At 38.9% G+C, this 70686-nt stretch overlaps 8 protein-coding genes across 11 annotated transcripts; 5 read left to right on the plus strand and 3 right to left on the minus strand.

Annotated features, from left to right (window-relative positions):
- The first annotated feature begins 5436 nt into the window (after positions 1 to 5436).
- On the plus strand, positions 5437 to 15197 carry LOC107185675. The gene is made up of 17 exons (XM_015573412.1): positions 5437 to 5706; positions 5768 to 7347; positions 8299 to 9583; positions 9877 to 9897; positions 9991 to 10215; positions 10389 to 10575; positions 10661 to 10924; positions 11008 to 11372; positions 11593 to 11845; positions 12359 to 12412; positions 12618 to 12923; positions 13013 to 13399; positions 13470 to 13731; positions 13810 to 14022; positions 14097 to 14237; positions 14388 to 14494; positions 14787 to 15197. The coding sequence occupies exons 1-17, from the start codon at positions 5444 to 5446 to the stop codon at positions 15036 to 15038; spliced, it is 6165 nt and encodes a 2054-aa protein (XP_015428898.1). The 5' UTR covers positions 5437 to 5443; the 3' UTR covers positions 15039 to 15197.
- Positions 15198 to 19869: 4672 nt separating this feature from the next.
- Positions 19870 to 20367, minus strand: LOC107185711 (vascular endothelial growth factor A-A-like). Its single transcript, XM_015573460.1, has 2 exons — positions 20300 to 20367; positions 19870 to 20206 (listed from the first exon to the last, which is right to left on the minus strand). Exons 1-2 carry the CDS (start codon positions 20365 to 20367, stop codon positions 19870 to 19872), a joined length of 405 nt encoding a protein of 134 aa, XP_015428946.1.
- Positions 20368 to 24509: 4142 nt separating this feature from the next.
- LOC107185710 lies at positions 24510 to 25016 on the plus strand. The gene has a single exon (XM_015573459.1). It carries the CDS (start codon positions 24510 to 24512, stop codon positions 25014 to 25016), a length of 507 nt encoding a protein of 168 aa, XP_015428945.1.
- Positions 25017 to 25453: 437 nt separating this feature from the next.
- LOC107185717 (nucleoprotein TPR-like) lies at positions 25454 to 35856 on the minus strand. 4 transcript variants are annotated; one of them, XR_001516169.1, is made up of 15 exons: positions 35265 to 35856; positions 34483 to 34645; positions 34196 to 34417; positions 32909 to 34126; positions 32306 to 32832; positions 31694 to 32218; positions 31134 to 31606; positions 30605 to 31051; positions 28523 to 30526; positions 28024 to 28434; positions 27573 to 27938; positions 27299 to 27482; positions 26803 to 27132; positions 26555 to 26731; positions 25455 to 26195 (listed from the first exon to the last, which is right to left on the minus strand). XR_001516169.1 is itself a non-coding variant. In XM_015573468.1 (14 exons), the coding sequence occupies exons 1-14, from the start codon at positions 35434 to 35436 to the stop codon at positions 26613 to 26615; spliced, it is 7155 nt and encodes a 2384-aa protein (XP_015428954.1). In that variant the 5' UTR covers positions 35437 to 35856; the 3' UTR covers positions 25454 to 26612. The 4 variants fall into 4 exon arrangements, 3 of the variants coding, with proteins under 3 accessions (XP_015428954.1, XP_015428956.1, XP_015428953.1); XM_015573468.1 differs by having other exon boundaries at positions 25454 to 26731; positions 26809 to 27132; XM_015573470.1 differs by having other exon boundaries at positions 25454 to 26719.
- A 381-nt stretch (positions 35857 to 36237) lies between these two features.
- LOC107185661 (pentatricopeptide repeat-containing protein 1, mitochondrial) lies at positions 36238 to 38709 on the plus strand. The gene is made up of 4 exons (XM_015573397.1): positions 36238 to 37713; positions 37791 to 38096; positions 38176 to 38313; positions 38629 to 38709. The coding sequence occupies exons 1-3, from the start codon at positions 36238 to 36240 to the stop codon at positions 38296 to 38298; spliced, it is 1905 nt and encodes a 634-aa protein (XP_015428883.1). The 3' UTR covers positions 38299 to 38313; positions 38629 to 38709.
- On the minus strand, positions 38459 to 43652 carry LOC107185687 (protein virilizer). The gene is made up of 5 exons (XM_015573429.1): positions 43475 to 43652; positions 43092 to 43204; positions 42661 to 43024; positions 38934 to 42579; positions 38459 to 38808 (listed from the first exon to the last, which is right to left on the minus strand). The coding sequence occupies exons 1-5, from the start codon at positions 43526 to 43528 to the stop codon at positions 38513 to 38515; spliced, it is 4473 nt and encodes a 1490-aa protein (XP_015428915.1). The 5' UTR covers positions 43529 to 43652; the 3' UTR covers positions 38459 to 38512.
- A 1396-nt stretch (positions 43653 to 45048) lies between these two features.
- LOC107185662 (kinetochore protein NDC80 homolog) lies at positions 45049 to 47230 on the plus strand. Its single transcript, XM_015573398.1, has 2 exons — positions 45049 to 45375; positions 45480 to 47230. The coding sequence occupies exons 1-2, from the start codon at positions 45150 to 45152 to the stop codon at positions 47228 to 47230; spliced, it is 1977 nt and encodes a 658-aa protein (XP_015428884.1). The 5' UTR covers positions 45049 to 45149.
- Positions 47231 to 48000: 770 nt separating this feature from the next.
- On the plus strand, positions 48001 to 50797 carry LOC107185663. The gene is made up of 8 exons (XM_015573399.1): positions 48001 to 48126; positions 48275 to 48359; positions 48438 to 48770; positions 48847 to 49187; positions 49291 to 49371; positions 49464 to 49796; positions 49875 to 50302; positions 50379 to 50797. Exons 1-8 carry the CDS (start codon positions 48074 to 48076, stop codon positions 50795 to 50797), a joined length of 2073 nt encoding a protein of 690 aa, XP_015428885.1. The 5' UTR covers positions 48001 to 48073.
- Positions 50798 to 70686: the final 19889 nt, after the last annotated feature.

Below are 70686 nucleotides of genomic sequence, written 5' to 3' on the forward strand. Positions count from 1 at the left end.
AGTGGTCGCTTATGCAGTTTCTGGAAAAATCTGAAAAAAAAAGGAACAGAATTCGTTATAACCTCTTCTGAAAATTCTAGCTGTTTCAGTTGAACAGTGTAAATAATAAAATATAAAGATACTTACAATCTCTCTTTGTAGAGCTTCGCCCAAAAACATCCTCTTCCGTGATGCACTGACTCTACTTTTCCGAACGAGTACTTTCAAATAGAAAAAAAATTAAAATAAAAGACTATCGCGACCGAACATCCAAGCCGGCGAACAAATGACTTTATTTTCGCGACTAAAGAAGCAAAGAGTGTCCCGAAACTCTGAAAGTAATCGATTGTACGCAAAAAACACTGACTCGACTTTCGCGAGGACCTAACGACATCTCCGGTGAGATTGTAATCTGAGACAGTTCGCTGCGCGCAAACATAAACAACTTGTACGATTGTAAACACTGACTCGACTCGACCGCCTTGCGCGCGGCCACCAAACTCTGAAAAAAAAAAGGAGGGGAAAGAAACACAATACGGCGCACGTGCACCGGCTTATCCTTTTTATTTTTATATCGACCAAGTGTTTACGTTGAAAAAATTGTCATTCAATGATAAATATGCGTTAAAATGCAAATGTGAATTTAACTACGCAAAATATTTCAAAGTAATTCTCATCTCTCTGTATTCATTACTCATATATATTTGTTATTAGTATATTGTATTGAAGACATTCGTTATTAGAATTTAAGAATACGTTTACTCGTACTTTTTGTCTAAATCGCGTACCGAATTTTATAAATATTCGGAAATTATTGCAAATATCAAAATTTCGTAATTTAGTCAAGCTTCGATGAGCATGATAAATTACGCAGCTTCGATATAATTACACTTACATCCGAAACTGTATATAAATGCAAATACGATAACATCATAAAGATAAACCGGTGAAGTTATTAAAATTGAAATAATTTCGCGACCGAGATGCAGTACGGTACGAGTATTTCTAACTGAAAATTCTGGAAGCATCTCGTTTAAAATTTTCTAACGGTTTCTAACGGTTTCTAACAAGGAAGCCATGTTGAATGCTTCAATTACGCGTTTGAATGTGCAATAATTCTCCAAAGTCTTCTTATTTGATTTTAACAGAACTAATTATGAAGTCACGATTATGTTTAATGTAAAAACAACGAAAATGCAATAAAATAGAAATATGTTTCACCTATTTTGTTCTAATACGTTACCAAAAGTCACCAGTTTCCCGCCGAATTGCTTCTAATGGGAGTCCACAGTCATCTCATCGGCGACGCGTTCCTTCTAGCCGGCATTCTGAAACAGAAAATACACATTAATACGAAGTAGTTATACTAAATTCACAATGATTGAATAAAAAGGAAACAATTATTGACTCGAGGAATGTTGCCAAAGATTGCAAATTGATCAAAAACTGCGTAAATACTAAGTGGTATCGGGGGGAGAACAGAAATCGTGAAGCCGGTTCACTTTATCCAGCAATACCGAGTTAATTTACGATTATTTACGCTGAATTGAATAGATACTAAACGAAAGTAACGATAGAGTGCTAATGTGGATATTAATAACATAAATAATTTAACATGAAAAGTAATAATACTTACTTCGCCACGAGCGAGATCACTTCACGTCTGATCAGTTCAGCTTCCCTGGGACCACTGAGACGAATGACCGTTAGGCTTCCCATGACTGGCTATGATTGGCGGATCGGTGTGTGAAATGCGCGGATTGGTCCCTGCCCTCCTCGCGGCATTTGTTACTTCTACGAAATAGAATGTTTACCACCAAATTATATTTCAATACATTTTTCATATACGCATCCGAGATTATTTCAGAAGGGAATGAGTACCATAAACGGGAAATAAAGAAGCACACACTATCCCCGAAAATGTGATATTCCACTTCGTAATAGATCGAAAGTATTAATTTTGCTCTCGTCTTCTCGAAGTTTTCAATCCTCCAATGGTTCCCTAACGCCATCTATGATAAATATATCCTGTCAATTTGACAATGGTGCCTAAGTTTATGAAATACAATATGACAGATATTACCAGTTAATTAATAAATAAAAACGATTTTTTATGACGAAAGCTTGACTAACTGAGCTCTAGTTGGGTCGAAGTTCATTATTTAATTACTCTCTAGCAGAGATGGGCAAGCTCATTATCTAGATAAAAAGTTTCGAACAACGATTAAAAGATAAAAAAAGTATTTCGTCATTTTTAATTGTTTAAACGTGGAAATTTCAATTTTTATAATAAAATAGTACTTCTTTATGAATGAATCAACATTTGTCGAACAATTACTTAATTTCATTAACTGTTTAAAGTTCAGGACGACATCCTTAGATACTGCTGCTTTTCACTGTGTATTATTTGAAAAAAGTTCTGCCCATCTCTGCTCCCTAGCCAATTGCCAAAAGGTAATTGATTGTGCATATGTACATTAAGATTCTTATATCAAGTTATCAGATAAAAAAAATATAAAAACTAATAAAAAGGGAACGTGGAAAAAGTAACATTACTAAAATGTCCATTAATGATGCGTTTAGAATAAGTTATCTTATAGATAAGTGAAAAAATATATACTTTCGCGTGTCACATTTCATCAGTATTATATTCATCCTTTAAACCGAACCATCGGATATTTTTATTCTCACCAAATCATATTGGATACACGTATTATGAATGGAATATATAATGCTCCATTTGTGCTAATAATACTCAGAATTCATGCTGTATCGGTAACGTCGGGTATTGACATCGAAATGATAAGAGGGTTACATAGCCCTCCGAACGTAGAACAGAAAAAAGCATTGGATTATAGGTCTATTCTATATCTCGTCTGTGCCAAGTATGGAAAATGAAATATTAATTAGAAAGGGCACATTCAATAATTGTCAATGCAAAATAACGATTCAAGAGATTTTTAAAAATAATCTGAGACCACAGAAAAATTACAAAGGACATTTATAGAACATCGCAAAGAAGCCAGGAAGTGCAAGAAAGATCTCATATTTCAATTAGTAATTTTCGTATTATCGAAGTAGAAAAGCAGTATGTATTTTTGTGTACAGCATATTAAAATATGAATTAATAATCATGAATACCATGAAAATTAAGTCTTTTTTTTCCACTCAGATTTTGTTGGGAATAAAGTCCCTAGCGGCGTACAAGGGTCGCCATCTTTAAAAAGGGTGACAACCATCTTGGACCATTTTTCACGGGTTGTTGACACGGGCAGATCACAGCCGGTTGTGAAAGTGTTTCGCGATGTAAAATCGTCTCGTAATTAAGTCGGAAATAAGTAGCGGTCGTTTAGAAACTAGAATTAAAAAGCGATACCGGTTCATTCGTGCGAGATTAGCCTAGCAAGTACTATTTTAGAGGAGTGTGTAGAAAAAAATTCGCGGTAACTAGCGTCTGTCACGAATATAAGTGATCTTGACAGAGAACAGTGCGAGAATCTTATCGTATATTTATCCGAAATTTTTTAAAGGAAGTATCTTTTTATCGGTTGTGTTCTTTAATGGAAGGAAAACATTGAGTTGCCTCAAGAGGGAAGATACGAATGTATTGAAAATACATCTCATAAAAGGAAAATGGTTTCGTGCACATGGTGACACCTCTGGTTAGTTTATGAATCCTATAAACAATTTGACGTATTTCGTTCAAAAGTAAGTAATTTCGTTTGATCGTGTCCGTAATTATCGCTGTGGATTGAACGTTGATCATGAAATTACGTATTGAAAGCGAGGTCCTTCGAAACTAAGTATTGCGAATATTCTACGAGGTTCAAATTCGCTGGTCAGCACCTTACAATGGCGAAACACAACGTACGTTTACTTGAATTTTTGTAAACATTATAAATCGTAGCGAATAAAATTAGCGTATTCTAGTATTATGTATTTTTATTTTAATTTCAATGCAATGCATGGTGTTTACCTTTATCTTGATTGCACGTTTTTTCGTAAATAACGTCTGTAATTTCATTTATCTATTACTGTTTATCTTCAGACCTAAGATAAACGTATTGTCATAGTAAATATCGTAAATGGAACTCGCGACAGTATGGGGACATTTTTTTTCAGCGGAAGTGATTTTTATCAGAGAGCATGAAAAAGAAACTCAGCTTTAAACATTATATATTTGTTTGCTAGAACAATGGTGAAATAGAATTTTTATTTTTTTCTTATTATATACACATTTTGAAGATAATTGGAAAGTTTTAGGAATTTTAAAATTGGTAATTTAATATAATTAGAATATTACTGATATTACTATTTATTTAATCAATAAAAATATTCACATAATTAATGTATTACAAGTTTAAAATATTGTGTTTTATTAAAAAAGATATGAAAAATATATCAGTATGTTATACTTTTAATGCAGCATGTTTATGGAAGATTTGCATGGTTATTCTATATAAAATACATTCCCTTTAATGGTGAGAGTAAAGATATATTTTCTGAAAATTAATATTTTTTATTATAATAGCATATATATTTTTATTCTGGATGCAAAATATTGAAAACAGTTACTCAATAAGAAAATGTGAAGTTTGCACATTATACATTATATATTAGCAATGTATTACTTAGTTAAATCATACTCTTAATATTTCTTCTTAAGTTTTATGCATGGAATAAATTTCATGCATAATTGTTTACATTTTGAATAACAGACTTAATGTGTAATAAAAAAATTAATGAGTGAAAGTTTGCTACATTAGCTTCATTATTTATTTTAAGCTACAGATAACTTTAACCTACTATTACAAAGGCTTGCACATTATGTATAGTGAGCACATAATATAAGATCATAACATGTGCATGCTTCCACTTTTCATACTTCAACTACAGAGAAAGGATTCAAGTATTGATTGCAGGAGCATGGTGTGCTATGGCAATGGGAGGAGGGTGAAACCCAGACAAGACCCCACCTCTATATACTATGCCTTCCATTTAAGTCTAACTTAAATCATTTCAGACAATCACAGACAGACAGACAATACCTAATGTAATCTTATAATAAAATGCTTCACTAATGCTATCAAAGAATAAGCTTAGTATATCAAAGAAGTATTATAAGTGTTGTCAGATCAATGACCTGCATATAAATGTTCAATGACTATACATTAATTTTATATTAAATGAAAAATAATGTAATAACATTTAAAATAATTTATGAAAATTAATTTCTGTTTCTACTATCTTATTTTTTCAGATTATCAAAAAGATGATTAATATACAAAATACATGAATGACAATGGGCTGAAATATATTAGACTTTAAAACTCTTATTACTTTTATACAAGTGGGGTCCAGGTATTGATACTGTTTTTTATTTATTATAATGTGGTTTTTATACTGCATATAATTGATGTAACAGTTTATGTTTTCTTTGTTATATAAAGGAGAAAAAAAAGTCATGGCAACAGTTGAAGAAAAGAAACGAGTTGGTGGCTCAAAAGTATCAGCCATTGCAAACATCTTCCAATCAAAACCACAACTGGACAATTTAAGTCATAGATCCAATAGTATTCTGTCAGATGGTTTCAAAGAACCAGCTGTACCTTTGAAAGAATCTCCTACACAAGTCACAGTTGTTAGGACTGAAAGTCATGTGGCACGTTTCAACAATGCAAGGGCACTTTTTGAGAAACTTGGCGAAGAAAATAAACCAAATAAACCGTGAGTATATACAAAAATAATATACAAGTCACTAATTACTTATATTTAAAATTTTCTATAGGGTCGACAGAATTGCAAAACCCAGCAATTTACATGGTTTAAGGTCACGTTCTAGTTCAGCAAATTCTGGATCAGGATGTACATCTCCAGCCAGGTCACCTCGTCCACGATCTCCATCACCACCAGGAACTAGAGATCATTTGAGTAATTGGAGTGCTAGTGTGCCAGCCTTGAATGCGGAAAGACATTTCGAAAATGGACATAATCATGGTTTCGATAATGTGCCAGATAAACATAAATCACGATCAGGGTTTGGGAAATTCGACAAAAATTACGGCAAAGAAAATCGACTAGATGACCGTCCAGAGAAACCAGAAAAACCTGAAAGGAGACTCAACTCAAAAGAATTAATTGAAAAGCAAAAGAATTGGACTAGTCATTTCTCGAAAACTAGGCCAAGCAGATACAATTCAGATCCAAATAGATCCCTGGTTCAAAGTTCTTTGAATCAGAGTGCAAATAAAGTGAACGTTGAAACTACTTCCGCGGGGCACGCACAAAATGCAACAAATACCGATAATGAAGCGAAAAGGCCCATAGATATCGCAGCTAATCCAGCTACAAGATCTGCAAGCTTTTGCTCCATTAGATCTTCAGCCATATCACCCCCTCCGCCACCACCGCCAACAAGGAACTCTTCAGTTTCCAATGCAAAGAAAGAAAGACCGGCTAGTATCGCGGCTGTGTCTCCTTCGGATCTTCCAAGTAGTCCAGAGTATGCTACTATAAATAAATATTTTGATACTTCACCAACTATTCCAGAATATGCGATCGTACAAAAGAATACAAATGTACAAAATAAACATTTCCAAAGAAACCAAGAACAACGGGACGTTTCGAAGAATGTTGTTACATCTGCGTCCGAAAGGACGCAAGATGTGTTTATACCGGAGTATGCGGTTGTACAGAAGAACACTGCGGCCAAAGCACATTCACGAAGCGCAGACATATCAAAAAATACTTCTGCTCAACACTCAAAAGGATTCAGTAATTCAGAAAGTAATCTGAGTTCCAAAAGCGCTTTTGCAAGCTCAAGTATTGATATTTATTCACAATCGAAATCGCATGTTTCCTCTTACGAAAGAAACTCTGATATATCTAGTCCGACGCGGAGTATGTCGATAGAGAATATTACTAGTATTGCCTATGAAAGTAAGGGAAAAAAAGATAGTGACCTGCTTGACACACCTGAATATTTAAATTATCCTTCGAATTCAATACGTTCACCGCCAAAAACTTCTGAATGGAGGAACGAATGGTTAGCTAAAAACGATGAAATTTTGAAAAAAGCGGCGGACCTGAAAAACTCTAGAGAGATGTTAGATGTAGAGGCTAAGAATGAAATCGTAAGACCTGATCCAAGACCGGACTGGGCCAGATCTTGTATAAATACCGTGAAGAAAAAGGATAGTCTGATGGATGAAAGGAAAACAGAACCTTCGAAATCTCCGGATCCGGAATTAAGACCACCTTCTGGAGGTACGGATAGTGCTTCTTCTAGTATGAGCTCCCCTAGCTCCCCTTCCAAGGATAGTAAAGAAGAGAAGGCAGAGAAGGAAATGTCTGAAAAAATTCAAGCGGGTATAGTATATAATATGTGAACCACTCTCAGTAACATAGCTTAAATCTACATCTATACAAACATACGTAATACATTCTATACACGTTTGGATACTCAATTTATTGCAAAACAAAAAACACAAATTTAACGCAAATTCATTATTTGGTAATTACACTGTCTATTTTTTTTTTCTTTTTTCTCTCAATTACCGGAAAATAATTCTTTAATAATATATTTAAATTTTGTTATTTTACCGTGGCATTCTGCCAAAATGCGAAAAAGTAAAAGCCCAGGAGGAAACTCTCCTCCTTCCCCTTTTCCTCCTCTTCTTAATCTTAGTTCCTCCTACTGGTTTCAACAGTATTATTTATAGAAATCTCTGTGTATTCTGTTCTGCTTCTGTCTGGTGGTACTTTGCAGCATTTTCGTCAGAAAAGTATTTTCCGAATTCGAATAATTTTTTTACCAGTGTTTAGAAAAGAACATTTGTTATAAATTAATAGTTATTATCGACACATACATTTATTGTGTGAAATGTGCTTTTGCAGAAATACCGAATATTTCGTAATGTGGTTTTAAAAATTTGTCACTTAAATAAAGATAATGTTAGCAATGTGTAACGATAAAGCATAAAAATTTTGTGCAAAATATGTGCATTGTTTTACGTGTTGTATCAAATACATTTTCGCCAAAGTTTGTCTATATTGCTCATGCAACAGACTCTTCTAAATCATTTACTTATACAGTCCTTATAAAAAAATATATTTAATTTCTTTATTGTGCTATTATACGACTAGTTTAACTTTCTAAACTCTATTATTCTGTACATAACAGAGATACAATTATCATGTGTCTACGACTACTTTGTATTGATTGTCGAGGTATCTTATAATGATCGATTTTAAGCATTTATATTTCCTTATAAGTGCATCTTATATCATTATTATATCATTGTAATATTTTTCTTCAAGGTCGAAACAGTTATGATTTGGAACCTGAAGAGCAAGAAAAGCCTGCAACGTATACAGAAACTATTCCTGAGAAGGATAATTCAGATAAAAATTCAAGATTTAGTGAAACAGATACAACCACAGTTATTCGACGTTCTCATGTACGTGTTGATTTTCAAGCAGCTGGTCTGGGACAGCGGCCACCGTCCGTTGTTAGTTCAGATCAAGAATATCCACCATTAGAACATAAAGATATACCAATACCTTCGCCATATGCAAAGAAAATGCAACAGAATCAAGAATTGTCTACACAAAACAATGAGGTTAAACCTCAAACAAAAGTAAACATAGAAGAAAATGCAGTAACAAAAACTGATTCAACAAAAATTTGCCATAATAAGATATCTCAAGATAGTAATCATGATCATGCACGAGCTAATTCAGTGATCACAGAAGTAAATCAAAATACAGTCTTAGATAATAAGTCGAAATCAAATATTACTAATGAAAGGTATACGTTTTCCGAGAGTGTTTGCCAGAAGACAGTGTCCAATGCCAAAAACGATCAGATAAAGATTTCTATGCGGGAAAAGATAGCGAAAAATAAGGAAGAAGTATCTGGGAAACGTTCAAGTTTTGCTGAAGTTGATAATAAAGATCAAACAGATAAAGCCATTTTAAATACAAGTCTAAGTTCAACAATCTCGAATGTCCATAGTAATGAAAACTTGTTAGAGAAACCTGTTAGTAAAGAAACAGAATCAGATGAACCTACACATCACACAAACGCATCTAACTTTCTTTCAAAACTTGGTAGCCAAAAGGAATATGTAACACTAGCAGGAAGTACAGTAGCATCGCCCAAACCAAGTTCCCAAACAATAAACAATATTTTAAATAGGAGCATAGAAGAGTCAGATCAACCTCAGACAACTTGGGAACAGGAAAAACACAAAGCTGATCAGTTAGCTAAATTACGATTACAAGAAAGTAGTTCTACAAATTCAGTCCAACAAACGAATATACCTCAAAGTGTGTCACCGGTTCTTGTATCTCAACATGCAGATAAACAGCAAATCAACGAACATGTTGTATCTGAAAGCAGTCTACATGAAGATAGTGATTCTAGTGACACTAAAACAATAACAAATTTGGAATATGCTCCAGTGGACATGCAACATGTTACTGATCACAATGATGCTAAGACTACAGTGGAAACTCCTTCTAAAAGTAATCTTATTCAAACAGTTCCTGTAACACCAGATACTATGACTGCTGATGAAGCAGAAAATCTACTGAGTTCTCGGTAAGTGCCTAATCTAAATAACCGTAAAATATACATAATTTTAAAATTAGATTATGTTTCGTATAATGTAAACTAAGGTCAAATGCACCTAATTCAACATAGACCTTTATTTTTACATACAACTGTACTTTATTCATATAATAATTCTAGTTGCGTAGCAAATGATTTTATGGCAACATGCAAGAAGCTTAATAATTTTTATTTCCTTGCTTTAAATTCTAATATTTTTCACTGTTCATGTTCATTTCAATGTGACTTCAAACAAACACGTTACATTCTGGGACAAAATACAGCATCCTAGAGAAAAAGATAAGGTAGGTTATTGTATTGTACAATGAAATGTTTAGTTCATTGACATGATATTTAATTACGAAAGAACAAACTGAATCATATGAATAATCGATTAGACAAGGATCAGCTTTATTGTCGGATGAGGAGGCGCAAGAAATAGCAAGGTTATTGTCTCCTACTGTGAATGCTGAGGCTGTAAGTGATGGAAATTCTATTGATAAGAATAAAGAAATGGACAAAGAGAGGGAAAGGGAGGATCAAGATAATACACCAGATTGGCTATCCGATGTTCTGTCCGCTCCTGATACCAGTCTTATTAATAGCACCACAAATGATTATAGGTGAATCGTTTGGTCTTTTGTTTCATTCATTTCATAAAAATATTTTGCGGCTTGCGCTATGACCTTATTTCCATTAGTTTCATTACGCGCACATAAAGTGGTCTAGCACAGGTCACAGGTACATAGACGATGTGAATCTATTTTTAACAAATTTAAATCTTTGTACTTTTTAGTTTATCCCATAGATCACGTAGCGATTTAACGATAGATTCGTTAACGGAGAGTCAAGTGGGTTCTGTAACCGGAAGTGAAAGTGGTCTTCTTGGGTCAGTTAGTAGTTTGAACGATACTCATGAAACTAATGATGATACAGAGACTGAGCATCAAGATGAATACATTCCTCCCACACCAGGAACAGTAGTAAGCTCTACAAATATGATAATAAAAATTTTCTCTTGTTAAATTAAACTTTTAATGTATGATATACATGATAACATTCATTCAGGTACTGGTAGAAAATGGGGTGCATTATTTTGAAGATGGACACTTTTGGATGGAAGTTGCTGGAATACCGGAATCGGACGACGAGAAGGAAGACTACCCAGTAAATATACCCGTTAAAAAAATGACTAAAGTTACATTTGACACAGGACCAATGAGAGTTTATTCCACGCACTCGGTAAACGAGTATGATCGTCGCAACGAGGACGTGGATCCCGTTGCTGCAAGCGCAGAATATGAACTAGAAAAGCGGGTGGAAAAGATGGAGGTACTTACATCCAATATATACCCACTTCGTAGCATAGTATTTTATTTGAAATTCGTATGTAACAACAACAAAACGTTTATTAGGTATTCCCGGTAGAGCTGATGAAAGGACCAGAGGGTCTGGGTTTAAGTATTATTGGAATGGGAGTCGGCGCCGATGCGGGACTTGAGAAGTTGGGTATATTCGTAAAAACCATCACAGAGAAGGGGGCAGCCGCGCGAGAAGGCAGAATACAAGTAAACGATCAAATCGTTGAAGTGGATGGAAAATCTTTAGTTGGGGTTACGCAAGCTTACGCAGCCAGTGTTCTTCGTAATACTTCAGGTCTTGTACGTTTTGTGATCGGCAGGGAACGTGATCCAAACTCGGAAGTAGCTATGTTAATTCGACAAAGTCTTCAGGCGGATAAGGAAAGAGAACAGCAACAGCAACAAGCTAATTCTGCTAGGTATAAGTCAATAAATATGAACATGATTCTTTTAAAATAATTTCCCAATGATGGTTTATCCTTGCTCGCTAATGTCCATGACGACAATTTATGGCCACCCTAATGATGGCACGAGGCCTCTTGGGGTACTGAGGGAAATTAAATACCTTTATTTATTCATAAACTTCTCACCGAAAACATTTAAATCATAGTAATGTAAATGTGTTTGCTGTTTCTGCAGGAAACTTAATTTTTCGGATGCTTCGCCCGACGGTCAACGGTCTGGTGAAGACATTTCTGTTGGAGGCATGGGTGCAATACCAGGTTCTCCAGCTATGTCCTCGTGTTCGGAAGGGGAACCGCCGCATAGTCCTATTGAAAATTATTTTTCTGCTTCCGGTCGAAGTAGATCTCCTATTATCAGTTCGTCGATGCCACCGCATACCCCTACTACACAAAGTGACGTTGACAGCTTGAGACTGCTTTTGGAAGAGGTAGTGTACTTTTCTCGATAAGAAGGAAAAATATATTGATAAAAATCGTGTGGTATACGTAGTGTTTTATATGCTTAGTTGAAGATTTTGATTGATACTTTTTCGTTCCTAAGATATTTTAGGCCTCTCGAGTTAATGACTAATGAGAAATACATCCTGTGGTCTCATTACTTATCACGGAATAGTTTCCCTTGTAATATTAAAGAAAGACCGACGTTACTTTAAATTTGTAGTATTATAGTTTGTATTATAGTGCACTTTTGATTACGTTATTATTGCACCAAGTATATCCAGTATTATACATATATATTCTTCCTACCTCCATAGTAGTGTATAGAATGTAAATTCCTATGAAATTATGCATTATAGGATATTGTATATAGATGTATATATGTTTTCACTTACATTATACTGCTTATTTTATGTATACATCGGCACATCTTCATAGGTTCATAGACGTGAATATGTTTTTGGTTTTGCTTATGCACTGTGTTTGTTGTTCGCTGCTTGCAGAGTCAGTATAAACTAGCATTAGCAGATGGAGAGGTGGAAAAGCTCAAAGCTAAGGTAATCACATCAGACTTTTCATAAAGCAATTTGTGTTTATATATCACATGCTTTTGTCCATGAAATCATAACCTGACCCTTTATTTTGCTGTTCTGTTATATATTTCATTGTATGTTTATAAGTATTTTTGATTCGCTCGTGTATGTATTGTAGTACATATATGTTGCAATGAGTTGAGTATCATTGCATACTTTTCCTTTGTAGCTTGTAGACTTGGAAAACAGTGGAGCAGGAAGCGAGGAATACGCAAAAAAATTGCGTGAATCTGGCTTACGACTTCATGAATCTGAAAGAGCGTTAGGCGCTGCCAGACAGGACTTAGGAACGGTACGGGAAATGCTTTCTCAGGCGACAGCACAGAATGCTGCTTTACAACAAAAGTATGCACGAGCAAGAAGAGCAGCACGTGAACTACGCGCGGATATTGCTGCCCGAGACGAATTCTATGAACAGTTGTTACAAGAAAAAGATACAGAATACAATGCTCTTGTGAAAAGTTTAAAGGATCGGGTACGTTGATGGATATGATTGAAAAGATACAAATTAATAGACTTCATAAACATGAATCGTACTAAAACATGAATTATTTATAATATTAGGTAATCACGTTAGAAGTGGAATTAACAGAGACACAAAGAAGGTTTGGATTGCCAGTGAGATTGCCATATGATGGTACAACAGCTAGGATAGTTACTCCCCAATTATCGCGCCGACAGTTACCGCCTCCTCCTTCGTCAAGTAGTTGCCAGCTTTCAGACACAGAGACATCAGATCTTAGTAGCCCTGACGACGGAGACAAAACTGCAACGGTAGAGAGAAAACTGCCGCTACCAATACCAGTCAAAGAGGAATTAGATAGAGCCGTACCTGCCCACCGACTTCTCGATAACTCTGCGGGGAAAAGTAAGGCTGAACTTGCTAGCAGAGGAGGTCTGGCAAACCGACAACTTCCTAAACGATCGGGAGGCCTTAGTAATAGCAGTTCCGTAAGTATATATGATCTATAATGTATAATGGGGAAAAAATAGCTGTTTTCTTAATGTAATCATTGTTTAGGATTACGGTTTAGACGAATCAGGTGATAATACTGACGAGGATTCTTCTTCAAAGCTTCTTTCTCAAGATGCTAGTAGTAGATCGCCAAACGATTTGACGTCGAAACAATCAAATTTGAGTTCCTATTCCAGTAGTTCTTCGATTAGTTCATTGAAGAGTAAGCACATGGAATCGACGCATCCAACAGCAATTCGGCAACACAGTACTATTAGTTCGCAAGTCCGAGCTTTGACGGAACAGAGCTGGCCACAGTCTCAGAAAAGTACCTTCTTTTTCATTTCTCTTAAATAAGCTATGAAGCATGAAACTCTGGATGTTAAGTCGTGTTAATTCTTCGTAGATTTGACTGGACCACCAGCATCATTAGCAGAACAGTTAAAGCAGGTTCTAGCAGAAAGAGAAAGACGACTTGGTGGCAATGACATGTCTTCTTCAAGAGAGAGTTCTGGAGACTTTAGTGATTTAAACAATCCGCACAATAATGATCCAACTTTGGTTACTCATCATTTAGTGGAAGAAATAAGACAGGCTGTGAACGAGGCCAATCAAAGAGGTAGCGTAGTTCATGATTTAAGTTGACGGAGTAAATGATACAGTTTCTTTGCAATATATTGTTTATCCGTACAGCAAAAAAAGTCGCCGTTCCTTCATCGAATTTAATTGGAAGCAGTGCTACACCTTGGCATCATCCAGGTAGTTCACCCTCCAGTTTATCTTCTGGTGGGTCAGTAAGCCCACCTGCTGTTGATCCTAGTCCATCTAAAGCAGGTAATATAAATATATGTACCATACAGCCTAATCATGAAATGTTTGTCGATTCTTCATGTTGTTGATACTTTCACTTTTCTGTTTTTTTTTTGTATGTTTCATTTCTTATAATTGAATCCCTTCCTTGTATAAACAACGTTACAAATCTAGATACGACTGAAGTTTGGTTGCCTCCTCATCCAAGCGACTTTGGTTTAGGTGACAAGAAGTCTCACTTTTGGCAAAATGCTCCAGTTACGGATTGGTCCAAGGAACAAGTGAGTTTCATACCACCTTAAGAGATACTCATCTCATAAATCAGCGTTTCCCAAACTTTTCTTACTACAACGGAACACTTCACAAAATCCTGAAATTTTAACTGAACACCTAGGTTATTTTGTAGGGTAGTAGATAATAAATAAAATAGACGAATAAATCTATGCGTTGAGAAAACAAAAACAAAACTAATTTTTTACGGAACACTTATTCACTTTCCGCGGCACATAGTTTGGGTAACGCTGTCATAAGTGATAGTTTCATTACACTTATAACTTGAAACACGGCACATAGGTTTGTCAATGGTTAACCGGGATCGGCTTGGAGCGTTACGCACCACGTTTTCTCGAAACTGGTATCAACGGTGGGAATCTTTTACGACTAGAGTCTCGCGACCTCAAAGCTTTTGGCATTTATGCAGAAGAGAAGTCTCATTTGAAGCGGAAATTGAAAGAACTAAGAGCACAGGCAGATCGTGAACGCAAAGAAAGGAAAGAAATTGAACGGATTCGACGAAAAGCAGAAAAGGCTGCAAGAAAGAAATAGTTTGTGCGTACATTTATGTACCTATGCCCTTTATAAAATGCAATAATATTGCACAAAGAGTCGGTGACATATGGAAATCTTGTGTATGATATTCCAGTGATGTTCGTAATGTATGTATTTTTCAACTCTTCCGTCTTGTATTTAATTCTTTAGCGCGTCTAAGCAGTCACAATTAAGTAAATATTCTTATTCGGATTCTTAGTTATCCGAAAATCTTAAACTTTCATTATTTATACTCTATTTAAAGGAAATAAAGCATGTATGATTGTGCAAGTATGCCTATTACGCCAGGCGTATGCACGTGATATGTATGTATAAAACTCAAGCCATTTAGGTAATGTGTAATAAACTTTCGATTGTCTAGTGTTTTTTTTTTTTAAATAATTGTAAGTAGTTCGTTGTCGTAAGTTTCGTTGTGACATAAGTTTCATGTTACTAAACTACATTGTTTCTGTATTTATTTTTACTATCGATTTGATCGTATAATAACAATTTTTCATAATGGACCTTACAAAATGTTAGTAAATTATAAGTCTAGTGTAACTATTCTTGGGAAAAAGTGACTGTTTGTTATCATGTACGTCATTAAACTATCAACGAATTTGTAATTGGTCCATACGATACATATTATAAATTTCATTTGTAGATCAATCGAATTACAAAATGATTCTATTCTTCACTATTTATTCTATACAAATTCAATCGATCTATACGTTTCAGAACATCGGTGAATTAATTGTATTTTTTTAAAACGATATCAAAATGAAGTATTACCGAGATCATGTTGCCACTGTTTTTAATGTTCGTACTAAATGTTTGTTCTTCTTTTAATCTTTCGAAATTTATGTTATGCGAATGAAGTACCAGAAATCCGCACAACGTCGATTTTATTACGACGATAATTTTTAAGTTATGTGATGATGACCTTGTTTAGCGTTTTTGTACACTTTAAACATTCCATGCGACTCTGTAGTTTTATCTTTATTAACACACAATTAGAAGTATTGCGGAAGCTTCAATGTTTCAAGTGAAGTCCCTATATATGCGTGGATACTGTACGAGTACATTGTGTATTAAATAATGTATGTTATTATAAAAATTAATAACCAAACGAGAATAAGTACTGAATGTTTATTCGAAAATAATAATTGCGGGACTCGCTTGGATGTAATCTAGGACGAACGTACCTTATTGTACGTACACTTATTTATGATAATGTTAAAGGTTTTGTACAATGTTAAGTACTTTGTTTCCTCTTTATACTGTTCTTAGCGTACACGTTCTTCTCACGAACAAGTTTCTTTCACACAGAACAATTATACGAGCAAAGTATTTGGCATTGATACACATTGTACATAGTACATAATGAACGATCACTAATATTTGTAATCTATAAAAAAAAAACGGAGTATGTCGTAAGGCGTGTAAGAGGCATAACTATAGTGTCATAATATCTTTCTAGAAAATAGTTTTTCATTTCCTAACTTAAGCGTTTATCAAAGGTCCTCCATTTTTTAATAGTACCTTCTATTACGGTAACTTAAAAGCAATTAATACTTGTTGTTTCTGTTGTTATGTACAACGAAATGTAGGAACTGAACTCAAAAGTATCGTCAAAAGAAAAAACAACATTACGTCTCAGGGTACTAAAAAGAGCCCTTTCGAAACACATGTATGTTCAACGAATGAATAGATCCTTAGGGGTCAAAACGTCCTGCAATTCGTTTTTAAATAGTATTGCAATTTTCTAGGAGCAGACATTGATAAAAACCGACTGATTTACAATAAGTTTTTGTAGTTGATTTTCAACGAATGGCTTAGGTATCGCGAGTTAAAGAAGTAACACTTGTCCAAAAGTAATAGTCTAGCCCAAGAACCAAAACTTATGGATCTCCTTGCGGAGCTGCATAGTATCTAAATGTTTTTCATACGTTTTTCGATAATAATTTTTAATTATTGCTCATGAGAAAAAAGAAATTATGGTTCCATGCATAAAGACGGAATTCCGGAGTTGCGTGAACGGCAGCTTTTTAATATTGTCTATGGAAAAGTATTGTCAACAAATACTCTTAAACGTTTTAATTAAAAGTAATTCATACAGTATGTTCATAGTCTGTTTTTTTACCTACTAAATTAAATACTGAGGTAAAAATTGTAATGTACATTACATACATATGTATCTGAAATACAAAAGTGAATACAAAAGTATAATCTTACATACAAATCTATTTTTTAACCAAACAACATGCTACGCTACAATATTTTATTATCCGACATCCGACACCATACCGGAGAAGTATTAAAAGCTGATCAATAGCTCCCATTACACTGTTACGGTAGTCGTGGAAACTAAGACGTAATTCTGATAACAGTCGTACAAATCATTGCCAAAAAAAATGCCAGCTATATTTATTAAAGATTATACTTGGAGGCAAACATCAGAATTTGTAATTCTAAACGTACCTTTGAGAGGTAATCCAAAAAGGGTGGACATCTTCGTGATCGGTAATTATTTGAAGGTACTACGTAGTTTTACTAAAGACAAACTATGTTAATAAAATTCAATAAACGACCAATATACTCTAACATACATCAACAGGTCAGCTTTCCGCCTTTTATATTGGAGTTATTTCTTTGGACTGATGTTGTCGAAAATGGAAGTAAATGTTCCGTTGCCGATCGAGAGGCAATACTTTCTTTACAGAAGCTGGAAATTAGCCAAGAATGGCCAAGTCTCGAAGTACAAAATATCGACAATGACATTAAAAGAGAATATCGAAACCGAGCTCTGGAACGTGCACAAGCCAACGCTGAAGAACTTGCAAAAACTAAAAAGGGTACTTAATTAAGTTGTTGCAATAACGTTAGATACTTAGATTAGCTTGTAACATATTTATAAATCATTTACTTCTGTAGAAAAACGTCTGTACTTACAAAGAGAAGCTGTTAAAGAACAAATCAACATCAATACAGTTACTTTGAATAAAATAGACGAAATAAGAAATGCTCACCGGAAAGAAGCCATGCTGGAGTTCGAAGATTGGAGATCGAAAGCTGAGTTACCATTTCTTTCGGAAGTTCAGGGTGTAGTGCAAGAGAATAGGCAGGCTTATAAGTAATGGTCCAAGAAACATTAATTCTCAGTTCTTTTATACTTTGAATAACGATATTCTCATACGTATTTTTGAAAGGGCACCGTTGAAATGGTTCAGAGATGGCAATAACGAGTTAACATCTCGATCAAAGACCGACAACGAAATACTCTGTTCTTCTACACTCAAGAAAGGATTTGAAGACAGAGCACTGGAAATAGAAGAACCTTTAAATAATTCGGATAAAGATGATGGCGATAAAAAGATCATCGAACTGCAAATGAAAGATAAAAGTATCGAACAGATAACGACGGACAATGAGAAAAGTTTCTGCGATACCACGGATGATTCCAGTTGTTCAGCAGAGTCTGACTCTGAACACCAATTTATAGTGCATGGTCTTGTTAAAGAAATGAGCGAAAAGAAATTACGTAAATTTTACGAAAAGAAGAAAAAATCGAGACCCGGTCTGGAGTCCGTGATAGCTGCGATAAATGGAAAGCTCTTGAAAAAAGACAACATATTCGAAGCGCCTTCGAAATCGATTCCATTACCGAGAAAGAAAGGTACCATCAACGTCACGTTCTCGGACCGGAAGTTCCCCACTCCTGCTAGGGAAAGCTCTCATTTCGAGGAAGAAGAAGTATTCCTTTTTAACTACATATTCATACCGACCGTTCTGTACAATAGTGTAGAGAACACTTTCAATAAAATAATCTTAATTATAGTGGCTGGAAAAACAAGCGGAGGCTAGGCGAAAAATTGGATTCGACTCTACGGACCTACGACCGGAAGAACGCGATCCTCAGTGGTTAAAGGACAAAGGAGAGTACGTTTAATATGTCATACAATTATTAGTTACTATAATTCCTTATCGTTAACTCATAACTTAGCGAATCAATTATATGTTTATTTCAGTGAATTCTTCAAAGACGGAAACTACTTGGCAGCAATCAGCGCTTACACCTACGGTATTAAAATCAGCGACAAACTGGCGTCACTTTACGTGAATCGATCGGCAGCCCAATATGCATTGAAGAATTATTACAGATGTCTAGAGGATTGTTCGAAGGTGAAGGGATTATCGAAGCATCGACGTCAGAATTACACGAAAGATTTTGTATTCGTTTCGACAAAAAAATCGTGCTGCCATTCGAAAGAATAAATACACAGTCGTATATTTTGTTCTCAGGCACTGGAACTAATGGAACCGAAATGCGAAAGCAATCGAGAGTCACGAGCCAGGTGTCACGCTCGACGAGGCGCGGCTCTCTGTAAATTGTCCTCGCCTCAGCATGGCATTCCAGAACTGGAAGCTGCCCTGAAATTGACACCGGACAATGAAAGTATAAAACGCGACGTGCTGGCCGCGAGACAATACTTTGACATAAAAGATTAAGAGGTAGGCCGATCGAGAAACCTGATAATACTTCTGTCTGCTCTTGTTTATTATCTGAATGGAGCATAGAATAAAACACGACGTTGCCCAAAAACATTGCTCATTTATTAAGTTTACCTATAAAAATAGTTACGTTAGCAAAATATCACAGTCAATAATCCTGAAGGGTGTTAATACGAGGAACAAGGTGTCTTACGTTTAAGCTCAGCATCTTATTACTAACTATAAATGTTATCTAGTCGCGCGTTTACGAACATCCTTTTGGTACACGTTAATCTTTACAAGAAACTAATCACGAGTAAATTACGTTATGATATCGAAATTATACTAATATAGAGAATCAGTCGAATTTGATCAGTTTCTTGTCAACGCATCCGCACTTGGTGTGCTCCAACGCGTGTATCACTTCGTGGTGTCTGTCCCTTTGTCGGTCGATCGTGTGCTTCACAGTGAACACGAGGCTCACGTTCCTGGTCTCGATCGGCGCGCAAATCTGTTTCGGATCGGGGCAACATCCGGCTCCGTTGCAACGTGTCAGAACAGTGGAGGCTGGATAGAAAACCTCATCGGGGCTGGGACCGACGGTTAAAAGCTCTTCCACTGGCACTGCTCTTGGTTGAGGCGCGGAACACCGAAATTCGTGGACCAATTGTACATGATTCAAAAATCCGCTATCCCTGAGAGCACCCGAAACGACCGTTAGACTTATCTGTCAAAATCACGTCACTAATGTTGCCCAATTAAAGTTTGCCCCGTCCAATCGGAATTACCTGTGATGTCGGCCGACCATGGCAAAGACAAGATGAATGGAGAACACCAACAGAATAATGCTTCGCATTTTTAGTTTTGTTTTTGGTCTTCGTCGCCGAAGTTCTCCTATTTAACGACGCACGCAAAACCGGGGAGGACCTACTTCCGTCGACGGTTGTTCCGTTCACTCCGATAGATCGTTCGCGATTGTTCAACGTTCAACGGGGCCGGGCCTTTCCGACTCTACTCTCTTCTGCGATCTGAATTCTTTCTCCCTCTATATATATGTAACTTTCATCCTCGGCCCGGTGCCCTCTGCCTCCCCCCTTTCTCCGATTTCTCTTTGTCTCTCCTCTTCCGTACTATCTCCCGCTGAATCGTCTTGTCCCGTCCTCCGGCGATTCGCACCGTCTCCCTCCTGGTTCCCGGTAAGCCTCGAAGGAGGGGTCGAAGCAAAGCGTTCCGAGAACATCGCGGAGATAACTATAATTACAACTAGTGGGTCCTGCCTCCCGTTCGAGTCGGGACCGCGTTACGTCGCGTGACTAGTCATCCTTTCCTTCTCGGTCTACCCATCTTTCTCTCGGTTTCTCCTTTCGCCTGGCAAGCTTCCCTTCGTTTTTTTTCTTTTTCTTTTTTATACTCCGTCCACGCCAAATTTCGACCAGTCATCAGTCAAATGATCAGTCCCCGCATGATTTTCGTTTTTGATGCAACGGTCGCTGCATCCCGAACCACTCTTTCTCTGTGTGCGTGTACCGATATGGGTACACATCGAACTACCGTCCAGGTAATTTTCTGGTAGCAGTGTCACTGATCCTACCTCCGATCGAACCGACTGTTCTGTTGTATCGTAATATTCCAAAAATAATAAGATCATCTAGATCGATTATTTATACTTAATGGACTCCTGAGGAAGTAAGGAAATTACAGTTCGATGACCTTTAAATGAATGTTATTGTTACCGATCAGATCCGTTGAGAACACGATTCATGGCGAGACACTGTACTCTCGATCCAACAGCGAGGCATCGAGTGCACTATCCCACGATCAGCAGCGTTACCTATATGTGTATGTATGATGCGACAGGTTGCAGTGAGTCACCGCGACGCGGTCGTCTGCCAAGTGTCTGCTTGCGACAGGGTTCATTCACGACGCAATTCCGTGAGTCACACGCATCACGTATACATATTTTATGTACTAAGGATACATATGTATACGCAGTGGGACAGGTGAGAGTAGTCATCATCGGTTTCTCAAATCACGGTCCCCGGGGTTACACGAATATCCGTTAACGGAGAATTCGTGGAACTGACTCAGCGGTATGCGATGTCGCGAATCTATGAACCGTGTGTGGAATTTCGAAGGTGGGTGTACACGACACTGGCCGGCGACCTTGGAATTCTCCTCATCTTGGGCATCATCGTTGCCTGTGTTCGATTTCATGAATGTCCATTATCCTCTTGTAATAAAATCACAGCCAAGGATTCGATAGATTTCTGCCTGAAATAGTCACATAAAAAGTTCTATTAGACCAAAGTAAATTCCACTGTAATCTATTATGTAGTAGACGGTGGCTAGGGTTGGCGATCTACCGGTTGCGTGACTTTCGCCACGTATGAAACACACCTAATTCCTAAACATATGTATAGGTGTTAATCGATTCATCCTGGTGTTTAAAGGAGTAATCGTTGGGCGTTTAAATGAATTAACTAGTATTTATAGCATTTCTATTTATAATGGAGCGATGAATCAGCGATTTATGGGAATACACACGACAGCATAATATCATTCGATCTGAACGAAATCGGAATTGCAAATATGTTGGTATGGTCAATGATTTTGCCGCGAGGGATATCCCCGTTCTACTACATATTAATCACGCACCGTTTGTAACACCGATTAAAGGTGTCGTAACATTACGCTGGGAATCCCCGAAGAAGGGTTTAAGCTTACCTTTTGATACTTTTCGAAAGCCAATCATGATATGTACAAATTTCAGGGAGGAACAGGAACACTCGACTTGCTGAGAGAGAAACAGAATATGGCACAGAAGAAGGAGAAGAATTAAACGTTCTCGGTGCATACGGATGAAAGGATCTTATCAATTTCTTATCATTATGCTTTCGTTATATAAGAATTCTTATCGGTTCGACAGAAGCTTCTTCGGATGTGAGGCACAGAGTTACACAGACTTTTCTGTTTCTCTAAGCTGTCCAAGAAAATTATTAGACAGAACTGTTCTCACAATCAGGTGGCGGACCGCCAAAATGAGATGACGAATGAACTTCTGGTCACGCACGGGAGACCGCAAACGATCTTGAGACAGAACTGGTCAGCCGATGATTCACGTGAATCGGCAATCGAGGATGAATGTACCCCGCCCGGGTAAATTTTTATGATACTATAAATTCTTTATCATTCCTGATTTTAATCGATACTTTTACGTTCACGGAATCATCCCGATTCTGTTTCACGGTATCGTAGAAGACACCCTTCTGTTAACGAAGCAGATGATCCAGATGCGTGTTTATTAATAATTATAGGAGTCGGCACACTCGTTCAGCTCCCACGTGTACGAGTAGAATGCACTTGATCATATCTATTCGGCTACCTACCAGATCGACTACGTGACCTATATTCCTCTATACTCTATAATAATCACACGACAGGAAGATAGATTGAAAGATGAAGGAGGTTTTGGTTAGATGTAAATACCGTGAACTGGAGTTATCCGGATAACTATGAAGAAATTGCTTTTCTTGATTTTAATCTTCGTTCTGTTTTCTTGACACGAATAAAGTTCTGCAAATAGATCACACAAACATTCAAGAAACTTTTGCGATAAAAAGCAAATCGAACTGAAATCGATCGACAACTATAAAATTGGAGGCGTATGCGCACCTATTCGTACGTTTATAGCCTTCTATAAGAACGAGAATTGAACAGAATTTTGTCTTTAGAAATCTCTCGCCAGTGCATATTGTAATTCTACACAGAATCAAGTTCCGTGCAAAAGCGTTCGAAACGTCAAATAGAAACGATGAAAGTAACCGAACTGTTTATACAGTCGGTGACGTTGCACCTCGAGTATAATTTAACGACTGAAAAGTATACTTCGTCGGTGTCTTTGCTCTTGTCCCTTTTACTACATACAAACACTCATTTCAACATAGTCGTTCATCCTTCGAGGAATAGTAACTTGCTCTGGAGTCACAGACTCGTGATTTAAATATCTTTTATTAATCGTGGACCATGAATCAACGATATTTCTATTAAAATAAGTGTATCAATAATTGTAAGCGAATTCATTGAACCCGATTTTCCCAATGAATCACGGCGGTATGGTATGAGTCAGTTATAATTCCGATCAAACAGGAAGGAAGCGATATAGGTACGTTCAGGTAGAAGCATCCGAAAATCTGGAAAATAATCACGGAGAAATTCGGGTAGACTTCAGAGAAACAGAAGTTCCGTTTCTGCGATCAGCATCATTTCAACGGATCGTTATCGATGCTTCGTACGAATCGTAATTTCACATACAAGTAAGTGAGAATGTTCGTGTGTCGTATCAATAGACGAGAAGTCGAAGTTCGAGCTTGATATAAACACATTCCTCCGCTTCTTATCAGTATGTTGGTCGATCTCGACCACGAAAGTCGACGGATAGCGAGAATAAATTGTGTGTAAAAGTTTAAACACCATTGGAAAATCAAACCACTTTGTGTCACTTACGTGATGCTTACTTGAACCAGCAGAAACGGTTACTTATTCCGTCTGTTTTGCGATTCATGGAACTGAACGAGACCGTTGACGTGTACCGCGGGAACCATGGCAATCCCTATGCATCAGGACACCCCCGCGTCAGCGGAAATTTCACAAGGAAGTTTTACCGCGGGAACCGTAGGGCTTCGGACAATTTTCAATGTGCATGATTCTTGATCGATACGTGTATACATCATCCGCGTGGAGCATGTGTGGCAGCCTGTTCGACGTATAAATACTCTTCTGGCAACCGGAAAGTCTCAGTCGGTCGCCTCTTGATACCACTGCGTGTCGGTGGTTTCGTGTGTGACAGTTGTCTTTTCGAACACAACCTTCCGTTTTATAATACGAGATCACACCGATCACGCTGGAAGAAATTCATGCGCGATCTCCACGGACAGCGACCAAACGCATAGATACGCCGAGTTTAATCCGGATCCGGTCGCGATACACCAAACACGAGGCATGAGAAATCGGTTATCGAAGAGCTCCCTGTTGAAGCTATTAATAATCGTCCCGTTGACACTGGACAACATCGTCCTATCGATGGCGAATCCCGACGGTCACCATCATCATCGTCGGACGGCCCGGAAGATTCATTTGCCGCGCGCGATAGATGCGTCCCGGAAGTTCGTCTGCAGAGAACCACAGACACGGGCGTACAATCTGAGGGACCTGATGCAAAACGTACAGCAGAATCCCGGGGAGAGCGCGATTCAGCCTGTCTACATAATATTGAAACGTTGCGACGGACACTCGGGATGCTGCATGAGTCCGGACAAGAGTTGTTCGCCGGTCGACACGTCGATCTATTACGAGGAGATGGAGATCGAGATCTGGAGCCTGGAAACAAACGGGACCAGAAGACAGTGGATCAAGGTAGAGCAACACGGGAAATGTGCGTGTGAAGTTAACACGAGCGACGATCGGAATCTGCTGGACTATCAACAGCCTAACGTGACTCTTATTTGATGGCACTGTGTCAAAGGAGAATCGAGACAATTCGATGCTGGTACAAGAGACTGGGAACCATTTAAAAGAATTTAGAACAACGCTGACATCATTTCCCCGGTTTTAACGATTATATGGCGATCCGATGTACCAGTTTAGTTTTCAACGCGTGCGTTTAGACGTTAGAGTGTAACACGGAAAGAGTATTATTGGCTTGATGCCCAACAACGCGGATAACGACTGTTCGCCCGACGCCAAATGTCGAGGACCCGCGCGCACTACTGGACACCTGTTTTTATGAGGAAAGCATACGCGAATATTGTTATTCCCAATGAAGAGTCGAAGCCTAAGTTTCGGAAAAGATGAAGATTTTTAATATGACATGTGTGTTCAGAGCGTACGATCCAGAAGTGTCCCATTCGTTAACCGGGGGAATTGTATAAAATTTAATAATATTTCATATGTAAATAATCCATTTAGCTAGTCATATTTATTGCTATTAACTGAGTAGTTCATCGAAATGAAAAGGGGACCAGAACGTATTAATATATGTTAGAAGTTACGGTAAAATCTCTAGCAAAGAGCTTATTTATTTGCCGTTGTGATATTATTTTAATGACATGACAACATCGGAACTATCATATTATTGAAACGTGTGTGAGTTATTAGATACATTTACGCGTCTCAGTATTTATATATTCTTGCCGGTAATTTAAAATACTTTCACGGAATAACGCGGTACATGTTAAGTATTCGAAAAGTATTAATTAAATATCGTTGGCAATATGTTAAATCAGACAAGAGACTGATGTAGAGAATATAAAATATACATTGTATTATATTTGTACCGGGCCTCGGTACCTCGTATTTATGATAATTTCGTAATCGATATCGAACTCTATTCGAGTAGGCGTTTTGTAAATCATAGGTATTTATTAATATTTATCACCGACACGTGGAAGCTACGTAGGATTCAATTAAATCTGTAAAACGTATAGAAAGAAAACGTACCTTTAAAAACTAAGACACTCCTTGTACATTCTGACAAAATATTTTCATTAAAAATGTTTATGATATGGCTCTGCCTAAAAGCGTGAAAGTCGACTAATGTTTGAAAAATGTCTCACGTACGAATGCGTCACATAAAAGTCCCTCCAATGGTCGATGACAGTCGAACAACAACCACATAAAAATGACATTCTACAAGTAAATAAATAAGACAACTTAAATGCTATGTACTTTCGATCAGTGTTTTTAACTTTGAACGAAATGAAAATACTCAACGAAAGGAATGTCTCTTTTGATTACCAAGAATAATGTAACAGAAAATAGTGTATCGTTGCTGTTAACCCCAAATATTTTCCTCTTTTGAAAGATGCACACAGTCATCGTTGCAAGAACGATGTTATAGTCTCATCCTAGGCGTATAGAAATAACAAATGTCCTAACGACAAATCTATCTGTACAACATAATTACCCGTTTAACATTAAACAAAAATATTTTCATTTCGAACGTTGATATATATTAACAGCCAACCAGTCTGTTACATCGTGCGTACACGAAGACAGTGATCCGTAGTTTTCAGATGGCATCGTATACAAAATCAACTTCTACTCTTAGAATCGCGCGTACGACGGATATTTGGAGCGCATTCGACGTCCTCGGGTTGCACGTCCTCTTCCGGTTTCATTGTTTGACCCCCTTGCCGCATGTCCTCCGCGTACTACAGGTTGTCCTTGATAAATATTAATATTACTCGCCATCTTTTGCACACATAAATAGTACTGCTATTGAATAATTACTTACCCCTACCAGATTGGCTCTCCCAAACAATAGGTGTAGGTCGAGAACCACGTTGAGCTCTAAACGGCGATCGCGAAGACCGTCTTGCAGTTGCACTTCTGGTGCCATTTGCAGCGGTTCCAACCCCAGCAGCTGCAGCTGCAGCTGCCATTGCTCTCTGACGTGTATTACTAGAGGGGGATGCTTCTGCCTCGCGGTTCTCCTCCTCCACTTCATCCTCCACCACCTCACTTCCAGGTTCTTCAGTTCCTTCACCAGTGTCTACCGTATCATCTTCCCCAGATACTGCAGGACCAGCTTCTTCTGTATGTTTTTCACTCTCGGAACTCATACCTGCACGTACGAGTGAATTATCTATTATTTGATGTATCATGTTATTAACTCTATTCAATTGATAGTGTTAACGAACGATATTAATATACCGAGTATCACAGATTCTGATTGTTTTTCGTTTCAACCTATAAATGAACTCGTAATATTAGTTGTTAGTGATCGCTACCTTCAGTAGGTGTCATAGATTCTGTGATTATTTCAGTTTGACTATGTTGTTGATCATCGACACCGACTACACGAATACTAGGTATCGCAGGTTCTTCACTAGTGTCACCAACTGTGGTACCTGTTACAGACACGGGTGTCACTGAAACCGGTGTTTCCTGCTCTTCGGATGGTCCACTGCTTGTCTGTAAATAACATATAGGCCGTTGACGTAACATATTGATATGCTCCAATATCATGTAAGTTTTTACTGGTCGTTTGACCAGCTTTCGTACCGAAGGCGGTAAATCAGCTGCTGGCGAAACTTGTAAAGGTGTAGTGGGTACACTACGACCAGTACCGCCGTCTTCTAATTGAAGCAGATCCATTCTACTATCGTCCATACTCTCTTGAACCACCTGTGCCACACTGGAACTCGATGAACCGAATATTGTTCGAGCTGCTGATCCCGAAGGAGTAGACAAGGATGGCGTTGGCGACGCCGTCGTCGGTGCAGATGAATCTCCAAATGTAAAACGGCCTTGTGGAACTTGGGGTGAACTAACAGCTTCTCCAAATCCGTCTCCACGACGTGGAACGAACAGAGTCGGTGTACTTGGTACTATACTGTCGTCACCCCCGTCTTCGTATCCTTGTTGAGGCTAAAAATTACGAGATTTCATAGATATATATTCTATAACTAGACGACGATTACTGGTTCTTTCTACTTGTTTCAAAGGAACGAACCAAAAGCAGATGTTGCTGTTGCTGTTGCCTAGGCATGGGTGCAATTCCACGCGACGATCGTGTTGTAAATGACGTGGGCGGTTCTCCAGTTGGTCCCGCACTACTTATCGCTTCAGACTGTTGTTGTTGCTGATTTGTAGGTACCGTTACTTGTGCTTGTCTAGGAACTTCTACACTTGTAGAATCTTCGCCCATGATAATTTCAACTTCGTTGTTATCCCTTTCTACTTCTACCTCAACCTCATATGGCATCTCTTCTTCCTCTTCCATCTCTTCATACGGATCATTATCAAATTCTTCCTCTTCTTGTGCTTGATGATTACCTCCTCCCTCGCCTTCATCACAGTCTACTACAACTACACACCCTTCTTCTACTTCTTCATCTTGATCCCGTTGGCTCGACGTTGGTACCTAATAATTCAATTAACATTATTCACGTACATAATTGCAATACAAATAATAGCGTATTAGATTGCACATCCATGTAATATAAATTCACCTGGTACTCGACCTCTGAAGCACTAGCACTGGCAGTGGACGCGATTTCTTGCCTGGTCCGTTTGGCCTTGGGACTAAGCGCCTGTTCTTGCCTGCTATGATCTATACCCTCGATTCCAGATCCTGATGCCGTCGAATCCAGAGTCCTGGGGCGTTTGTGTCCTGTAGACGCTTGGGACGTGCTCACCGACTGGGTTGAACTACTGGCTACAGTCTGTTGTTGATCGCTGGCTGCAGGTTGCTGTTGTTGTTGCTGCTGCTGTTGTTGTTCGACCCTTGGACTGACCAACGCAACAGTTTGCTGTTGTTGCTGTTGCTGTTGCTGCTGACACTGTTGTTGCTGTACATTCAGGGTTTCGGCACTTTCTGGGTCCTCTCTTTGCGTTGATTCTGCTGATTCGCTTAACTGCGGCTGCACAACGAGTTGACGTAATGTGCTGGGTGCTGTCTGTGACGAGCTACTGGTGCTAGCTGGTTGAAAATCTGGCAGACTACTGGTTGGGGAGCTAGTTTCGGTAGTATGCACTACCTGTTGCTGCGGCTGCTGTTGCTGATGAGGCGCTACCATTACCGGTGCACTAGCAGTTGTGGGTAAAACTGCAGCTGTTCTAGACTGCACAACTACGCTCATCGGGCGAATACTTGCTAATGGAGTTTCAGCTCGCGCGGACATAGGCTTGATGTTGGCTGTAGGCGGTTCGGTAGTAGCACTAACTCCACTGACGCCAGCCAATTGCCGTTGCAACTGAGTAACCCTTTGTAAAAGAGTTTCCTTCTCTGCCTGAATTTCTGCTCTTTCATGTTCGAGACGGGAGATTCTACCTTCCATCTGAGACTTAAGTGCTACCAGCCTAGCGTCATGTTCAGCGGTATCTGATTCAGTAGCACCTGTCTCAAGTTTCGACTTTAGGTCAAGCAATTCTTTCTCACATATCTTCTTTGATTCTGTCAACTGCATGATTTTCGTTCTAGCACCTTTCAGTACTTGTTTCGCACGCTCTTCTTTCTCCACGCTAGTCTTATTCATCGTATCGATTTCCTTTTTAAATGCTTCAGCTTCATTTTGCACGGCAGCCATTTGCCGAGATAATTCGTCAATTTTTGTTGTCAGCTCGATGTTCGCTTGGCGTAATTCCGTCCGACCCTCCTCTCGCAGTTGATCGTCGCGTTCTTGGGACACTTGCAAAGTCTCTTCGTTACCGGATGTACCAGCCGCAATTCGAGACTCTTCAGATCTGCTCTTCTCTTCTTCCACTGACTTTGCTAGTTCCTCAAACTGGGTCTTATATTTCTTCGCTATTTTTCGAATCTGTATCTCCTTATTCTTAATATCATTCAAAACGGCTTCTTTATCTGCAAGTTCCTTTCTCAACGTTGTCAGATCTTTAGCCTTAGTGTTAGAATCGGCAAGTGCTTCGTTCAAGTCTTGACCCAGTTTGCGCACTTCCTCAGAGCCTTTCTGAATTTGTTCTCCTTGGGCTTGTAGTTGTTTCTGAATCTGTATCAATTGCTCGTCCAGTTTGGACTTCTCTGTTCTCAGTTGATTCAATTCTTCTGCTCGTTTAGTGTGCGTTTCGCGTTCAGACGCGAGTAATTTGCTGAGATTTTCACGTTCGGTCTGCAATCTACGCCAGTCTTCTGGACTTGCTTTGTTAGCTCTTTCTACCAATGTGTTAGCCCTCTGTCTCCATCTGGTTGCTTCCGCTTTAAGACTTGTGTTCTCTTGTGTTAAAGCTTCCGTTTTCACTTGTAAGTCTCGCGTCGAGTCCCGAAGCGGGCCCACTTCTTCAGAAAGCGCCGCAACTTTCGCGGTAAGCTCTACTACCTTTCCACCCAGACTGTCTCTTTCCTCCCTGAGAATTCTATTGGAATCTGTGATCGCATTCAAGGTTTCAACTTTCCGTAGCAGCTCTGCGTGTTTAGATGTTGTTACTACATCGATTTCGGATTTCTCCCTTACGGAGCTGAGAAGTGATACTGTTTCTTTTAATCTTTTTTCCAATACCTATATGAATAGATACATGTTCTATATTAGTAACACGTTGCAGAATTAAATACACGAGCAAATCAATATAATACTGACCTCCACTTGTGATTTCAATCGAAGATTTTCTGCTCTGAGAACATCAAACTTCGTTACAGCCAAATCTTTCTCACGTCTCAGATACTTCATAACTTTCAGCAATTGTTCCGGAGATTTAGAGTCATCCTCCAGTTTGCTGAAACTACGATTCAGTGTTTCGAAGCTAGTGTCCGGACTTTCCCGACCGCTGATCTTAGTTTTCTGACTGTGCATAATCGCAGTTTTATCACTTAATTCTTGAATTTGTGTATGTAAAATGGCATTTTGTGTATCTAGATCGTCTATCCTTTGTTGCATTTCCTGCATCTCATTTTGGAATTTTTTCTCTCTTTCTTGACAAGCTGATCTCTCCATTTCCAAAGCTTCTACAGCGCCATTTCTTTCTTGAGTTAATGTTGTAATTTTCTGCTCTACCACTTGAGCTTCTTCTTTAAGCTTAGCTAATGTCTAATAGTAAAGGAGAAATTTATATCCACGTGAAACGTTTTATCTTCGATAGAATTTAAAAAAAAAAACTAATTGTACCTACCTGAAGATCTGCTGAATGTAAAACCATTTCTCTAGCATATTTTTCTTCAGCTTCTTTCGCAGTTGTTGAAGCGCTTTGCAAATCACTCTTAAAGAGCTCTAATTCTCCTTTAACTTCGTCTAATTCTTCAAGCTTTCTTTCTGCATCATCTAATTTTGCTCTTAACTCTGAATCCGTTTCTTGTTTACCACTGGAAACTTTTGCTAATTCTTCTACCAACTCCTGCACCCTTTTCTGCAAGGACATTACTTCTACACGCGCTTCTTTCAAAGCGGTTTCTAATTCTTCTTTACATTTGTTATGCTGCGCGGTTAGTTCTCTTAATTGCGTCTCTGCACTCTCAGCTATATTACAATATTGTTCGCTTTGTTGTCGCGCGGCTTTTAATTGTTCCGACAACGATTTCGATTCTGCCTGTGTGGTCGCAAGCTGCATTTCAACTTCTTTTAATCTCTTCACGAGATTTTCGTCACCTGTAAGTTCAAGTAGCCACAGAAATTTATATATAATCATCAACTAACAAATTCTACAAAAAATATAGCTCCATATTGTATACATACCAGTGAAGGGCTTTGATATTGAATGAGTAACGGCTTGTCTAAGTTTAGTATTCAGTTCTTCTATGCGCTGAGTGTTCTGAGAATCAGACTGACGAGCCTGCTCCAATTCAGCTCTAATTTGTTCCGTTACATTGCGTTCCTCTGCAAGTCTTTCTTGTGCTGTGGCAAGTTGCCTCTCCAAATGTGTTGACAATTCTCTAAATCGGTCCTGTTCTTCCTGTAATCGGCGTCTCAACGCTGCACACTCCCTTATGGCATCATCCAAACGTTGTTCTGCACGCAGATTACCTTCGGCCTGAACTCGCTCCAGACTAGCTTTAATGGACTCGACATCTGCACGTAATAGAGATTGCGTTTGACGTTCTCTCTGGTATATTTCGCGTTCCTTGAGAAGGCGACTTTCTGAATCACGCAGAAGCTGTCGCTCTTGTCGCATGTTTTCTAACTGTACTTCAGCACGAGACAAACGCGTTTGAGCCGCTAAGGTTTCATCTCTTAAAATCATTAAGCTTTGTTCATGTTTACCTGTGAAACGAGTAATTTCAGTAATTATTTCACCCTACACATTTATTTTACTTCAACACTTTTTTAACAATAGTAAATAAGTAGTACCAATTGTTACGTTGTAATTACAGCATTTCTCTTCAAGCACCTTTATTTGAGATCTGTAAGAAGTAACGTTTGCCTGCAGAAGATTAAACCTATCGTTTGCAGAATCTAACTGTGCTTTCAATCTACAGCAACGAGTTGAATTTGCTTCCGCTTCTTTTCTAAGCCTTTCAACTTCTTCCCCTAACATTCGTTCATGAGCCGATCTTTCCTGTCTGTACGTTTCAAATTCGTCTGTAGATTGTTTTAATTTAGCTTCACATTCGGCTAATTGCTTTTTCAATTCTTTTTCTGTATTGGCGTTATTCTGAGTGGCTCTTGACGATTCGTTGATGACAGATTTCTCTCCATCTACATCCTTTGCTTCATCTTCCTGTGCTACAGAAAGCTCCTTTTTATCCAACATACTTGTTTGCTTCAAACATTGTTGGTACATATTTTTATACATGTCACGTTGTCTTAGAAGGCCTTCCAACATTTTTGCTTGCCTATCTTGGGCAGTTTGCATGTCTTCTAACTGTTCTAGATATCTGAAACAATTTTAAGAAAAGAAAATTAATGAAACAATTTATAAAGATGTGAATTATTTATGGTAAACATACAAACCTGTCCAATTTTTCTTTCATTTCACCAGAATTTATTTCATCGGTTGCTCTTTCAATTTCTTCCTGCCTTGATGATAATGTACGGACTATCGATAACAATTTCTGGTTATTTTCTTGCAATTCTTCAATATCTTTGAATGTGACAAGCTTTTTACTGATAATTTCTGATGAAGCAAGGTTGTCTATCTCCATTGCGTTCGAAAAATCATTTGAGTGCATAGTTATACCACTTCTACTCTCCTGAACTTCTTTCAGTAAGAAGCACACTTGTCGTGCCAAGTCTGATAACTCTGTCTTCAGCCTTTGATTTTCCTTAGTATGGTGTTTAGCAATACGATTTGCTTCGTCTGTCGTTTCTTGCAATTTATGATTCTCTGCCAAAAGTTCGTCCAACCTCGATGTAAGCGTCGTGATATTGGCCATTGCAGTATCATAATCTTCACGTTGTTGCTGTAAAATGGGCGCTTTTTCTTCCAATTCTCGTAAGATAACGTCCATCTGAGATTTCAAGCTTTCTTTTTCATTACGTTCTGACGTTAATTCATTTGTCACTTCAACCAACTGTGTATAGATTTGAGTAAGGCTTAAACCTTTCCTAAGCACACGACTGGCTATGGCTGCTGTTGGTGCAAGTTGTTCAACAGCTTGATCCAATCTCTCTTGTTTAATATTTTTAAGTAATTCATTGGCATGAATCAATTCTTTTGAGAGCTCATCTATCTTTTGTTCCTTTTCTTCTAACTCTTCTTTGTGCTGTAACTGAAGTTGATTGTGTGTAGTTTCTAGTGCTCCATATTGTTCAGTTGCATGTTCCAATAGTTCTTGAAGTTCTTTAACTGCACTGCTATACTCTTCTGCCTTTGCATTTGCTTCATCGGCCATACCTTTGTAAAGATCAGCCAATCTGGTTTGGGCACCAATTTCTTCTCTATAAGAAGCATGCATAGAAATTTCTTGAGTACGCTGTTCTTCTAGTTTCTGAGCGAGCTCGTCGCAGCGTCTTTGGATAGATGTATAAGACTCTCGCAACTGTGATGCTGCTTCATTAGCGATACGTAATTCTTCGTCGCGTTGTGACAAGCGAGTGTCAGTTAAAAGAGCTCGCGCAGATGCTTCTGCTCTTGTTGCCTGCAATTCTGACATTCTTTTTGCTAATTCCTCCTCAAGTCCTGCCATTTGTTGCTGAATCAAAGCTCTTTCTTGCTCTAATCGTTTTTCTCTAAAAAATTTAATTTATTGTAATGAATGAGGAAAATTGTACTTCACATTTAAATAATTATAATCCTACTTAAAGTCAAGAGTCATGTCACGACTCCGAATTTCCTCTGTTTCTGATAAAGCTTGACATTTAGCAGCAATAGCATTTTGAAGCTGTGTTCCCAGGGAAGATAATTCTGTATGCATTCGTTCAATTTCTGTATCTCGTCTTTCAACCTGCAATTGCAATGCATCTCTCTCATCCACAACTGTATCTCTATGTCTACGTAAGTCTGCATTTTCTTTTTCCAATCTACAACATTACACATTGCATTAGATATTACGATCATTTATACCATATGCATCCTTTAAAAGTACCTTTTAACAGTGTCTTGTAATTTCTGTATTTCACCTTTGGCTTCATCCAAACTAGACTGTAATTCATCAGTATATTTCTCTGATAATGTCAGTTTTCCTTTGCATTCCTCAAAATTTGACTTTTCTTCTGTTAACTCTTTTTGTAATTTTTCTGAAGTGTGGTCTAAAAGAGGTATTATATTTATATATAGAGACAATGATAATTAATGTATCTTGAACATAAAATTGAACATAAACTACTCCAAAAAAGCACCATTAAATTTGGACACCATAATCTTTGAATAATATGTAAAATAAGAAGAAACAAAAAGCTCTGATGTTTAAACAATTCGTCTAATTGAAGAATTATTCTGATACAATGTATTCTCACTTAGAAAAACATTATGTCATTTTTAGATTGATTATTAATTAATTTCGTTAGTTTTTACTCATTATTCAAAACTCTTTATCTGGATAATGAATTTGCTCATCTTTGCGGGATATATATATATATATATAAAAGAGTTGAATAATGAGTAAAAACTAACGAATTTAATTAATAATCAATCTAAAAATGACATAATGTTTTTCTAAGTGAGATTACATTGTATCAGAATAATTCTTCAATTAGACGAATTGTTTAAACATCAGAGCTTTTTGTTTCTATATATATATGTATATATATGTATATGTATGTATGTATGTACATAACATATATTCCTAGAAAGAGGTTAATCCCTGCATGTAAATAAACCGGATGAACGTTAATATAGCAAAAACTGGAAAATTCAATCGTAGCTCACCAAAGTTCTTCCTGTTGGTTTCAAAAACCGCCTTAGCTGTAATGTACTGTTCGAATTTTTCGTTGAAAAACGCATTTAATTTCTTAACGAATCCTTCCGGGATTTGCGTCAATTCTTCGTCACTTAAAACTTCTCGCAACGCATTATGTTCGTTCTCGTCTGTCTTTTCCATTTCTCTTCGTCCGCTGATAATTCGCTAATCGAGCAAATCTTTTTTCAGTAATAAACTTGTGCTTCAGTGATAACTGTGCTCAATCGAAGGCACATTTGATAATTACATTCGATGTCTATTGCCTTCCTCTCCGTAAATCACTGTGGTCCACTGTGGTCTTTATCGAACTGACGCGGCTCACTGAAAAGCGTACGATCAGACAGACGTTATTCGCGTTTTCAGCGCTAGTGTGTCCAGTACTGTGGTTAAGTTGCAACGGTGATTAAATTAGCAGCTTCTCTTTTATTCTTTTATATTTATCGTTATACAAACGATATACAATTTCTGAAGTACTGGATTTCTTTTAATTCAAATTCGTTCTACTCTCACCTTTTTTAAATTTGTCATCTTTATTTTGTCTTTTTGCTGAGACAATATGTACCCGCCGGTATATTCCCGCTTTTTTTTTATAAAAATAATCTTGAAGTAGTTTCTTGTAAACTAAACAAGTATGTATTCCCGTTTTCACATAATTTTATTTTTAATAAAATATTTATATTCTAGTAATTGTGCGTTTCGAAAGTAACGACTGTTATGAAAATTGGAACTATTAAATAGAGATGCAGTCCTTACTATGTGACGATGTGACACATGGATACATATATATATGTACATACATGTATACTGATGGATTAACGATTGCTCTTAGCACGTGGAAAACTAAATAAATAGTGTCCTGCATGAACGCTACTTGATATACTTAATAAAGAAGCATCGCATTTCTTTGAATTAATTTGTTAAAATTTAATTCACGCAATTAGTATGTTCTTATCCAAGACGAATTCTCTTCTAAGATCAAACATATCCACAGGTTATATTGAGGACTGTATTCATTGTATCAAACAAAGAAAGCAATGTTTATGCGTACTAAATTTGCATAAATACAGCAATTATATACATACCAAATGGAGTCCTACATGTACCATTATATGTACAAATGAAGAAAGATCAAATAGAAATAATGGACCTAATGTACAATTTACAAAGAACCTTTGGTACTGGTCAAGTTTGAACAGAAAATTCTGTTCAAAGAATGTACCAAAGGATGCCAATGTCTTTGGAGATCTTGCATATGAAAGATTTGAAAGAGTTGAAATGGATAAAGCAGAAGAAGAAGAAGAAAGGTACATAGAAAATGATGCAAGAGTGCCAAGGTGGCAAAAATTAAGTCACGGTCAATATTGCAAGCTTATTAAATCTCATATAGCGAAAGGAGATTTGGATCTAGCATTAAGTGTATTAGATTTAGTGAAGAAAAATCGTGACCAACCCACTGTATATATGTATAGTTTGTTAATTTATGGATTTGCTCACCAAGGAATGGTGGATCAATGTTTCAAGCTCTACAACAAATTGTTGAAACGTGGTTTAATTCCTAATTCAGCAATATATAATAGTTTAATTAATGCTTGTGCTACATCAGAAAATACAACTAAAGCATTGGAATATTTGCAGACCTTGAGAGAAAAATTTTATGAGAAAAACATTGTTTTAAATGAGACACATTTTATAACTCTTATAAAAGCTTATAGTTGGCATAAACAACTTATGACTGCTTTTGAACTAGCAGATGAAGCAAGGGATAAACATTTTTTCTCAAACAGAATATATTCTGTTCTATTTCATGCAGCAATCAGTGATAAAAAGAATGGATTAAAATATGCTTTAATTTTGTGGCATCAAATGAAGAAACATAAACTAAAACCAAGCATATTTCATTATAATCTGCTTCTTAGAGCAATCAGAGATACAGAGTTTGGAGAGTTAAATTTGAATGATTGCCTAATACCTAACTCATCGAGTACTCAAATTCTGCTTAATGAAACAGGAAATTCAGACTTATTAGATTCTCCACCAGTATTAAATATTTCAGTTCTCAACTTAATCAGGGATGAACTACAAGATAAATATAACAACCATAGTGTAGAAAATAATGATTCCAAAGCAGTTGTAGCTGAAAACAATGTAATATTATCTGAAAATTTGAACAAGATATTAGAAAAGAATCGATTAATTTTCTTTGGTGGAATAGAGTTGTTATTAAAAAGAATGGAAAGTGACAATGTAACACCTGATATCAGAACAATGACATTGCTTGTAGAATTACTTCCACCTTCTTTAGAAGCAGAAAGGCAGTTGCTTAAGTATATTGCTAAAGAAAAAATTGAAGTAGATATATGTTTCTTTAATATCCTTATGAAAAGAAGAAATTATAGAAAACAGTATAAAGAGGCAAAGGTATGTTGGTATTGAATAGCACTTAACAAACTGTAATGTATTTCTTTAACATTTCCTTAATGTCTATTTTAATACAGGAGATTCTTGCTGACGTACAGAGGCATCATCTTTCACCAGATATTATGACTTTTGGAATACTAGCCATGGGATGTACACAGCTAAGAAATGGAATTGAACTATTAGAACAAATGGATAATATTGGTTTTGTACCAAATTATGTAGTTTTAGGAGCATTAATACGCACAGCAACTTATAGTAAAGATTTTAGATATATAGAATTTTTACTGAATTACATATTAGAAAATAAGGTGAAACCATCTAAGTTTATATTTGAAACATTAGAAAACTTTGAAACACTGATTTTACAGTATCTAAAAATAAAGGTACATAAATTATTATGCATGTCAATCTACATTGCATATGGCTTATTAAACTATATTTTTGTATATGTTGGTATTCCAGAATAGATACAACCGTAAAGAGCTACGGCAGCTACAAAGAGATTACAACTATTTCAAAATTTTCTATGAGGAATGGAAAGAAAAAATGCAACAAAATGTTGTGAAAATGACAAAGAAACAATAAGAAACTAATAATATTGTGAGTAAACTACTAAGGTATTTTCTTTTAAGATGTGTTATAAATAGCTTTATTACTATGAAAAGATTTTTATATAAAAATTATTGTATCATTTAATATTATATTAAATTTATTATTACAAAATCATCTATTTTATTGCAATTGGTAAATTGCGAAATCAGCATGATTGACAACAAGTACTACTTCTTTCTAAGTTTATTTAACGAAGATACGGAGGTCGAGTTTCTTGAGCCCATGGTCTACTACTCCTTGTTCCTGCGTTGATCGCTCGCGATGGACAGGTACCACGAATACTAAGTTTATTGTAACCCGTAGGTCCTGTTGGTTGTGCTCCACATGTTTCTAATGCTACAAAATCATCGACATGAAGAGACGGAGGTCGCGAAGTGTTTGGTGGTCTCGATCTAAATGGATCTGCGCCTCTACCTACGCCTCCCACAACTGGACCACCTCTTAAACTGTTGGTAAATTGTGTTCTACCGCGCATAGGTGTAACTGTAAAGGGAACAGAAAAAATGTATTCTGCTGACTTTGTATGTACAGAACTTTTATACAATAATGTTACTAACTTTTACTTGAAATTTCGTTTCTATGTAATAAATATGTATAAGATAACTCACCGAATGGTTGTTTCACTTTTGAAACTGGAGATGTTGATTTTTTCTGAATATCTCTAGTTTCCTGATCGTCATTTTGAGATTTCGATTGTAGCGGTTGAGTTGCATCGTCAGGTGGTGCCTTAGAACATAAGTTTTGAGCCTCTACCATTAAATTGAAATCAGCGGGAAGTAATTCACCCGCAAGAGCTAAGAGGTCTATCGTATTTTCAGTCAGTGTTTGAATCGGTGACATAAATGTACATTTTTTTGGTCGTTTAGAGACTGGATCGGGAGTGCCTAGGCATCGTTGAGAAAATTGATTTAGTAGGGCTTCCGGAGTTGGCAATAATGGCTCCAACATTTCTGGAATAGGTTCTTTCTCTTCTTTATCTTCAGCAGATTTAAAAGTTTCTACTAATTCTTGTGCTCTCTTTATCTTTTCTAGGGGATGATCATTTTTATCCCACGATATCAATGATGCCAGTTGTTGTACACGTAGATACAAAGACCTTTCTTGTGACTCAGATGCAGTTAAATTTTCTAAGAACATTACAGTGAATTCCACAACAGGTTGAGCCTCAGGATCTTCTAACGCAGATATGTGCTCTAGTAACGATCGTAATGCATCAGGATTATTCTCTAAACAGCTTTTTACATGATATAAGCCATAGTTATGACTACTAAGTGATAGAAGTATACGAAGAGTACTTTTTAGTACCTCGGATTCAAATTTCGTACTAGTCGCTAATATGTCAATGAGCGCTGCTAGAATCGATAAAAGCGGTTCTTTACTTGGCACTGAATGCGTTAATCTTTTTTCTAAAGGTTCACTCACATCTTCTTGCATTAAACTCAGTGTACAGTCACACAATGTTTCGAAAATATCAAGGATTTCATATTGCATTCTAATGTCACTTGTATTTTTAAGTGCTGTGCACATCATTTCAATAACAGGTGGATATTTTTGGTCGGATTTCACTTGCGCTCGTGACGCAGGACTAGTTAAAGTTAACAGTGTAGCCTTCATAGGTGCATGTCTTGCAAGTTCGCTGAGTAATGCAAGAATTAAAACATTGTTTTCAAGGGGAGTTGCAGCTATTATACCATCCAACATACATCTTCCTACTAGTAACGCAGTAGGTGCTGCTAAATCACTTAATTGCATACATACTTTTGAAAGAAGAACTAACACATCTTTATTCCAACTAGCACAAAGTAGTCGTAACGTTTCAGTTAAGTTATTAGCTTGAGCCTGTAAATGGGCAGACCACAATTTCCTAAGTCCTAACACTCTAGCAGCATCTTCAGTTATTGTTTCCTTCAGAGTCAAAACAGGTGGCAATAATCTTGTTAAAAGTTTCAAGCCAGGAATGAAATTACATGGACTAAGAGAAACCATTTTTAAAACTTCCCCTAACATTTGCGTCCATAATGATTTCGCTACATTCCCCGATCCATCTGAATCTACAGCTTGTGTAAATACTAAAAGTGTTGCTACTATTTCCTCAGAGAGACTCTGAACAATTCTAACAGGAGGAATAGCTTCGACTAACGAGTAGACACCGAGAAGAGGCACCACGGCTGTCAAATCTTTAAAATCTGTTGCCATACATTTCACAAGACGTTCCAATAGTGCTCTAGTCAATTTTACACATGGAAGAAGCAATGCAACTAACGCTAAGCCCCTTCGACCCGTTAAAGCTGCACGATGCAGAAATGGCTGTTCATAAAATTCTGAAATATTTGCCATAACCGCGATAAGCGCTGTTAAACCATCGGCAGCAAATAATTGTGTCAATGCATTCCTATACTTCAATTCAATATAAGGCTCTAATGGGTCTACGTCGTCATTAGAGGGAAAAACAAGATAATACAAAATTCTACATGCTGTAATTAATTGTCCTGGAAGAGATGCTGTCTTGTCTGCATTTTTCTTAATACACGCAACAAGCGAAGAGACATCTCCATAATTCCAATGAGACGATTGTGCAGCCGTAGTTAGATATGAAGTAACATCCTTCAAAACAGCCTGAGTTCGCGACTTTTCCAAAATAATTGCGGCACGATTTTGGAATACCTCTACTCTGTCAGAATACCTAATGGTTGCCGATATAATCTCCGCAGAAAATTCACACAAATCTGGATCAGAAAGATATGGAATTAAAATGTCAATAAACTCCCCTGTTGGAAGAACTGTTATTATAGCTTGCAAACCTTCAGGAAATATTAGAAATGAATGAAGCTTTTTCAAGGACAACCAATCAGAAGGTTCATGTTTTAAACGTATCAAACACTGGACAACTTGAAGTCGCCAAGCTAAAATGGATCCTATGCCAGGCAGCTCACACTTCAAAGCCTTCAATATTAATTTCGTAACTTCTGGTTCTTTTAGTAAATAAAATAAACCTTCTTTTGTGTCAGATATGCGTAGTAGGAAACGTCGAATGGCTTTAATTAAATTCAAATCCGATTTCGGTGAAGTAAGTGCAACAAGAATATGAAATAAGAGTTTATGGTACTCAAAGTACGCTATCATATGGCAACGAGGATTTCGATTTTGCTCACGCTCAAATTCCATTTGAGCTCCAGCTGGAAGCTGACGCTTTGGTTGAGCCATTAACGTAGGCGCGCATATGTATGTATTTGTCAATTCAATCACAGCCAGTTCATTGAGTTCTTTCATTTCCTCAAGAAATTCAAATGTGTGTACTTTTCGTAGCAATGAACTTAGCGCGTATTTCAATCTGGCTAGTTTAGCTGTGTCCAACATCATCAAAGCATTCTTATATAAATTACTTTTTAAGTTAAGAAACTCTTGAACAATTACAGGACTTATTAATGCAGCATCCAGTGTACGAAGAGCAGAAAGTTTAACAGGAAGGGCCACATTTTCGCGCATGCACAATGCTAATAATTTATAAGGAGCATCTACTTTCAAGAGTATTTCAGGACCTTCAGGAAGCTTACATAATGCTTCTGCTAATCGTACACCAACTTTCACATGACGAACTTTATATGCTGGTTGAGGCTGAGCACGAGCAAGATCCATATCCAACCCTGCATTTACAATGTTTGTCAAGTCGTTGAAGTCTGTGCTGTTCAAATGAAAAGGACTAAGTATTGCACATAATGATTCACAATTGTGGACAAACGTCTCTTTTTCTTGTCCTGATGCATTATTAAAATGTAACACTGATTTTGCTAATGACTGAAATATTTCGTGTATCTTATCCAACATTTCATTGTTAACAGAGTATTCTTCAATGTTGTTCATTGACTTTTCTAACTCCAGTAGATCAGGTGTAATCAAAGAATAGATATCATCTAACTGAACATTTTCACATTCGTATTCTGTAGAAGGTGGTATATCATCTGCCATTATGTCCTCATCGGATAATATAGGTTCAAACGGTTCTCCTGGTTCTTGTTCACCTGCATCTTGCTCTCCTTCTTCTTCCTCTGCCGATATGGATTCAGGACTTAAAGATACTAGAGATTCAGAGGGTGGCGAAGAAGGACGTTTTGTAGATTTTAGAGTACCATTTGCACCGTCTTCTTCCCAATGTCCCGCATCTGTCTTTCCAGTATCTGATGTTGAATTTCTGGATGATTCTACTGTTTGTATTGGCTGTATAGGAGGTGGTGGAGTTGCTGCTACACATGTTTCCTATGCATTCCACATAAACATTTTAGAATTATTAGAAAAGTCTCAAAATCTTATCACAGTTCTCATATTTTATGTACTTACACTTGAATTTGTCTGTGCCTGGTTTTCATAATACCAATCTGATTGCTGCTCTGAAATTTGAGCAGTACTTTCCACAACTTCCTCTAATCCACTTGCACAAGCAGCAGAGCCAGCGGCTGAGCTAATCACTTCTTGTGGATTATTCAAAGATTTTGTCAATGTTCCATATACAGCTAAAGTGATGGTAGTGTACCATCCTCTTAATACCAACCCATCTGTAGGTATCTGTTTCCTTTCACATTCTAACTGAATATGAATATTTTGTTTATACTCTAATTCTCCCAGAGATTCAAAAGTAGAAGCTCCAGGTTTACTCAAGTCATTTACAAAAAATTCTATTTCAAATTGAGATGGATTTGTTGCCCTGTGATGAAAACAATACGTTAAATAAATTTCACCAGTAGTTACCTATTGTGAATGAAAATAATTACCCTAAACGAACACCACCAGGAAAATCTGCTTGTACTCGAGCACCCAAAGGAATAATTCTAACTTCACTAATATACACAGGTTTGGGAAACTGTACCAAATCTAAATTAAGCTCCTGAAGGAAATGAAAAGTATTTGTCATACTGTAATAAGTGTATTTACTAAACTGTAGATGTTTATGTACATATAGATCTTTAATGTCAAAGTTACAGAAACTTACATCAAACCATAATTTGTTTATTCTATTAAGGGTTATTATAAAAATTAGGTTTCAAATGGAATAAAAAATACATTGAATTTTATTAACCGTTTAAATAGTCTTATACATACATAAAACCACAGTCTAATGATTGCATAGATATGTACAAAATAACCTTATACGTACTTCTGAAATATCGTGTGAAAATGTGTCAAAGAATAGCAATTCTATGTTATCCATGTTTTTCCGGTTTCACTACAAAAGAGTACGTTGAAATAACATCCTCTTTGAAAGTGTATGAATTACGTTATTCGCGTCATTTAAGTTCACATACTAAACATTGTATCGTTGTTTACTGCGTCTGCTGATGTTTACCCATGTTTACTAGAGATGGCGTGCAAAATCACTAACGGTGATTTATCACAGTGATCGCCGAATCACGATCACGATCGTGATTTAACTTCATTCACGACCGTGATTGCGATTTTTTTATCTTGAGTGAATTTGCTCACTACAATCGTAAGTCATTAATCTTTAAACAGAAGAACGTATTCAATATGATTTTACGATGAATTACATTACTGTGTTTGTAAAAATCAGTAGAAAAAACAAGAAATTCTAAAAGAATGATTTGCTAGGTAACATGTAGATCATAATTTATAATCATTAATTTATTCATTATTCTTCATTGTTTCTAATTATTCTTTCACTTTATACGATATAACTCGAATTTTTGTTTTGATGTCGTTAATATAAAATATAAAATATACAGATTATGTGTCGCGTGTAAAGAACTGTTAGGTTTCTCCACCAATCAGAAACGATCACGAGAAATCACGAATCACTGTGAAAAATTACCGTGATTGAGAACGAACGTGATCGAATCACGAGTGATTCACAATTAGCAGTTCACATCATCTCTAGCGAGAACGTGGGGTCGCGGAGCCCCCGGTGGAGGCGCCATAGACCCTGCGCGGTGAGAGCGTGGGGTCATGGAGCCCCCGGTGGAGGCGCTATAGACCCTGCACGGAGACCCCGGTGGAGGCGCTATTGATCACGTGGGGAGAGACCGTGGGGTCGCGGAGCCCCCGGTGGAGGCGCCATAGACCCTGCGTGGTGAGAGCGTGGGGTCATGGAGCCCCGGTGGAGGCGCCTTTGATCACGGGGGCTGAGAATGTGGGGTCACGGAGCCCCCGAAGCATGCTGAAGAGACCCCGTGTGTGTGAGATGTATGATGTACAATTAGAATTTCAACGATTTATAAATAAAAGTACACACGGCTGAACTCAACGATAAATTTATTAATAAAATTATTTACAAAACTTAGGATCGATAAATTAAACATCAAAACTGAACATCTGAAATAATCAATAAATTATTGACAAACTTCAATATTCAAAATTAACGCGCAAAACTACAATCAAGTCCCGACATACATATTTATTTATCGTGTATACCTTATATGACGGATATTGTTTGGAATTTATACATATGTTTATGTTTATATATTTTAAATTTTATATTAAATATTTAAATAAATAGATGAAGTATAGCATTGTATTTTATTGTCTCTCAACGCAGAAACAACTTGTGTGTTGGGCATTTTTTACCGAATGTATCTAAAATCATCTGAAATTCGACATTAATAAGTATAATGTGGCGACACAAACTTCCGTTCAGCCACTTCAGAGCCTTCAGAGTTCTCGTCTGTGATGTGATGTCACTCATCTTGTACTTGATACATCTGTGCATAACGACGAAATTCAAAATGTTCGGCTATGTGATGTTTTAAACATTTTAATAGAATAAATAAATATTCGAATACTTCTTAAACCGAAGTGCAGATTTTATTTGGTTAAAAATGCGGAGCAGTTCTGTGGATCGCAGATCATCCACGAATCCAGTGAGAATATCTAACTTTGAAAGGGAAGAGAAAAACTTGACGCGATGTGATTCACGGAGGACACAAACATTAAAGCCGAAAATTTCTATTACCTCAGCTGAAAGTTCTCATATTCCCAGACCGCGAGTTCGAAGTTCATCATGCGACAGAGCGAGTATTAAAGGATCGATTTTAAAAACGACTGGTAAGTAATAATCCTCTCTTTCGTTCAGTTTCATAAAAAACGAATACGTATTTGCAGCATAACACAAATAGTAGACCTAAAATTTTCTAGTGTTGGTTTCGTAGGTAAAACACCACTTCGTCATGGAACAGCAACTCCAAGGACACCAGTTACAAATGTTGGCAAAAATTCTGTTTTCCTTTCAGTTGGGAATAACAGAATTCATTCAGTTCTTCCAACGGGACCCAGACCATTATCAGGTGATCGTGTTAGCAGCTTGGGAACCAAAGGTTCCAGGAAAGATACAAGACCTTTAACAGACAAAACATATCAGACTTATATGCTTAATAAAATAGATAAATTCTTTAATATAAATCAACTTACTTCTTTGGTTAATAGCAATGGTAGCTTAAAACCCATTACTTTGAAAATGTTTGTAGAAGTTTCTGCTTATTTAGTTAAAATGCTGGACATTAAACAAGTATTGTCAATTAACAATTATGTGGAAGAACTGCCAAAAATTGCCAAGAAACTTCATTATCCTGGCATTATTACTAAGTCTTGGTTGAAAACAGCCAATGCTATGCATTCCTGGCCCAATGTTTTGGGCTGGATTTGCTGGTTGGTGGGAATTTGTGAAGTAAGGATCATAGCTTCTGAGAAGTACAGTTTAGATAGTTTGCCTTTTATGGGCAATGAAAAAGAAGCTAATATTCATAAGAAAACTTTCTTTTCAATGCTTGATTTTTATAATGCTTGGAATGATGTGAAACTTGAGGAGGAGGCAGCAATGGTTGAGAAGTACTTACAGGAAATTGGGGATCAGCATGGAGTCAATGAAGAGGACTTGAACAATGCACAGTTTGAGTGGGAGAAGGAAATAGAAAAGTTTCAAGCAGATGAAGAAAAATCAAATAATATTGATGACGTAGTTAAACACTTGCAGGAAATATTTGCATCCTTGCAAAATGATGAAAACAAGCAATTAAACGATTTCATTGCAAAAGAGGAGTACATCAAAACGGTTACCTTTGATATAAATCAAAGAAAAAAAGAATGCAATGTACTGTGTGAACAAATCCATGTACAGAGTGTACATCATGATGAATTAGTTTCAGCAATTAAGCAACAGCCAATGTCCAAAGTAGAGAAAGACAAAGTCGTGGAAAAGTGCACAAAAATTCAAGATTATATGCAACAATATGACGAGCACTTACAAGAAATACAAAAAGAAGTGTATACAATGGACATCAAGTTAGCATTGGTTAATAACAATTTAACAAAGGCAATTTTAACATACAACAAGGAAATATTTATGCAACTTAGCAATAATATGGGCGTTGATTTGGAAGAATTGAAAGTGCCGGAAACCGGTATATTACATCCTCAAATTATGGATGTGTTAAACATGAAAGCTGGTTTAATGAATGATCTGAAAGAATTAATAAAGAAACAAGTAACAGAGAAAGAACGTTTAATGGAGTTAAATTCTAATGAATTAGAAGATCTTCAGGAGAAGATGAAGGTGTTAGAAGATGAGAGTAATGATGTTGCTGATGCTATCAAAGAAAATAAAAATCTAATAAATAAAATTAAAACAGATTCTAAGAATGAAGAAACAAAATTCAAGGAACAAATAAAAGCACTGCAAAATGATATTAAGGAGATTCAAGATTCAATTCCAGATAGGAAAAAAGTTGTGGTAGAGATGGAAGAAACAAGAGATAAATTAAATGCAGTACGCAGAAGGAAAGCATACATAGTAGAATCTGCAAAACTTTTCTTTGATAAATTTTATGAAATTTTAAGCAGACATAGAAGTGAACTTAATAAGATACTAACAAAGCTTAATATATATGATAATACATGTAATTAAATATTTGAATAGCAATATTCACTAAACGATTTTAATATCAAGCAGAATTCTGTGTACAAATGTATAATATGTTAATTAATTTAGGCATCATATTTTGTATACATATATATATTTTATAAAGTTATCAAAACGGACGGATAATAAAAACAATATGATTTTTTATACTTTATAAAGTAATGTACAGTAATTTATGAACATAATATTATTACACAAATTAAAATCGTACTAAATGAAAAAATCATTTTTCTCGATTTCTTTTTAAGTGTACTGTTTCGTGTAATTGAAATTAAAAAATATAAGAAAAATTATTTGCCAAGATAACTTGTGCTTGTGAAACTTATTGTATAGTATGGAAACAGGAAGTTGCGTTTATATGATGTATTATAATTGCTTTGATGTGAGACAAGTAAATTGTGAATGTTATCCAATTATCACATGTATGAATGTATAAAACACCATAAAATGAGAATCTTTGTGAATAAATTATAATGAAATTCTGTTGCTTTTATGTTTTCAAAACCTTCAATGATGGAAATGAATTGTTTACTGTTTAATTTCATTTATCATAAAATAGTTCAGACGAATTTAAACTTGTAGAAGTTAAACAGTTACAGTTCTAAATCTACCGTTTACTTTTACATTGGAAACGCGTGAAGTACTTACTGAATAATACCGTAAACGTATACAATTGTAAAATTTAATAGAGTGTATTATATATGTATATATATATATATCTATCTTACAGCATGACATACATGTTTATCTGATTTTCGAATTTATGTTTTACACGCAATACTCCGATAAAATGATTAATCTAAGTTACTTAAACATGCAAGACATCGTATGTATTATAAACGCCAGGGTAAATATGCTGGCCGACACCATACCACATTGCGGTGAGTCTCTTGATGTATATGATGAACGCGAATTCAACGAAGCATCAGGTTAGATGCATCACAACGATTATAACCGTACTGACCGGGAATAGGTCGATTCTATGTAGAAACGTATAGTGAAAAGTAAAAATATATTTTAATATTTCAGCATAATGAGCAGCAGAGTCAACGCTGCATGTAAAACTGTCGCCACTAGGTCTGACAAAAATATTGTGGAGAACAAACAAATTTTGGTAATTTTCAAGTTTGAAAATATAATTGCTTAGAAACTTAATATTGTGTAAAAGTTAACTGTGTTATTATATCCACAGCCCAAGTCTGGAGAGCATTCAGAAGGCCTAGTTTTGTATGATAATTGTAATACTCTGATAGAAGTCACTGTGAAAACAAAAGGGCGTAAGCGTACATCAACCATGGTCAGCAGCAGTCCCACTAGTCATAAGGGAGTAGAAGAGAAAAGGAGACCTAGTAGCAGTGGTGATTCTCATCAAAGTTGGACTAGAATTTTAAGAGAACAGAATAGAGCTACTATAAAACAAGGTTTGCAACAGTTAGTTAGCAGGACACCTGTTACAAAGTCAGCAAAGCATGGATCTGACGCTAAAGATTGTAAAAAACAATCTTTAAGCCATCAAAGACAAGAAGTGCGTACATGTTTTACATCCATATGTGGGTATTTTATAAAGAATCAAGATTATTTCATTCATTTATTATGTATAGCACAAACATTTGGATGAGGTTCCTGTTAAACAGTCAGCTTCACAGAAGCGATTAGAAGAGCAGATAAAAGTTACACCACGTACATCACATCCATCAACTACATCATTGCCAAGCAGTGTTGAATCTATTTTAGTCATAGATAGAGGTGTACAGTGTGGTGGAATATTTGATTCTACTGATGACAGATTTGGTGTATTCAATCCAATTCGTACACTAGGTTTTTTAATGAAGGAATTAGAAGACTTGGTTAACGACGACAAAGCCAGTAAAATTCTTACCGATATGGAGCAAGTGTTGCTTAGAATATCAGCAGAATCTGGGAAATCACTTATTATGGTACAGTTATGTGACATTAGTATTAAAAAAATTAATGCATGACATTTCTAAAGAATACTTATTTTAGGATCCAGAAGCTGTGGCACTCCGATCAAAATTGGAAAGAAGTACACTTGAGTTGGAAGAAACAAGTAGAAAAATGAATGCTATGTACGAAACGTTGCGAGAAGAGCGTGATTCTTTACAACGGTATATTATCTTTCCTCACCCCCTCCCAAAAAAAAAGGTTACAAATACCTTTTACTGTATACTGTATGTAAAATACTTCTTATTTCAAACAGGCAAGTTCATAAACAAGTCGTACTGTTGAACGAAGCTCGAGAAAGGCAGTTAGATTTAGAAACGACTGTAAAAACCTTGAGGCAAGAGTTGGAGGAGGCGATAAAAACGGCTCTAGCCAAAGACAAGACAATAACTGAATTAAAGGAAGGAATGAAAGGCCAAGAATTTTCTCAAAAAGTTATAGTAGATTTGAGAACAAATCTTGCTGAACAAACGGAACTTGCAAGGCAACGACACTTAGAGGTGCAATACTTGACCCTTGAAAAAGATAAATTATCTGTTCTATGTTCGTATAAGGATTCATTGTTAATTGAACTTCGGAATGCGATCAAGTTAGTTAAGACTACACATAAATGAACTAAAATTTGTTTTAGTTGTTTCGAATAACAAATACCTTTTGTACATTCTAGGGAGTTGCAAAACCAAATTGCAGATCAATTAAGCAATTTAAATATATACGTTCACGAAGAAAGTACCAATCCTCAAATGTCACTGGTTCACGGAGGTCTTGCATGTTCCTCGCCAACTTCTACATCTTCCAGAGAATCTAATATACCTACTTCCTGGCACGACATATCAGATGTTTCCCTGTCCACTATGGGGCACAATCCATTGAACAGTATCGATAACCACAAATTTTTGGGAAAATCGAAAATAATAACGGCTGCTTCGGACAGTCATCTTAGGAATTTGGAGAAAAAACGAACGAAAAACATTAAAGAATGTCGAACTAAAGATTCTGCTAATTTAGAGTTCGTTAGTTTACCATGTGGCGAATCTTCGCTCACACTGTTACCTTCTTACAAAGATCTTGGCTGTACAGAAAATAGTCAATTAGGTATCTACAGGAAATGAATACGTATTATAAATATATCATAATAATTGTATGTATATTTATAATATTTTGTTTTCAGTTACCAAGGAAAAAGAGGATGCGACAACATTACCGGTTCATAAAAGGAGCGATAATTTGCGTAATTCTACGAGCTTAAATTCGCCTCCCGAGAAACTTGACAAGACAAAATCAAACATAAAAGATTCGCCCAAAGCTCAAAAGTTGTTAGAATTGCATAGGAAGCAAAGTTTAGAGAAGAAATCAAGCGTAATCGATGGGTCTAATACCTTAAAAAACAATGTAGCACATAATCTGTTAGGTTCTACTATAACGGAACAGTTTCAGAATATGTTCCATGATATCAGAGTTCAAAGTAGGATACCGGTTAATGTACCAAGTCCACCGAGGAGTTATCCCCATCCCGATTGGAGCGATAGCACCTTACCGAGTATCAGTACTGCTTCTGAATTAAATGTGATACCATCGAACGACACGTAAACGCTACTTTTAATTTCGTTTGCAACGCGATATGATTGTGTTGTCGTCCAATGAAATTATAATTTATCCACAGAAACGCAGTTTCAGGAAACATAAAAATTGAATTATATTTTATGATCTCAATCATTTAACAATATAATTTTAGGTAATAATATACAGAAGTTATATATATATATACAGTATAAATTTTATCAATTTTTGGCTTAACATGTATTTTCCTATTTAATATATCTATCTTTGCCTACGATTTGTAAATGGGAGTAAAATTTGTACACAAGAATATATAATTTAAAAAAGTATTGTTTATAAATATGCTTTGTAATTATTGATAACGGAAAGGAGTTTAAAAATGATGTGTACCATATACATACATGTTACATGTGTTGTACAATAAATCCTGTTAAGGAGGATTTGTCAAGCAATACACTGTAATATGTACATATACATATACTACGTGGACGCATATAGTAGTGTATTGCTGTGTTGGCAGATAGAATAATGTAAGACTGGAATTTTCTGAGAAAATGTTAGTAATTTAATTCATAATTTTCATAAATAAACGTAACGCGATTTTTTTGTTTAATAAACAATATACACACTCGTTAATTTTACTACCTTCACACATTAAGAAATAGTAAGGATACAATATAAGTATGACATGAAAAACCAGGTGTATATATATATTTTTTTTTATCACATATGTATATATACAAGTAAAGTATAATACTTATATTTTGTAAGTCTTAATAGGATTAAAAGGGAACATTTTAGTACACGTAAAACATTCATCAATTTTGCATAAAGACGTCTTGAAATACATATACATGTTTCCCAGTAAGCGTGTACATGTGTACTCTCTTTCTTCGCGAAAAATTCGATCTTTATGATTATTTTTCTGTTTCTACGGACCGAGAAACGTTCATCCGCTAACAACTATTTTGTAATACGAACACAGTCCTAACATTCGATGCGCGTAAAATAAGTAATGTCAACTTCGAGACGAAAAAGACTGTCTTCGCATTGAATGACTTCGATGAAAATTGCGATAAAACGTGAAGTATTAAAAACGTTTATTCCATACGCGTTCAATTTCACAGGGGAACCTTCCTCGACCAATTTCCGACGGATTTTTACTATTCTCCGATACTTTACCTTTTAAAGCCACGAAAAATATTAATTTGAACCCGTAAAATTTTGATTACTGCGCGATTTCCTCGTCCTTTTACCCGGATTGTAAAATACGTTAAGTCCAAAACGATGAGAAACAACTGCGCCTCGAAGAAGATTCCTCCGTATACCGCGCGCAATATATCGAAAGATTAAAGTTCCCTTGCCGGATACGTATACTTTCACGTACAGGTCAGTACGGTTCTCCTTACGACATACTCGAGGTGTCTTAAAAACATAAACTATCATTTGATCTCTTAATGCTCGTCGATGATTTCCTTAATTAATTTTAGAAATGTTTTCTTAAAATCATAATACAAAAGTCTTTATTCTACGAAGAAGTTAAAACTCGAAGATCGATAGCAGCGACACTTGACTTAATGAAATCGCCCAGGAAAAATGAGATATATAGTCTATCGATATATATCGAAAATTTGTTAACGGTTGAAGTACAGAGGGGAAAACGGAAAGGTTGTAGCTGCCGTGGTTCGTATATTTTCGTCGACGTACATAAATACTCGCGCTCGTATATATCTCATTATTTGTCGTATGAAATTACCAGCGTCTCGGTAATAATCTACGATACACCGCGAATCACAATATCTTTCGTTATTTTACGTATTGTTATCGTAATGGCTCTGAGGTATTACGTACGTTCGTGGTTCAAGAAAGTCGGCATTCATTGAACATCATTTGAATCCATTCCGGGAAATGTATTTTCGAATCTTATCCAATACTAGAAACGGGATTTTCGTTAAAATTCGTGTCCATAATTCCCGCAATTGATCACGGAATACCATGACCAACATCGATCGCCAATTAACGGAGCGTTTTGCCATTTTCAAATCTAGATTTCAAACTGTGATTACCGCTTTTCTAATTGGCCATCGACGGTATTACATTGAAGGTTGTCACAAGTGCTGTTGGCGATTGAAATTTCGATATACAGCTGACATCAGAGTGGGGCATAACTTCATTCGAATAATGCACAGTGAACAGGAATAGTATCTAAGATTTTCGTTACGTGTAACTAATTAATCTGATTGAACATTTGCTTAGATACGTGTTTACTTATTCAAAAAGCAATTATTGTGTGTTGACGTTAACGATAAATACCATCACAACAAAACCACCTAACTATTCAAGGACAAAAAAGAAGAATCTGTTTATTTGTCATCCACAACCGATCTTTTACAAGTTTTATGCTACTAATTGAAAGAAAGATTCAACGCAATATGACCAATGAGAAACCCACTAGGGGCCAATTGGAATCGCTATTGTTGTTTGGTGTGTCTTTAACGTGAACGACCGATAGTTTTTCGTCTTTTATCCGTTACTTGAAATTGTTTATCTATGCACCTACTGAATTTTCCCATCTCTGGTTGGCAATGTATAAAAGCGATCGAAAATAATGCCTTTTTGAACGCGCAGTGAACAACGCGCGGGTTCGGACGCGACAGTACACAGTATGTATTACGATTTCAAAATATCATATTTTAAACTACGTTTCTAGAAAACAAATATAAAGAAGTAACTTATGGTCAGTTTCATTGATGTTTATAAACTCTGTATACGTTAAACAGTATCTGTTTTAAGTCTCCGGTGTTAAATCAGTCGCGTCGCGTTGACAAAGTGAACCGTATCGATGAAACGTGTGTATGCAAAGTGCGTTTATAAGTTATGACAGTGCTTTTCGCGAATCTGAAGTCTCGAAAGGGCGGAAATATCGAGGAAACACTCTTGCGGATATCGGTCACGCCATTCTTTGTCTGCCAACGGATACCAACGAGTAAGTAAAGACAAAAATATGTTACAATCGAATTGGTTAGAATTAACAGCACATTGAAAACCTTCTTGTATTACATCTATAAGTATAGTATACTTGTGTTGCGCGTGTGCGATGTGTGTTTATAATATAGCTATCTTAAATACATATGTACAATCTTGTCTTACGAAGTAAACGGATCAGTATTTGAGACTCGTCTTTTGGTACCGATCGGTGTTTTCGCTTTTTGATTCTTTTTAATTGAAAATTACGCGAAGTAAATGATTAATACGACAGATGGAGCAGAGTGACGTTAGCGCCAGGACAGACTATCTTGAGTCGCTTTACTCGCTTTTGAATCATTCGTCCGCCATCTTAGTTGTTTCGTTTAAAGTCGAATCGTGCCGAAACGATTTGTTTTCCTGGTTTTCGTTCACTTTTTTTTTCATCTGATGACATATAAAACGAATGACAGCAGTAGAGTGCAGTCGATGAAAAAATGTATTTGCACATTCAGATTTTTTTTGTAATAATACTACTGTTCACGAGACAGAGGAAAGTTATAGAAACTTTTGCGATGTAATTTGAAGATCCACAATATTATTCTTACAGATGATTGTGTTTTTTTTTCATCCGCTGCACGTGACCGAAATGTTTGAGAAGACACGAATGGGCGCGAAAAGTCGACGTGTTACATATTACAGTTACGATATATCGCTAGCGCAATACTGTCGTATCGTTTACAATTGCGTACGTTACAAGAAACGATCATCGGTGTAGAAATCGGTAAATCTGGTGAGTCGATTGAAATGAATCCCTGGCCGACTCCTTCTTTAAATACCCTACTTAAATAGTCTCAACTATACGGATACGTTCGAATATAGCTCAGATATCGGAAGTGACAGTGGGCTGTTGTAAAAATAAAAATTTAACATTTGTCATCTTGAGGTTGCGTATGGAAGGACATGTTGTTTATTGTTTATTGTACGTTATATACTGCTTTGTTCGGTGTAAAAATATAAAGCATTTCGATTACAGACTTCGTATGTATGGGCGTCGCCATTGTTACCGAGTAATCGGCAGTTAGTGCGATAATCTCTTTCTCTCGTGTCTTCCTTGATGCAGGGTTGCACGAATGATAATGTATCGGTACAAAAGAAAAAAAAAGAAGAGAAACAATTGAACGGGAGCATGTTCGTATCAATAGATGAATCTTAAAATCTGCGATTAACCTTTAATCCGATGTCCCACAAAGTAAAATAATCGTTTCGTTTTTCCTGACGATGATCATCCAATATTCGGAGGCATCGAAATTTCATAATGTCACTTGACGATCTACCTTGGTATTACTAACAATACCAATCAGTAAGCTACCAGTTATTTTTTACTTGTTTCGAAATATCTACCTCAAACGCCCATGCTTCTTGAGAACATTTGTTATGTTTTCCCTTCGTCTTCTAATACTCCCATAGTGCTCTAGCATATTCGCCATCCTCCAAGCGCTATCGGAGTAACTGCATTAGATCCCATTTATAGGGTGTATAGATCTATTAGTCCTGATCGCCTTAGTTGTTAGAACCTGTCCTCTAAAGTTCCGACGAACGTATTACTGTCGTATCATAATTTAATACTCATGATTCGAATTAAAGGTTATCAGGATCGTCTCGTGACTCTTAAATACGTCTCTCGAGGCATCGGTCAAGTAAAACAGGTGCATGCACAGGGAGGATAGGGGGATAGAATGCGCGAAGGGGGGGGGGGATGTAATCGAGATAGCATTGTGTATCAGACGAAATTACTCGGTCAGATAGAGCGTAATGTGGTATCACGGGCAAGGATCGGGTTCTGGCGGGTAGTTAGAGGTGGTGGTACGGCGAGTCGGTAGGTGCAACCCAACTTCAAGAAACAGTCTCTAGCTCTCTCGTTCAACTAACAATGGCCCAGGCTATGGAGTTAATAATTGCTTTTACGTGGCAATGATAACAATATGCATGTGTATAACAAATGTACTTAGTAAACGGTTTCACTTGTGCTATTACTGCTCCTCTGGCGATAAAAATCAGATATCATTGTTCAACTGCTGGCTCGTTATAACAAGGGGCTGAGGGAGAGTTTGTTTTGGCTCGTTCTGCGAGTTTTTCTTTTTTTTTAAACACTATACACTTCCAGCTTGTGCGCCCAGAACATGGCGTACGGGCCCGCGAACAGCCTAGACCGGTCACGGTCCGTCAGGCGCGAAACAAGACACGCGGCGGATTCGACTATAATATGTACTCAACTATACATAATATTTTTCGAGGCCTAGGAAACCGAACCACATTTCCCCGGGCCTCTCCGTTTTTTTTTTCCATCTGGTGTTTTGTAAAATTAACGAACCTGTGGTCCTGTATGTATATACACACTAGTGATTCCCATTTTTTCCGTTAGCGCTCCGTTTTATTTATTTTTTTTTTGTTTGTTTTGTTTTGCGTATACCAAGAGAGATCCGGGCAATATAGTATCGTGATTATCATCGACGTCGACGCATATAAAGGAGATCCTCGCTTTTCACCCGAATTGTATTCAGTTTCTTCTTGCTCTCCACATATAGGGGTATTGTTCTAGTTTCTGTACGCGGTGGGTTTCCGAATAAACGTTGTGTGTAACACCATTTGTTTTCTTCTTAGAGAACGCTTCAAGATCACGTGAAAGGTTAAGACCATTATTCTGTATGTCTCCTAATGAACTTCGTTTATGTAAGATTCGTGAACAGTATTCAGTTCAATAGTTCTCTTTTGTTTCGTATTTTTCGCGTCTGTACGATCCAACATGTATCTCAAAACATCCTGAACATGTGTTTTACTATTTCTTTTTTATTCTTTTTTTTACTTCTTCTAATATAGAAATGGACCACCTCGAAAAACGTTCCTTAGATCGCGGTTCTGTTTTCGTTCGCCATGTCGACGCATCTCGATACTTTATTGCCGTGCAGTACAATTATAGAAATATTTTGTTTCGTGCATACCTAAAAACTCGATTAATCGTATTGAAACGGTGAAGGATTCGGTCGCGCGATACTCACAAGACTCGAGATACTAACAAAAAAAAAGTTTCCGTGAAGCTTTCAGAAAAACGACGCGAAAACGAAATCGGAAAAATCCTCGCGTAAGTCTCGGAATGGACGGCCAAACGAAAATTAGCAGTTCCTCGCATGACGCTCGGAAAACAAGCGTGTTCTAATAATAAATATTCCTTCTATAGTCGAATAATAAAAATCACGTCGCTAATCTTCGTTCCAGCGATCCATCCTTAACGATAATCAGTCGATGTGTGTATTATAGTATATGTATTTAAAGCGCGCTCGCTTGCTCGCTAATTTTCATTCTTTCTCATTTCTCTTTCCATACTTCTTCCTTACAGTACTATAGTATTACAATAACATTTTGATTAAATGACACGTGTTGTAACGCGTGCAATCTCACGAGGGAAAACCGTCTTAATTATCGAAAAAAGATTGATGAACATTGCGCCGCGCGGGAAAACCCGATCGATCCCCCTCCACTCCCCTATCCCAGGTCTCGATTCCGAGGATGGAAACGGAAACGGATCCCAATTTTGGAAAAAATCGATGGTCGTTCTCGATAACCATCGCTTCGATCGTGCTATTGGATGCCAGGTAAACCAGTCTTAAGGATTTGTTATTCGAGAATTGTCCACGCATATCAACGGTGATCAACGAATAATTTTTCGAAAAACTTTGCCGATCTACGTACTCTGCAACACTGAAATGGCTCGAAAAGTTCCAAGAGTTCTCAACCCTTCGAATTTCGTAACGATCTTGTGAATCGTTTGCGTTAAGCTTCAATTTAAGGGTTTATCGATGTGAATCGAGGATTCACGAGAGATCATTACAGTGTTACAGACCGCGACTGTGGATTTGGAAAATCGTTCTTTCCTCACCCTGTATAAGCCAAATGCTGCTGGTTCCCAGACGGTGCCTGATCACCGTTTCTCACTGGTGTACGACATCGAATAATAATGATTATGTAAAATGAGTACCTGAATCGTGCGCGGCCAGCAGTGGTCTGTGGCCAATCCCCCTCCCCTGGATGCTCGTATACACATATAATTCAACGTATCAAAAATATTGATGCGAATATCTTTGAGAAAGCAGGCTTCGTAATTAGTTACGGAACGGCTAGCCGAAGCAACAGTTATTTTAATTAAAAAATGGAAGCGTGGTTCGTACGGGAACCGTTTCCGTTTCGCTGAAACGTCTCTTTAGCCCCTCCTCCATCGAGGGATCCTCACGGGTTCCCCCGTTCAAAAATTGTCTTATCGATACTTGTCGGAACGAGTTTGAAACAGTCATTAAAATCGTAGATATTATTATTCATATTCTTCTCTCTCTCTCTCTCTCTCTCTCTCTCTCTCTCTCTTTCTCACTCTATTTCACTCACTCGCTCACACTCTCTGTATAAGTCACACTGAATTACGTATTCTTCGGTAGAGCGTGGAAGATGCTTGCAATGTTCCGGAGCACCCGTGCGATATATCGTGTTTATTCTATGTACAACAGTAATAATCTGCTTGGTAACGGAATGTAAATGGAAAAACGCGTGTTGCACCGCGATCCTCTGACTTCTTTTTTCCCATCCCTCTCAATTGTGCTTCGCTATCGACGACCCTTAATAAGTACGTATATTTGATTTAGTGTCTTTTTCTCTCGTTTCCCCGGCGCTTCGTCGTTACATTGACATCGTTTTTCGTCTTATAAAAATTGGACCTGGTTTCGTTTTTTGTTTCCTCTCTCTTAAATTTTTTCCCACCCCCACCCCTCTTTTATATAACGTCCCACCCCGCGCCGCCTACCGTCCTCTTATGAATTCTCTTTTCGTAACGGTCTGTGTAGATTCCCCCCCGGCACACTTTACGTATTTATCGACCAAATTAGTTTATTGACGCTATTTTATAACCATATCGTCACCGATCACAATATTCATTTTCCCCCTATCACTGGACGATTAACAGAATCAAATTTCGATACGGACACTGTACGTACATACGCGAGACAAATCAATCCGCTCACCCTTTCGCCGATAGGACTGGGGGGTTAATCGGACCATCGGGAAAGAAACTAAAAGGTTTCGTGGTCTAGCCACCGGCGCGCGTAGACGGAATCGCCGATACACGATGAATTTCACTTGTTATATTTGTCAACAACAAAACGCGGTGTTGTATACCACGCAAAGATTCGCGAGAAAACAAAAAAGATCGATTTTCTATTCCATTCTATTGGTCAAGGCTTAACCTTAACCAGTCGCCCAAATAATCTCGCGAATTTCTGTCTTAGCTAATGCGACGTGAAAACAATTAACGGCTAATTAACAATCAGTTCTGTGAGCCGTGTTACAGCCCGCGCCCCATACGAGGAGAACTCTCAACAAAGAATCAACGAAGAACGAACGACACACACGACGGATCGTCCATATAAAAATCCCTATATGAAATCCATATCGGTAGAAAATACAGGCTACGGTTTCATTAGAGACCTACTAATTTACAATACATATGTCCGCCCGTTTCCACCCTTTTCACAATGATTACGTAGTCGTGTGGTTTCCAATGTACTACGCCTTCACGCAATTATCGTACTCTCGTGTTACGCAGCAGCGATTCTCGCCAATTCACCCACGAGAAACAAAGACGTGCATGACGCGCGCTGGGCAACGAACGGCGGTGGCGGTGGCTCGAGAAGTTTTCAAAGTTGATTTTAATTGTCGCTCGTCGGCGCCGATATTCGCGGGTTCGCCAGTTTTATCAGAAAACAGAAACACCGCGGAAGATCAACAATTGTGTTCGAACGAAAGTGAAAACGGACTCGTTAAACTTCCGAATCACCGGTGTGTTAAGTACACACAGAATTTTAGTGCTAACAGTGATTTCACCTGTTGCTTCCTCTTATTCAATCCTTTCGAACACGTATTAACTTTTATATAAAGTAGAAAAATTCATCGTTTTTACCGAAAACTATCAAGCAACGATTTTCTCGAACGATAGAACGATCGACGCGAAGCATACCGAGAACGCAGTCACAAAATATGGTTCGACGAAGCATATGAACGTTTACGACTCTATCCGTGAATTCTTTATTTGTTTCTCCCAAACATCCTGTACAACAACAGCAGATGAGCCTCCCACTTGTTCAACTTCATTTCCTCTCGTTCAGATATGTGCGTTTCAGAACCGTAACGTTTGAGATCCCTGTCGAAGCTCTCCCCGCCGTCGTACCGCGGCGCGGGGAGCACAAAAACGGTCGGTCGCCGATTCGAAGGTCGGCAGGCGTTTCATTGGCAGGTAGCGGCCGTGGTGGCCGGTGTGTGCAACGCAAAAAAGCAGCTCTCGTACATAAACAGTTTGACAAAGACTGGGGCGAAGGGGGGAGACGAGAGCCCTCCCCCCGGCTGGGCCACAACAAAGCGTATCGATCGGGGGCCTGATTGACTCGCGTGTCGTATTAGTTCGGCTAATAATCGTCCAAGGACAGCCTAGCTCCGTGGAGATTGTCCGCACGACGCCACCGAGGGATCGTCGTTGCTTTTCGTTTCGGTCTGACCAGTTTTCCATTCACGGTATCGAATTCGAGAAAAATATCCCACTTCGGCGAACAATCGGAAATAAAAGATGGCTGCAAGGATGGATGTCCTTGAATAGAGAATGCAACGTTATTCGGAAACGATCCATTACGTTAGAAAAAAACTGTCCTGTTTGTGACTCGATAGTCGTAGAAGGGGTAAATATGATAAATAAGAAAGTGATACATTCTGTCTGGATCTATTCATTCGGAAATTTAAGGTCTATTCTATGAAGATTTCATGATTCTGCAGGACAGCTTCTATTATACTACTCGTGAACATTCAGATGGCAAACGAATCGGTGAAATACCATGAAAACGTTGAACACAGTCCCTGTTAGTACGTTGATAACAGTTAATCAGTGGCTGTTGATAGCGTTTTGACCGTGATCACGGGGCAGGCACCGTCGAGCCGCGGTTAACGAAATTGCATGAATAATTCAATCGTAATCGTCCAAACTACCGTTCCGCGGCGATAAGGGGGGTGGTTCTTGCGATTCCTGGCGCGACCACGGGGTGCAAACAGGGGAAGGGGGGGAGGGAACTGTTCTTGCGCTGAAACTTGTTACGATTCCCCTCCGCTCGTTGGGAGGAAGCCCCCGGGCGCACAAAGAACCTTTCGCATAATATTCGCCGCGGTCTCGCTTGTCGTCGGATTAAACCCATCCAGGGTTTATATCGGCCATTCCGCGGCGGCGACGAACAACCCACAGCAACAGGTTAATCGTGCCTCGAAAACACAGATCGCGAAACGGCCGTACTATTAACATATTCGCCGATTCTGCAAAATACGATTTTTAGAAGGTTGGAAGAAAAGAAAAATGCTATTGTTCGTAACAATCGAAACTATAGAGGAGGTGGAGTCAGAAGGGGTTCAGAACACGAAGGGTACATGTTAGCTGGTAAAACCACAATATCAAATACGATGGCCATCAATTTTTCGTACAGGTGATCGATTAGCTTGACTCTTAGAACACGGACGTTTTTGATAATCGAGTAGACCAGGTGGCACGTGGGGTCCGGATAGACCCATACTGTTCTTCAGATGTGTTTTGGAACGAATTTCCTAAAAAAAATGGTATTCTGGAATCTTGGGTCAAGATGAATTTGGACACCGTGGCCAACCAAGGCTTTAAAGAGGTGCTTCATCTTTCAAATTTTATCTAGAAAGACTCTCTGTATATCCCGAACCCATATTTCATATTTCGACTGTTCTATATGCATATTTGAAACATGTGTTGAACGGGGTCCAGGATGATGATGATGCCAGGAGCAGAGAACACTTTCTAATTGAGCAACGCTTAGAAAGCTTATGCAGCCGCCGTGGTACACGTGATCTCGTGGTTGTCCACCGTAATGGGCCTGGCTTAACCCGTTTGAATTCGGTGCCGGCGTTAATTTATGCAATTGGAACGATCGCGTTTCCAAACAAACTTATCCCGTCCGACCGAAGATCGAATTAAGGCTAACTTCGTTCGAGCGTCGGTTTAGCGCTCGCGCGCGCGCAGGGGGGCATACACACACACGCGAGCGCGTCCAGCCACTTTCGAAACGCAAATCCAACGAGAATTCAAGGGGGTGGGGGATTGGGCAGGTGGAGGGTTTGTTGCGGGGAGGTCGAGAGGATGGAGAAGATAGCGTGAAGCAGGGGAGTCGCGCGCGAATATTATGTATATACATATATCTGTACGCAACACAACAACAACGGCGACGTCGATCCTCCGGGTGGATATTTCGTTTGGTCGTCGTCGTTTGCTTGCTTAGATTTCTCCGTTATGCCGTTGCATAATCCTGAGGAGGCCAGAGGGAAAGGGAGAATGGTGCCCCGGTCGAGCAACAACAAGAAAGGGAAAGAAAGAAAGAAAGAAAGGAAAGGAGCAACGGACGGGGGCGAGGGACACACCAAGAAAGAAAAACAAAGTTCCGAGAGCAGGAAGTGGCTCTCGCGTAAAAAGAAAAGCCCCCCCTCAGTAGCTCGTCCGTGGCCGAGGCCTGTGTTGCTCCTTCGTGGAGTGGAGTAGTAGGCCAAGTGGAAGTTCCTCCCCGGGAGTTGCTCCTCTCTTCCGCGAGAGAAGGATGCACCACCTTTTATTTCGTTCCGAGGGAGTAACTGTCAGCCGGGTATTTCGCGTGGAGGCAAAATAAAGTATAAAGGGTGTTTTGGTCGTCGTCGTCGTATATAGGCACCTCACTCCTATGTCTGTATGGACCCCAACTTCTCCCACTCGGTGGACCGTCTCGACGGAGATTCTTCCCCTTCTTGCCCCCCACTCCCTCCACTTCTTTTCCCCTTTCGAGAGGATCTTTTTCTAAGATGCTCTCCTCCTCGATCTTTAGTTCGTTCTTGTCTCTTCGTCTTCTTTCAGCCTTCCCTGTCTGCCAGATTCCCACCTCTCTATCTCTCTTAACTCGACCTCTCCTTCTCGAATCTACGTCTCCTTTCGCGCTCCGTCCGTCGCGTCCACTCTCTTGGTCCCGTCTCTCTCTCTCTCTCCTTTTTCCACGATCCACTCTCCCGCTCCTTTAGCCTTGCAGACGCTTCTGGCAGACGAGGCTCGCGCGTTTTGTTCTCAACTTCCTTAATTTCACCTTCCGGGGGACCAAGAGAGAGATGCTCGTCTCTCCTTTTATTTTTCTTTTCGCGCGACTATTTTTCGTTCACGTATAGTACCACACACCGGATTTCCCTCTCTTGGCCGAGATACCGAGAGATAAGAAACTCCCTATTTCAGAGACAGTTCCTTTTCCCTGCTGATGATAGTTTTTAAAATCGATCATCCTTGATTACTGTGATCACTCCCATATAAAATACGGCTTCTATCCCCCTGGATCCGATTCGAACAATTATGTGTACGTATCTCGGAATCGTTACCCTTAGGTAGTGGATATGGACATTCGTATTTATAAACCGATAGCCCGCGTTCGAAGAGGCAAACGAATGCACTACAGCAACAGCAGTAGCAGCCCCGGCTATCCCCATGGGGGCGATAATAACTGACTGCGTACACGTCGGATTGTGGTGGCTTGCTCGATCGCGAACAGCATACATATTGTGCAGATCCCCGTATTTCTATATCTACCGAGTCTCTGGCGCGCGTATCCATCGGTAATCATAATTTAATGCCGCCACCCGAAAAAGGAGCTCTCTGCGCCCTTCTGGCATCATTACGCCAATTACTTCGGGCCCCGGAGATCAATCGTCGTCGCGAGACATTCCCGCCCGAATGGAGCAAAATCCTTCCCTGGATTTCCTGGGAATTGTTTTTCCGGACGGCCACGACCGGGCAGTGTTTACCGTCCACACGGACGGAAATATGAATTATTTTACGTCGCAACCGCTGCGAAACGACTGCGGCGCGGTACCTTTCATTGGTGTGGGTTCTCGGGCCACCTCAAGGAGACTTCGGGTAACCCGATTAGCACCTCCGCCGCCGTCGTCGGACTCCGATGCACCGGTAGATGCAATCAGCGCATCGGAATGTTTTTTTCGAAGTGTTGGATGCTGGCCTCCTCCGGTCGGTCTGCGTCCCCCGTGTGTGTGTCGAAAAGGAATTTCGCTCACGTGACCACGACGACGACGACGGACACGAGAGAAACCGGCGCGTATAGAGGCTTGATTCTTGTTGTTACTCCTGGTGAGCGCAGGCAGCCGGCCCCGTAAAAGCCGTCGCGACGATCGTCGATGCCAAGTTCATGAACCTTGAACCCTTCTTCTTTAGCCCCGTCGACTCGTTTCGAGAGAGGCCCGCAGCCGCGGCCATCGCCGCCGCCGTGACTGGCGATCCACACGGCCGGGGATGATTAGCTTTTGTACACCAGGCGGAGACTTCGTATAGACGAGCATAGACTTCTGTCTTTAGGGGATCCCCAGGGGGTACCAATATAGATTCCCCAAGAATCGTTCTTTCTTTACGCACGATTGTCATCAGCGTCGGCAGGGTTAAATCGTGTTGCGTGGCCCCGGTGACTACCGATGATGACTCACCTGGTGCGTTGGAAAACAAGAGATCAACCGGTGTGCATGATCGATCCCTCAGCTCCCCCGCTGGCGACTGGGAGACAACAGTAGACAGAGAAAGGGAGTGTAAGAGACGTGACCGCGAAAAACACGAATAGCATAGGAATGTCACGAAAACAATGTCAGCCACCTGACCCTACCAGCCACCCTACCCAATCGACGTTATCCGGTCGGTCCCACTCATCTCCATCTTTTTCTTTCTCTTTCTGTCTCTCGTGCGTCGATTACAAGTTTCCTCGGACGCAAACGTCACGAAGGCCCGGGTAGATCCCCAGACGGGACCTGTGAAGATTGAGAAACGCTGTCTAAGAACGAGACGGGCCGACTCAAGGCCGCGCCACGGTCCCACTCCTCCCCCGCCAACCGGAGAGTCCGAGTCAAGGGCGTTCCCCCCACCACCTGCCCCCCGGTTATGAGTCGGGGAGACCCAGTAGCTTTCTCTCTCCTCTCTCGATAACCCATCTCTGTTCCGCCATCAGGGGGCCCCTTCTTCTCGTGGCCAGACCAGCCAGCCAGCCAACCCAGCCAGCCAGCCAGCTAGCCAGCTAGCCAGCCGAAGTCTTTCTCCAGGCTGATCCCGTCCGTTCCTTTCTTATTATCGGCTCTCCTCTCCCAGTATGTTTATCGCGTAATTTCTTTCGAATCTCTCCACCGATTTGCGCGTCGTTTTTTCTCTTTCGTCGCGTACAGAAGAAGAGGGTGGGCGGTGGAGGGATGCAACCCCCCTGTCTATACACGCCGATTCTCGCGCCTCTTACTCCTGGTTAATCATTTTCTCCGTTCTACCTGGGGGCGATCCATATATTTATCGCCGCGCAGTTCTCTCCTCGTTACTCTTTCTCGGAAGAACCTCCCTGTTCGGGGCACACGTTGTTCCATCTCTCTTCTGTCCACTAGATTGTACCTGTGTCTTCATTCTCTTCTGCGTACTCGGCCAATATACGAGTCGTTCTATTCCATTCTTCCAGCCGCGAATCATCGTAAAGCAGGGCTTCCTGCGCGTCATTTATTGGATAGTTTGAGAAGCTTCCAACTTCGTCTCATCTCGTATATATACATACATACACTCCGTCGTGTCGTGTTTTCGGTGAACCTACCGTTGCGTCCGACTCGACATGCAACCAAGTTCACGCAGGCGGCCGTTTATGTGTGTGTGCAGCCTCTCCTCCCCGATGCATCTTGTTATCGCGCTTCTCGTATCGAATCCCCCCCTTCCGGAACGCCTGGGCCTCCACCGTAGGAGGTGACTTTTTATGCGAGAGGATTCGGGTTTATACGAAACTCGTTCGTTCGCGCTCTCGATCCACTACTATTCGACGACTCTTTTGTTGCCGTGGATCTCGCGTGGTTCGCGTAATTACCAAAAATTGAACACGACTGGAGGTAGACAGGGCGCACAGCCACAATGCTTGGCCACGTCGCATCGTGGCGCAAAAAAGGCCTCGCGCGATTGCACGACGAGACGTATCATCGATCAAGAGGCGATCGAGTGACAAGCGAGCCGAGAAAAACGTCGAGGGATTCCCCTTTCCTCCCTACGCGCGTCCGTTTGCTCAATCAATCCGCTTTTCGAGCAGCGCCCCGCGATCGGCGATATCGTTGCGAAGAGATTCTCCTCTCGGCTATGTCTCTCTCTCTCTTTCTCTCTCTCTATCTCTGGTTCGTTGAATTCTTCTCTTCCCCAGGTAACATTCTTCATCTCCGTGGAGTCCCAACGGGTTTTCGGGCATGCATGATGATCCATCATTCTTCGCGCCGTTCCAATGCCCCGTCCCCGGTCGTTCCCTGTCCTTCGAGGCCTTACGTTTTGCGCTGGGCTCCGGGTGGACCGTGGGCAGCGACCGAGAGTGAGTCTCAGGCAACTTCGCGCGTATTTTCGAGGCCCACCGGACGAACCCTTCCCCGGTTTCTCGTTAACCTCTTGGGTCCGCGCGCGCGCAATTGGATTCCTGCAATCGATCTTACTGCCCTCCTCTGAAATCGTACCGATCGTCCCCTTCGAAGATTATAAATTTCATTTCATCGATCCACACTTCGTTGATGCCAACATCGTAATTGGTTCTCCTTGATCAGAGCCTGTAACTCTGGGTATCAATTTTTTTAGAAACGATCTGATCGTCAAAAATTTGCTGACATACGTTCTTCAGCTTCGTTAAGAGATTAAAGGAACACATCGAGTGATCTATAGACTGTATCCGTTCGTCACGATACCATCGGAGGTTCAATTAAAATCAAACGATTCCTACTTAATCCCCCCAGCTGTAATCGAAATTCAGATCGGCAGAAACCGGGACTCGTCTCGATAAAATCGTAAGGAGACGACGAAAGCGTGACCGGCAATGAAATTCGGAGCAAAATACAATCGGTGTAAAAGTCCTGGTAATTACCCCCTGGCCGTTACCTTGTTTTCCCTCCCACTCTTTTGTCCACCGCGGTGGTGTCTTTCTCTGTCTCTGCTCTCTGGCCATTTTTTTGTCCAACAGTACATTTTTCGGTGCACTCGTTCTTGCATCACATCTTGCGCGGTGGCCGGCCACGACGGGGCCCCACGAGAGAGCAGGACTCCATTCAAGGACACAATATTCAGAAACCGAAAGTGCGATCACGCGAAAATCTAACGTCCCGCCGAACCGGTCTAACCGGATTCGGTGTGTGTGTGCGCGCACCGGGGCCCGGTTAAGATGGTACCAGCACCGGCGGGATCGGCCAGAGCCGCGTAAACTCGTTCCTCGTCATTTTTGGCAATAACAACATTAACAGCGGCAATAGCAGCAGCAGCACCGAGAGGAGGAGGCTCCTGTGGCCGAGTTGCACAGCCGCACATCGCGCGACCGAAACCCCGAGCATGATATCAGCAACGGTCCGCGGGGTGTCAAAAGGTCGGTCGGGGGGTCCGTCATGTGACTGGCGGAGATCATCTCTCCGATCGTCATGGACCCTTATCTCCCTCAGACTTCGGTCTCGAAACGTTGTATTCTTTTTTCTTGTTTTTTTTTTTCATTTTCCGGCCTCCGTGCTCTGGTATATATTTATTATTGGTGGTATCGTCGTAACGTGAGGCCAAACGATAGATAGAAACGCGAATATCCTAAGTTTATGATAAGACTCGTCGTTTGTTTGTCGAGTCTATAGTATATGTACCTTCTTTGTAACAGATTTTTGGCTGGTTTCAGTATACAGGATCGTCTTCTATGTCGAGGACCCGGGAGACGTTTTGTTGGTTAATTTTATACGGTGAGAATTTATTGGATATGTCGTTTAAGCTGGTCTCTCCGTGGTAGTGATGGCAATACATTTGAATTGTATCGATCATTGGTATCGATACGTATTGGTACCTCGGGTAACGATACACAGATGTATATCGCGAATAAAATTATCAATATTTCGGTGTCGATACTTGTAATTAAATTAGAAATAAAAAAATCCAAAAATGAGAATAAACATAATTTTTATGTTTACGGGTTAAGTATCGGTATTGGAATTCGTCGTCATATTAAATTATCGATATTTGAATTGGACAGTATCGATATTTCTAATAATTGTTCATCAATGGACAAAGCCAATTTCCCATTCTGAACGTAACAGAGTCTCGCGCGCAGACTTCGCGCAGACGACGGGGCCTCGGCTTTTGTAGCCGCCGCGTGGCGGTCGTGAAGTTGGAAAGTCAAGTGCAGTCCGCGCGTAGCTCCTCGCAGACGGGCGCAGAGTTTCTCAAACTCGTTATGAACCCACTCTGGGAATCGCCAAGGAACTTTCTGATCGATTGATGGAATGAAACGCGCGTGCAATCCGGACGGCCACGGTGGTTTGTCTCGCTGAACAATCGTCGATTAAACTTTAGGGGTCCATTGGTGGACACCCGTTCTTGGTTGGATCCGGTGACCATGAAATTTTCGAGTCGACTGTTCTCGTTGTTGATTAAACTTTCGGGTCCATTGGTAGACCCATTCTTAATTGGAACGGTGACCATGAAATTTTAAAGTTGACTATTTTCGTCGTCGAGTAAACTTTCGAGTCCATTGGTAGACCCATTCTTAATTGGAACGGTGAGTATGAAATTTTAGGGTTGACAGTTTTCGTCGTTGATTAACCTTCGGGATGCATTTGTGGATACCCGTTCGTGGTTGGAACGGTGACCATGAAATTTTCGAGTCAACTCAAAGGTATAAAATCATTTTTTTTCACGTAGAATCACCTCGAGTTGTATCATCCGTAAGTGATAACTGAGCAGCCTCTATTATCATCGAAATCTTAATACCAGTAGCTCGATTTTTGCCTTGGGGTGCAAAAATGATCATCATCCACCATAATGTTCTCCCTATTACGATCACCATGGGGAGCACCGCAAGAAACTTCCCTGCTCGACGCAACAAGCACCTAGGATGTATGATGTATGTACTCGAGTATATTGTTTTTCGTGGACTCGAAACGGGAGAACCCCTGCGTTCCCGGTTGCTTCGCGACGAAAGCAAATGGCTTCTACGCCCGCATGGGCAACAGAGATTTTAATGTACGATTCCGCTGTAATGGAATCTAGCCTCTCTTCTTTCGTATCCGCGCCTTATACATATACTGTACGGCGTGGAGTATTAGGCGAACGCATGTACGTGGCAAATAATCCAAATCGAGACCGAGCGTTCTGACAAGTGGCCGTTGCAAAACTGGTTGCACATCGGGATGGAACTGTTCCCGACCGTCGCTGTTCAGCGTGATTTTCGACGCAGAAATTAATCCGATATTTTATCATTTCTCACGAGAAACGATTGTTTTCGTCTTTAAAAAGTTGGATCGCAGGATACTGGGGGTTTCACTCGTTGGATCTGCATTCCTACTTTACTCTGAAACGAGTTCCTTATCAAATCTGTCTTACGTTCTGTTGTAAACAAATCCGTCGTAAATAAATATAATTGAACTTAAAGTGAAAAACAACAAAGCAAACTTAAGAAATACGAAAGAAACAAAGATGGCGTTGGAAGGTGACCATTGGATGGATTTCTTTCCCTGTGAATTCATACGTTTATTTCTCGAGAGATCAGGCCTACTATAATTGGATTCCAAGAATGTACGTTTATTTCACCGTGCATTGCGATAAAGTAATAGGAAATATGAATATCAAGCTAAGAGTTTGAACGACACTGCCCCTTTCAAACCAAGTTTCGTGTAAACAATCCATTGGAATTTAATTGTCGAATCTTCAGCGTGATGTGCCCCTCTTCAATTCCGGAAACAGAAATCGTGTGTCGACCGGTGGGGCTAAAGGAAAGAAAAAAACGTCGGAAAATAATAATAATGAAAAAACGGGGATTTCTCTCTCGACGACAAGCGTCTCAGGTTTTATTTTGCAAGTTTTATTGTATAAAAAAAAAATTGGTGAAAAAAGAAAAACAAGAACACGCTCGGGCTGCGTGCGTGCGCGGGCCTGATTCGCGCTCTGCGAATGCTTGAGTCGCGGGGCTTCGATTAATTATGATCTACGCGTACGATACATCATCGGTGCTGCGCGGCGACGGTCAACGGCGGCGGATTAGAGAGAGGGGAACAGGATCGAATGCGGACAGATGGGGACAAGGAAGGGGGGGGGATAGAGGGCGGATCGAAAAACGGGAAAATATAAGACGAAACGAATATCTATCTATATAGTTTTCCTTTGTTTTTTCGTTTAATTCGCTCTTCCCACTCCCTAAATAACTATTAGGAACCTGGTTCCGCCGTAACTTCTTGCGTCTCTAATTCGAACAGCAAACGAGGACTGGACCTAGACTCGACCACCGAATAGAGAACCAAAAAAAAGAGAAACAAAACGAAAAAAAAAATAACAAGAAACAGCGGGAAGTATCGAACCAATACACATGCACAGACACACACACACACGGAGAAGAATCGGTATTTTCGCGCGTGTAAATGCAAATATCCACGATATTCGGTCTGTTTTTTATCGATTGTTACTCCGAATGAATCCCGCGTAGTAGTATGTAGGCGTTCGAGCGAGTCGATGCCGAAGAAAAAAAATACTTAAAATTATAGTCGAACAGAGAAGCGACAAATGAGGCGAGTACATAAGAAAATAGATTTTATTAAAAATTTATTGCAATCTTGCGAGTCTTTTTCTTTCCTTTTCCTTTTCGTAAATGCTTCGTTATGTATATATGTATATATATATGTTTGTTCTGTTTCGCTGTTCCCCGGACACAGTTACATATTCGAAGGTGCGATCGCTTAAGTGTCGAATTCCTCTGATCGTAACCAAAGAGAGAAAAAACAAACAGAAAAAAGGAGGTAGGGGTATGGGGAGGAGAGGAAAAACGGCGAAACGAAATATTATTCTT

Source organism: Dufourea novaeangliae, unplaced genomic scaffold (assembly GCF_001272555.1).
Source record: "Dufourea novaeangliae isolate 0120121106 unplaced genomic scaffold, ASM127255v1 scaffold67, whole genome shotgun sequence".
NCBI classification, from domain to species: domain Eukaryota; kingdom Metazoa; phylum Arthropoda; class Insecta; order Hymenoptera; family Halictidae; genus Dufourea; species Dufourea novaeangliae.

Bases quoted from the DNA above. Each gene is read 5' to 3' on its own strand.
- LOC107185675 (XM_015573412.1), top strand. From the start codon at position 5,444: ATGGCAACAGTTGAAGAAAAGAAACGAGTTGGTGGCTCAAAAGTATCA. The intron at 11,373-11,592 runs GTATAAGTCAAT...CTGTTTCTGCAG, and splicing joins CAACAAGCTAATTCTGCTAG to GAAACTTAATTTTTCGGATG. The intron at 12,924-13,012 runs GTACGTTGATGG...TTATAATATTAG, and splicing joins TGAAAAGTTTAAAGGATCGG to GTAATCACGTTAGAAGTGGA.
- LOC107185710 (XM_015573459.1), top strand. From the start codon at position 24,510: ATGAGAAATCGGTTATCGAAGAGCTCCCTGTTGAAGCTATTAATAATC.
- LOC107185717 (XM_015573467.1), bottom strand. From the start codon at position 35,436: ATGGAAAAGACAGACGAGAACGAACATAATGCGTTGCGAGAAGTTTTA. The intron at 34,418-34,482 runs GTACTTTTAAAG...GTAATGTTGTAG, and splicing joins TTACAAGACACTGTTAAAAG to ATTGGAAAAAGAAAATGCAG. The intron at 28,435-28,522 runs GTGAATTTATAT...TTGAATTATTAG, and splicing joins CTTCAGAGGTCGAGTACCAG to GTACCAACGTCGAGCCAACG.
- LOC107185661 (XM_015573397.1), top strand. From the start codon at position 36,238: ATGTTCTTATCCAAGACGAATTCTCTTCTAAGATCAAACATATCCACA. The intron at 37,714-37,790 runs GTATGTTGGTAT...ATTTTAATACAG, and splicing joins AACAGTATAAAGAGGCAAAG to GAGATTCTTGCTGACGTACA. The intron at 38,097-38,175 runs GTACATAAATTA...TTGGTATTCCAG, and splicing joins TACAGTATCTAAAAATAAAG to AATAGATACAACCGTAAAGA.
- LOC107185687 (XM_015573429.1), bottom strand. From the start codon at position 43,528: ATGGATAACATAGAATTGCTATTCTTTGACACATTTTCACACGATATT. The intron at 43,205-43,474 runs GTACGTATAAGG...CATTTCCTTCAG, and splicing joins TTTCACACGATATTTCAGAA to GAGCTTAATTTAGATTTGGT. The intron at 43,025-43,091 runs GTAATTATTTTC...TTTTCATCACAG, and splicing joins CCTGGTGGTGTTCGTTTAGG to GGCAACAAATCCATCTCAAT.
- LOC107185662 (XM_015573398.1), top strand. From the start codon at position 45,150: ATGCGGAGCAGTTCTGTGGATCGCAGATCATCCACGAATCCAGTGAGA. The intron at 45,376-45,479 runs GTAAGTAATAAT...TTGGTTTCGTAG, and splicing joins ATCGATTTTAAAAACGACTG to GTAAAACACCACTTCGTCAT.
- LOC107185711 (XM_015573460.1), bottom strand. From the start codon at position 20,367: ATGCGAAGCATTATTCTGTTGGTGTTCTCCATTCATCTTGTCTTTGCC. The intron at 20,207-20,299 runs GTAATTCCGATT...GGGTGCTCTCAG, and splicing joins ATGGTCGGCCGACATCACAG to GGATAGCGGATTTTTGAATC.
- LOC107185663 (XM_015573399.1), top strand. From the start codon at position 48,074: ATGTATTATAAACGCCAGGGTAAATATGCTGGCCGACACCATACCACA. The intron at 48,360-48,437 runs GTAATTTTCAAG...TTATATCCACAG, and splicing joins TGGAGAACAAACAAATTTTG to CCCAAGTCTGGAGAGCATTC. The intron at 49,188-49,290 runs GTTATGTGACAT...ATTGGAAAGAAG, and splicing joins AAATCACTTATTATGGTACA to TACACTTGAGTTGGAAGAAA.